The sequence below is a fragment of the Adiantum capillus-veneris genome, chromosome 29 (genome assembly GCF_014529385.1).
Source record: "Adiantum capillus-veneris isolate H3 chromosome 29, ASM1452938v2, whole genome shotgun sequence".
In the NCBI taxonomy this organism is placed as follows: Eukaryota; Viridiplantae; Streptophyta; class Polypodiopsida; order Polypodiales; family Pteridaceae; genus Adiantum; species Adiantum capillus-veneris.
This window is the reverse complement of record NC_140959.1, coordinates 41097937-41170025: the sequence shown is the minus strand read 5'-3', so window position 1 is coordinate 41170025 and position 72089 is coordinate 41097937. Positions and strand designations below refer to the sequence as shown.

The 72089-nt window shown below is 44.0% G+C and overlaps 1 protein-coding gene and 1 long non-coding RNA gene across 3 annotated transcripts; both read left to right on the top strand.

The window, feature by feature from the left end:
* Positions 1-27233: 27233 nt before the first annotated feature.
* WAV2 (alpha/beta-Hydrolases superfamily protein) lies at positions 27234-57678 on the top strand. Of its 2 annotated transcripts, XM_086505503.1 has the most exons (7): positions 27236-27553; positions 50864-50899; positions 51012-51090; positions 51179-51233; positions 51303-51419; positions 56875-57039; positions 57128-57678. In XM_086505503.1, the coding sequence occupies exons 1-7, from the start codon at positions 27316-27318 to the stop codon at positions 57377-57379; spliced, it is 942 nt and encodes a 313-aa protein (XP_086361629.1). In that variant the 5' UTR covers positions 27236-27315; the 3' UTR covers positions 57380-57678. The 2 variants fall into 2 exon arrangements, with proteins under 2 accessions (XP_086361630.1, XP_086361629.1); XM_086505504.1 differs by lacking the exon at positions 51303-51419 and having other exon boundaries at positions 27234-27553.
* Positions 51427-54948, top strand: LOC147419085 (uncharacterized). The gene is made up of 2 exons (XR_015187098.1): positions 51427-54391; positions 54474-54948. It is a non-coding gene; the product is annotated as an uncharacterized LOC147419085 (long non-coding RNA).
* Positions 57679-72089: the final 14411 nt, after the last annotated feature.

Below are 72089 nucleotides of genomic sequence, written 5' to 3'. Positions count from 1 at the left end.
ACAATAAGCTGAAGGTTAGGGAATTCAAGAAGGGGAATCTAATCTAAAAATAGCATGGTCAATACCATATGAGATAGATTGGGTGTTCTCTAATGGCATAGTCAAACTTAAAGATCTATCAGGATTACTATTGTTGGGGATCTACAATGGGGCCAAGATCAAGTTGTATTACTCTATATCAGAGGAATCTCCAGCGACCACTCACCATGGCACATCATGACACACCCACATACTTGTGGTTTGCTTTGCCTTCATAAATCTCTTTCTCAATATAGAGCTTATCATAGGACTCCACCATGGGAAAGAAGGGACAACCACTGTCACACATCATGCATGCTACTATTAATAAGCATATTACAAAGATTGAAGAGCTACCTCAACTTGTTGAGCAGTACCCCATTAGAACATTGGAAAGTACGTATTTTAGCAAAAGAAAGAGCTTATTGAAGATTTGAGACCTAGAAATGGTGGTGGAGACCACCTGGATTGCTTTTAATGCTACCATCATCCAAAAGGTAATTGCCACATTTAATTCTAATATTGGAGTAAATCGATACAAAAGGTTGCGATAGCCTTATCCCGTGTGTTACATTAATCATATGATTGGAAACCTCAGTCGTGCTCATGCAATGAGGTCAGTGCTTTCCTAAAAGAAAATTGACATACCAAAAAGAAAAGAAAGGATGGGGGCCAGGGCGTCCCAGTATATGCCCTAGAGGACATACCAACCTACAAGTTTGTGACTTAAGCAATTAGTCTTTAAAAAAAACCCTACATATGTGTCTAAAAAACTTTTTAGTATGTTGTTGGTGTGGACAAAGAACTCTCATGTGCAAATTAATATCAGCTGCATATTATTTAGTAGTGTCAGGACTAGACTACCAAAGTGAAAGCCCAAAACTTGTTCAAAGCTTGGTACATGTGGCAATTTCTATACTAGACAACATGCATCTGACCACATGTTAATGCCACCACAGCATTGGCAAAAGTCAGCATTGTAGCAACAACAATAAATCAAACAAAGGATTTGGAAAACCAGCAAGAGCAAACAACTAGACAAATGGTCCTAGTAATTATCAGTAAAATGAAATGTTGATCAGTCAAAAGTTGGAACATCAGAGACTACATCAAAGAGACAACAGAGCACACACAAATTTTTGGAATAAATCAAGGCTCCAAAAAGGATAGTGTTGGTAGCCCTTGCTCATACAATTTTAGAGCCAGATATTGATCAATTGTAGGGGGGTTTGGTCGATTCTATCAAGTTAGATTTCGAAGAGAAAACGGAGGTATTTAAAATTGCCCTGGTGAATCAGGCACTACTGGAACATCTTACTCACAATGTGGATGATGAGGAGAAGGATGTTGGGGTAAAGGTGTTACGCCTTTGCCCGCCGTGACCAGGCAGTCGACCGCCTGCCCACTGTGCATCCATTCCTTATTATTCTTATACCTAAAAGAATAAGGAGCTCTTCATTTTGGAGGTTTCCCCACCCACACAATGCTTCTCTTGGTTCTCCCCTTCCCCGCACACACGCACCACACTACACACGCATGCACGCACACATCCACACTACATGCACTTTCAATTGGTATCAGAGTCATGGAGACAACCCCCCCCCCCCCCCCCCTAATGGCCTCTCTATAGCTCAGGGCATTCACAACACCCCTGCCCTCTCAAAAACACCTTCAAACGATACAAATTACACTAATAGACCACCATCTACACACACGCCCGATAAGATCACCGCACAGCACATGCACCACCATGGTTCGTCTCAACCCTTGCAACACACAGAACTGCTCTATCTCACTCCCTTTGCACAAACACCACCTGTTTGGGGGGGCACACATATCCACACTACCGACACTGTGGAACACAACAAGAGTAGGAGAAAGAGAAGCGGGGAAGGGGGAAACGAAACCAAATTGGGTGACAATGGCCTTGATCTTGCTTCAGAAGAACATTTACAACACTTTCAATGCCAAAACTATGGCTAGTTTCAAGAAAAATGTCTCATGGGCTTGATAGGCGCACACCTCTTTCTAAAAAACCCTTTACAAGCTTCCACGGCTCTAAAAAAGCCCCAAAATGATTTAAAATAACCCTTTTGTAGACGTGTTGTTACATTTTTAGCATTTGCTCTCTCATTGGGTCCACTTGGAAACTCGACTTGGTATCTTTTAGAGAGGGTGGTGCTCTTCAGCTTTACCAATTTCCCTTTCTAGAGCCAGGAACACTAGTGATGTCGCTAGTGTCCCTTGGGATTTTTGAGGTTCCATGTCTCTCTCTCTCTCTCTCTCTCTCTCTCTCTCTCTCTCTCTCTCTCTCTCTCTCTCTCTCTCTCTCTCTCTCTCTCTCTCTCTCTCTCTCTCTCTCTCTCTCTCTCTCTCTCTCTCTCTCATGAACTCCTTTGAACTCACCTCCCTCATCCGAGCACTAGCAAGGTTTCTAGTGTGTGTGTGTGTGTGTGTGTGTGTGTGTGTGTGTGTGTGTGTGTGTGTGTGTGTGTGTGTGTGTGTGTGTGTGTGTGTGTGTGTGTGTGTGTGTGTGTGTGTGTGTGGAGGGGGGGGGGGGGGGAGGGCTTATAGGCCCCCCGCAGGATCAAGCCCCAACCAAGTGTTAATTACTATGTCACCACCCATCAGAATAGCCGATAGCAGCATCAACTTCCACTACAGTGTAGAACACCACCACTACCTCGCCCGAGACTTTCCTACCTGCTCTAGCACTCCGACATGCACTTGTAAACATACATCTCCATGTATGTGTCCACTTCTAGCTTTGACCGTCTTTGGTTGCACCAATATATGAAATCTCTCCAAATTTGAGTATGCGTTGTCATCATGAAGAAAATCTTGAATCTCCTTAACTTCTTATTTAGACATGAGAACTCAGTGGAGTAGTTAAGGTATGTGTTCAATTCTAGGTCAACTAGTACTGTCTTGCCCTTTTTAACCCTAGTAGCAGCCCCAGATTGTTGCTGCCTAGTTTTCCCTTCTCACATTTGCTGGTGACACTGACAAGATTGGTTCTGATCAGCCTGTTGTTGGCTCTGATTGGCAAACTGACTACCACTCCCCTTAACCCCCTCTGTGTTGCATGTCTGCTATCCACTTGTGGCTAACCTTGGAGGTTGATCACCATGATGATCCCTCAGATCAGTCATCCCATATCCATTATCTTTGTCATGATCTGGTTCCTCAGCATTATCTGAAAGTGCACATAGTGCGGATATGTGTGTGCACAGTGCGTTGTGTGCATGCAGGGAAGGGGAGAAGCAAGAGAAGCAATGTGTGGGTGAAGCAATTTCTAGAGTAAGGAGCTACTTATTCTTTTAGGTATAAGAAGAATAAGGAATGGATGTATAGTGGGCGGGCGATTGGTCACCCGATCACAGGCAGAGGTGTAACGCTATTGGGAAAACAAGAGCAAGGGACACCTCTATAGCAACGTCTCCCAATAGCGCTCAAGACACAAGATCAACACCACAAACGGTATCAAAAGAACCTCAACAAAACCACAACTCAAAGACAAGTGATCTCTTGGGAATTTACCAGCACACGTCTACCCAAAAGACCACCATGAAAATTAGGAAGCACTTACCCTAGCATGGATTTACAGCACACGCCCACCAATGCCCTTGAGAGAAAGAGCTTCCACCTTCACCAAATAACTCTTCAAAAACAGACTTCTGAAGTGTATACACATCTCCAAACAAGAGAGCTTCCACAACCTACCATACACCAAACTGCCTGCAAGGTACCATATCCTGTGCGTTGTGGGTAATAGAATGTATCTCCCAAACCACAACTCCAAAAGGGATGCTTCAAGCTTCAAAAATTCTCTGCATTTTCTACAACAAAAGCTCTGAAGACCACAAATTTCAATTCTATGTACCTTTATGTGCAAAATTGGCATGAACAGCAGCCCAACTACACGTAGGAAGGCTAGTCGAGGGCAAAAAACTGCATCCAAAAGCATCAAGAAGCCACAACAACCCAAAACCTGCAAATTTCTGATATTTGTTTATATACAAGTCTCCCTTCAAAATACTCACTCACGGGCACTTATAGTAGCCCGACAGCTGGCTCTAAACTAGCGACTTGCAATGCATGTACTGTGCTTGCTAAACGAAGTTAAAAAGCTCACAAAAATAAACCCCATAAACCTTTTTGATACCGAGTGTCATGTCTATATGTACAAATTTACAAAAAACAGGGTTCTCAAAATGCGCACAACAACGCCTTTACCCCAACAAACTCCCACTTAAAGATGGTGCACTGATAAGTGAGTGCTACTAGCTAAACTACTAGTATGTACAAGAAAAAATGTGAGAGACTCTCTCAACCTCTAACCATTGGCTCACTTAGTCGATCTACATGCAGTCATATTGAAGCTAGTGATAGGCGAGTATGTGTATCCATGGTAGAGTCTACCTCTGTAAATCCCATGAAAAACTTTATATGGTATGCAAAGCTCCACTATGCATCATTCTAGTGTCAGTCATCGTAAAATTGATACTACAGCTACAAGGTTAGGCTTAAACTCTAGTAGGTCGTACATGCGACACCAAGCAATGATGAAATATGTGCAAACCTAGTTGTACTAGCCTCCCCTGTGCTATTTGCATGCACTACATCATCAGGACTACTCATCACGTATGGATTTGTCACCGTCGACACTAGGATGGCTATGTCCCTCTCACCCATAGACGGAACTATGCATCCTTGCATCAACTCATCAACCTCTAGCATGAGCATATCAAAGAACTCCATGGCCATCATCTCTTCCTGTGTCTCCAAGTAGCAGACCCGCTCTACGTCTACTCCGATGACACCTAATGTGTCTCACCAGAGCAATGTCGATCTACCTCTGTCTCTATAGAGTCTACCCGCACATCTTGCATAGTTATATGCCCTGTCTTTTGAGCATGGTGAAGCTCATCTGTGAAGGAGACACGTCTCGTCTCTCGCTCAATGCATGCCAACAACAAAACAAAGATTGTGCCATCTTGTACCTCATATACATGCATAGGATATACCAAGCCACTAGGGACTCCCTTGGTAATCACTAATGATCCATAATGCATCTAGAAAGACTGATGTCTAAGCACGGTCTAACACCCACAATATGCTAACTGTCTCAATGAGATCAAGCGTTGTCTCAGCTAAGGAACATAGCACACATGTCGTAGCATATAGGATACACCACTGGGAAAGGATAAGAAAACATCTCCTGCACCTACAATGTCAAACATTGAACCATCGATCAAGTATAGACAACCAAAGCTCCCACTAGAGACAGTGCTAAACCACACACATTGTGGTGTGATGTGGAAAACTACATCCTCATCTAGCAACCAACAAAGAGAAGTGTCACCTCTAGAAGACATGTAAGCAGGAGAATCGCTAAAGACAAACTTGACATCATCTTCATTGGCATATGAAGCCACCACTCTAGCATGTGTCAAAACCTCATCTCCATCTCGCATAGATCTTCGCTATCCCCTCATACGTCTAAAACAACGGTGCTTAATGTGCCTTGTGTGATCACAATGCCAACATTGCATATATCGGCAACTATGAGACCTCTGTCTCTCACGATTCATCACTATTGACTCTGAACTATCACACATGTCTGCTACCATAAGTGAATTTCACAGTGGGAGATCGCTCGACCACTACACAATCATGAAAACCATAATCAATTGCATCAAGATCGATGCTTGCATGTGCATTAAACAACTTAACATTTTTCTATCTACAGGCACACAATCGCATCAAGATCGATGCTCGCATATGCATTAAACAACTTAGTAATCTACTATCTACATGCACACAATCTAGGATAAATAGCTCAACTTAGCGTAAAGCACAAACCATATACGTAAGTAGTGAGCAAACATGTTCAAAACAAAGATTCACAAAAAACATGTAAAGCCTGTGACTACCTATATTATAGCCACACAAGCATGTGTATCTCTCACTCCTGCGAGAGTGGATGCAAGAACATTAAATTGTGTCCAAGCAAATAAAACTTGTCAAAGTGGAAGTCAAACTCGACCACAACCATCAAAGAGTAAAACTACAGATGCGCATAAAACATGGCAAGAATCAAGAAAAAAATTGGTAGAGTTTTCCCTAAAAACTGAGTAAAAATCCAAAAATCTCACGAAAACCACATAAAGCATGAACAGATACTCATTGTCTCGGTGAATAGATTCACAAATGGTATACATGCACTGTCAAAAGCCTGGCAAACTAACTCACTCATGAAAGAGTGGCCGCCCTATGGACCTATATCTATCCAAAAACATTGTAAGCCTATGACCTGCTACCAGCAAGCTGTATCTACATATGCATACATAGCTCTAAAAACTCTCTAGAATGACCCACAAAATCATAATGAGCACTCCTATTACCGCATAGTCTGCACTCAAAAGAATTCACAACATGTGAGCACACCGCCTAGAAACTGGCACACTACCTCGGCGGTCGGGAAACTCATTGACCGAAAGCCGGACACAAAGTACAACAAACCCCATGTGGTCATAAATTTCGTCCAAAAGCCAAGCTCGCTCAAGGAAACCAGACACAAAGTACAACGAGCCACCAGTGGTCATAAAAGAGCCAAGCTCACTCAAGGAAAATCCACTCCAAAATGGTCCGTCTTGTCAATGCATGTGGCCAAAGCTGGGCAGTAGGGAATCATCAAAGAAAAAATGCCAAATCGAAGCTAGAAGGTTTTGTCGAGGAGACACTATAGAGATGAGCCACTTCGGATGGGGGCTAGAGGAGAGCCGATGCCACTCTCTTCTCTGTCTCTTGCTAAATTGAAGTCAAGAAGTTGAGGATGCCGGGGGAAAGGTCCGTCGGAGCAAAACCGCTCAGGATAAGGTCGTGGGAGGAAAGTCAATGGCAAAGCTATGCCGGAGGAGAGCCGGAATGCTCTCGCTAGAGGCTAGTAAGATGCTCAATGCTACCTTCTACCGCGTCTTGTTGGTTCTCTTAGCTTGGCCATTTGATTGTGGATAAAATGGTGTAGACTTATGGTGGGATATCATGAAATCTGATGTGAGTTCTTTTATCACTTTATTTATAAAATGGGGTACCATTGTCACTCACAATCTCTAGCAATGCTAATCATGGGAATTGTATATAGCACCACGGAAGGTGGAACTCCCTTCATATCGTGATATGTCTAAGCAAATATATCCTTGAATTATTTAAGAAGCTCTTTAAGTATAGCCTCTTTAGTTTCAATAAGGTATTGAGCAATAAAATTTGGTTTAGACTCCTCACATGGTTCTACTAATTCTATCTCCTTAACTAATGTTGAACCATCGTAGACTCCACTACTTCCACTGGTAGGCCTTCATTGGGCTTTGGTATACACAATTTTTTGCTCCCTTGTGGTATAAGATTTAAAATGTTCAGGCCAGGATGTAAGTCTACGAGCTCTTCTTGTGCTAAGGTCTTTGACTGAATTTTAGCTTCCTTTTGTTGTTGAGCTAACTCTCGATTTTAATGTCATCTTACTGTACGACTCATTTTTTACTTCTTTGTAATCTCTAATTGTGCAAGGTCAAGGGGTTGCGGACTGCACCACGTGACACTCTAGAGATATTCACCCCAATTGTCTACCAACTTTCGATGAGCATCACATGTCCCCACATACTTGAGCCATTATGCGATGGATCTCTTTTATTTTATTGCACTTACCATATTCATTGGAATAACCTGCAGTATTTTGTCCCCCTCAAGTGTTACCCATGTTGTTCCTCTATTGCCCCAAGTGTCTATGGTTACTACAAGGTGTATACACCCAATCAACGTTTTCCAACTCATGCATTCAAGGTAGGACATCCATATAAGAAGAGTCTTCTCCAATATCTGTGTCCTTCTTACATGTGTAATAATAATTCAATGGAGTTGAATAAATTGTGGTGTTTGATCGATTGTCAATTATAAACATGTTCCCTAAAGGATACACTCGATCGCTTACAATATCAACTTGAATGACGGAGTCTTGGAACTGTAAGTAGACGTGGTTTCTAAACCATTCATGCACCATTTTTTCTTCCCTCATAAAAGAACACCCTAAGATCATCTCAAATGACAAAGGATGCTTGGAGAAATCCATAACGATGAAGGTATGCCTTACCTTGTGTCCAAGGACCATAATTTGTAATCTCAATCAAGTTCAATGGTGTAATAATTGGTGCATTTGGATTATAAAGACATTGGTCAATCAAATGATCTATGCCACACTGATTACAAGTGATGAAAAACATTGTCGATGTGCTCCCTTGACTTGTTTGCACTAGTGCAACATTCCTTTGCATTCTAATAGGACACTCAACTGGTACAGTAAGAATTCAAATGCTTAAAACGACCAATAAAATCCCTCACTGACTCCCCTTCCTCCCTTTTAGCTTTTTGGAGTTGAGATGCTACACTCCAAAGTACATCCTTTCGTATCTACTCTTCAAGAAAAATATCCTAAGAGTAGGGTACTATGTGTGCTCTTCAACCCCTAAGGTTCTATACCAATCTCCAACCTTCCCACTCAGGGTCAAGCTCAAGGCCTTACACTTAGGTAGCTCATTGTGCTCTTCTGGATACCTCAATATTCTTTCTATGTCCATCAGTGTTGAATTTTTGTGTGACCTTGGCCACTTATACTGCCTTAATTCTAGGCTCTCTCTCAGGTATGTTATGCATATTATCCGCAATAGATCAATCGATAGTTTGAGCAAATGCTGTGAAATCTCCTAAATGAGCAGGTATAGTGGGTGTAGGTGCTCCTCGAACTACATGTGAAATGGGGATTGGCCTTGGCCTTGGCCTTGGCATACACACGGTCCTTGGGTCCCATACTTTGTAGGGTGTTGTACCATGCGGTGGTCCTAAGTTCACAAGTGTAGCCTTAGGCATAGCAAGTGTAAGATATGACATGTTATTGTTAATTGGAATGGACCCACTTGAATAAGATCTTGGATAATGCCAATGTGAAACATAAGCCCTTGGTTTAATTTGGGGTGTAGGAGCTACATGAGCATGAGGGAAAACATGTACATATAATTGATACACTTGTAGGTACTGTTGTAGGCAATGTGCTACTAGGTACTAGTGCTTTACTAATGAATGAGGTCCAAGGTGTATTTTTAAACATGCTCATCATTGAGGTAGGAATGGTAACCATAGATTCTTTGAGAGAAAGATGAGCTAAATTTGGAAAGGTAAATCTATTGCTTGTGGGCTCAGATTGTACCGGGACTCCAAGTGAAACAACATGTCAAGGGTTGGTGGGGCTCACTGAGGGAGTCTCCATTTGTGATAGGGTCGGATGTTTGGTCTTTCTCGTATCCAAGAATCTCATAAGACCCGTTGAAGGAATGTTAATCCCCTTGTTTTGCCTTTCCAATTGGACAACCCTATGGATGACATCACAGACCATCCGTTGTCGCTCCTCTAGACTTGCGGCACTAGACGTGGATTGTACAACATCTAACCAACCCACATGGTATGTGTAGCCCTAAACCCTAAACCCTAAACCCCCTCTAAGCTTGTCATGTTAGAGGTTTCCCTTGAAGTGGAGGCATTGTGGCTCCCTATGGTTTGACCCTCAATGATTGCTAATTTGGGAGCACTCGATTGCTTGACTGGCATGACTATTGTCATAGGGGCCTTTTTCTTAATGTCTTGACGTTGTTCTATCATACATAAGCTCTCAATTCCTTCTCCCTAGCTACTTGCATATATCGATTGACTTCTTGTACTTCCGCAAGACTCCTACCATCAAGTAGTAGAACTTCAGAGGGTGATTGCTTTGTAGAGTCTTCAATGAATCCAGGGGACATGATATCGGCATTGACATTCTTGGGGATATAGGGTCTACATGAGATGTGAAAGAGGAATCTACCTCCCCGTCGCCTTCAATTACTTCACTAGTCGTATGCCCCGAACGAGTGGCTCGACTAATGGTTTCCATTAGGCGACTAAACACACTAGCACTTGGTTGTGGAGCCGAGACAGGTACGGTTTGGTTTGTATTTTCAGGCTATGGGGTAGGGTGTCCCTCCATCATGTTGAAATCAGAGGAAGAGTCACTAGCCACCACGATGTGTGGGTCTTGGGTCGCACTACATTGGGTCCCAGCCAAAGGCCCGGAACCTAACGTAGGTGGATAATGGGTTCTCGCATAGTTTGAGACACTCTCTAATTTCTTAGACTCTAGCACTCGTCCAAACCATAAGTACATATGATTTCAATGTCTTACAAGCATTGGTGAGCACTCAAAACACTTTCCTTTATTAAAAAAAAAAATTGTTTTGTTGTTTCGATTTGTTAGTCATTTTCTTGTTTGTTTTCTCTCTTTTTTTTGTCGCTCGCTATGCAGACTAGGACATGTAATAGAGTGTATTGCTTAGGGGATCTTCGTGCACTTTACAACACAGCTTTTGGCCACTTGAGGTGCTCATGACCCTCAAAACAAGCGATTTCTACCTAGGCAAGTGAGTGTAAGTGAAAGTTGGAGACTTGTGCAGGGAAAGATGGAGCCTTTATCCCACATGCCCCATTCCACTCTTAGAGGAGTAGGGTATATATATAAAACCATGTATACCTACCATAATTAGACCAAGACCAAGAACGTGCTTATGCTCAAGGACGGGGATGGGAACTATTGGGCTTTTTCTTTTTCTCGCCTAGACGAAAACTAGTTGGAGTCGTTTTTTTTTCAATTCAAAAGATCAAAACCAATTGTGTGGCGATTTTGTTTCTTGGGTTCTTTTTTTAATAATTACTTTTTTGAAATTTGTGAACAGAAATAAAGCTCACAAATTTTATGAACTTTAAGCGAGCGAATCTTACCAAAAGGGGGGGGAGGGGGGAGAAGCAACAACCAATTAACACTAAATGCATTTTGCTATATAAAGCTCATCAGTAGTGTTATTTCATTTACAAGGATTGGGGGCATCTTAAATAAGGGTAAGGGTTGGGGGTTGCAAACCCAAGGCAGGTACAAAGGTGAGGATTAAGAGGAGGATAGAGGTTTTTAGGTACAAAGAAATAAATACAAGCATCTTTTGGTACAGAGAAGTAAATATTGGAAAAATTTGGTACGATGTGCACCATTGGGGAGGTAATATCAAGATAAGAGAGGCTAGAAGGAGCAAGGCATAAAGTGAAAGAAATAGGGCGGAGAATCAAACTTATTGAAAGGCACAAAAAAAAGGAAAAGGGACAAGATACAAAACAAATTATTGACACCAACTTTGGTTTTGGGGGGGGGGGGGGGGGGGGGGGGAGAAGTACTAGGAGGGGCAAGGAGGGGTGCAAGAAATGGAAGGGTGCGAGATTTGGACGTTAAGCATATTCTCGGCATTGGGTGCATTGAGCCAACAAATAAGGGTCTTGGGGAGGTGAGATAAATCGGGCGTGGAGCCAAGCAGAAGAGAGAGAGGTTTGATCAAGGAATGAGAGAGATTAAGGTTGCACGTAAAGGGTGAAAAGGGAATTTTTACCAGAAAGGGGGGGTTTTTTGAAATGGGTGTTTTCCTTAGGAGAGAGTCCCTATCATTGTAAGAGATAAGAGAGAAACAATTATGGAGGAGAGCTTGGGGGTACCCCCTCGCTCTAAGTCTTTGAAAAAATAGGGCACGAATGATAAGGAAGCCCTCCAAGGAGCTCTCTCTAAGGATATATCTTTTCAACTCTGAAATGATAAAGCGACTTTCTGGTGGGTGGGGTGCCAAGATTGCCAGGGAATGTAGTTGTAAGAGTTAAGACTTTTTTGATTGCAATGAGAGTCAAGAATCCCTAAATGAGAAAAAGAGGGTCCTTTGAAGAAATGAATGTCAAGGATGGAAGCTTCTATAGAAGAAATGACAGGGGAAATTTTGATATAGTTTTGGAGTGGTGACCCATAAAGCTTGATACTATCTTCCAGGTGACAAAGAAAGAGGCAGGCATAGACGACAGCAAAATTGGAACCCATGGCAGTACCTTTGATTTGTCGCCAACATTTTCCTTGGAAGGAGATGTAGTGGTGGTTAAGGACAAGAGAGGCCAAAGAGAGGATGAGACTCGCTTTGGATGAGGAAAAATGGTGTCGGATAGAGTCAGAGAGTGCAAGAAAAACCTTGTTGACTTGGAAAATTTTGATATAGTTTTGGAGTGGTGAGCCGTAAAGCTTGAGGATTTTCTCAAGATCACGAAGGGAGCCCTGCCAAATGCCAAAGGCATCATCAATGTATCTTTTGAAAAAGAGAAGAGAGGGATGGGAGGGAAGGTTGATACTATCTTCCAGGTCAGAAAGAAAGCGGCAGGCATAGACGACAACAAAACCCATGGCAGTACCTTTGATTTGTCGCCAACATTTTCCTTGGAAGGAGATGTAGTGGTGGTTAAGGACAAGAGAGGCCAAAGAGAGGATGAGACTCGCTTTGGGTGAGGAAAAATGGTGTCGGATAGAGTCAGAGAGTGCAAAGCAAACCTTGTTGAATGGGAATGCTAGGATATAAAGACCAACGTCAAACGTGAAGAGAAGGACATTAAAAGGAAGGACAAGAGAGGAGATATCCTTAATGAGTGAAAAAGAATCTTTGAGGTATTGCTTCTTAGTAAGAAGGATAGGGAGAAGCTGCAAGTGGAGCCATATAGAGGCATGCTCAAGAACATATCCTCTATAAGAGCAAATGGGGCGTCCTACCAAGGAGGGTTTGTGGATTTTAGGAAGTAGAAAAAAGGGACAAGGTTTAACTTCAGAAGAAAGAGGCTTAAGGGTGAAAGCCTGCTCTTTAGAAGAAAGAAGAGCACAATTGGTAAGAATGGAGGAGAGAAAAGAAGAAACAAAGGAGAGGGGAGCTAAAGCCACGGGGCCCTCAATGAGTGCTAACTTGGGAGCACTCGATTGCTTGACTGGCATGACTGTTGTCATAGGGGCCTTTTTTTTAATGGCTTGACGTTGTTCTATCATACATAAGCTCTCAATTCCTTCTCCCTAGCTACTTGCATATATCGATTGATTTCTTGTACTTCCGCAAGACTCCTACCATCAGGTAGTAGAACTTCAGAGGGTGATTGCTTTGTAGAGTCTTCAATGAATCGAGGGGACATGATATCGACATTGACATTCTTTGGGATATAGGGTCTACATGAGATGTGAAAGAGGAATCTACCTCCCCGTTGCCTTCAATTACTTCACTAGTCGTATGCTCCGAACGAGTGGCTCGACTAATGCTTTCCATTAGGCGACTAAACACACTAGCACTTGGTTGTGGAGCCGAGACAGGTACGTTTTGTTTTGTATTTTCAGGGTATGGGGTAGGGTGTCCCTCCATCATGTTGAAATCAGAGGAAGAGTCACTAGCCACCACGATGTGTGGGTCTTGGGTCGCACTACATTGGGTCCCAGCCAAAGGCCCGAAACCTAACGTAGGTGGATAATGGGTTCTCGCATAGTTTGAGACACTCTCTAATTTCTTAGACTCTAGCACTCGTCCAAAGCATAAGTACATATGATTTCAATGTCTTACAAGCATTGGTGAGCACTCAAAACACTTTCCTTTATTAAAAAAAAAAAATTGTTTTGTTGTTTCGATTTGTTAGTCATTTTCTTGTTTGTTTTCTCTCTTTTTTTTGTCGCTCGCTATGCAGACTAGGACATGTAATAGAGTGTATTGCTTAGGGGATCTTCGTGCACTTTACAACACAGCTTTTGGCCACCTGAGGTGCTCATGACCCTCAAAACAAGCGATTTCTACCTAGGCAAGTGGGTGTAAGTGAAAGTTGGAGACTTGTGCAAGGAAAGATGGAGCCTTTATCCCACATGCCCCATTCCACTCTTAGAGGAGTAGGGTATATATATAGAACCATGTATGCCTACCATCATTAGACCAAGACCAAGAACGTGCTCGTGCTCAAGGACCGGGATGGGGACTATTGGGCTTTTTTTTTTCTTGCCTACACGAAAACTAGTTGGAGTTGGGTTTTTTTCAATTACAAAGATCAAAACCAATTTGTGGCGTTTTTGTTTCTTGGGTTCTTTTTTTAATAATTACTTTTTTGAAGTTTGTGAATAAAAATAAAGCAATTCAGAAATTGACCACAACCATAGCATAAATGAACAAAATAATAGAGCATAAATTCCCTCTACAACACCCATAACACATCAAAATTTTGATAGCAGTAAAACAACCAAAAGCAATGCCAATAGGGAATGACCATCCTCGCATCGGAACAACTTTACAATTAGTAAAGCAAACAATTTGGTGGTGGTGACTCACATTTTAGAAGATATGTTTCGAGCCTATGTGTAATGATAGATAGATTGGGATGCATATCTTCCTTTGATGGAATATGCTTATAATAGCCATCCACATCAAGCTACTAGATTTACACCATTTGAAATGAATTATGGTATGACCCCTCTAGCACTTGCTCTAGCATAGCTTGAGTCAATTCAATGAGTTTTTGACTGTACGGAAAATGTGCTGCCTCTTCAAGAGCATAAGGGTATTCCCTCAATTTGGCCAGAAGATCCTTAACCAAAGCCACTCGAGAATTTATGGAAATTTTGACGACATCGAGGCTATTTTTGAGTTTTTCAATTGCTATACAGCTAACAAAGGGAACATCCAAGACTTCAAACCCTTCATTAGCTGCCCTTATTTCTACTTCATCTAGAACCCCGATTGGCTTCTTCGCTTGAGGACTGGAAAGGTCAGTGATGGGTGCTCTAGCTCTATGGTCCCTTCTAGTTTGTCTCTTCTTAAAGGAATTGAAAGAATCCACATCATGGGGAGTCTCCATTGGGATGTTAAACTCTTACCTATGCCTTGGTGACTATTGTCAAAAGGACTATCTCCTCTTCTTTAAGGAGGAAAGTGAGCCTATTACTTGCACTAGCTTTCGGGTAGCGTTGAGAGGGTTATCTTCCTTGGGCTTCCATGGGCCCGATTTTGGCTTAAATGAGTGACATGGTACGCCCCGCAATACCTTCTAAATAGCAAGCCAAGAATTTTCCTTGCCATAGGGATAGTCTCTCATCCAATGGTTGCCTCCATACTTGAAACATGTGTCACCTTCTCTAGGCACTTGATCTTTAGAGCATTGGAGATCTAGCCCTCATAAAATTCATGATCATGGTAGGTAGAGGACCATCAATAGCATATACATAATAGCTATTTGTCTTTCTAAAAATCCCTAGGCAAATAGGTAGGATCATACTCCCCATCATAGTGGCTAGCCACAAGAACCTACTTTCTAGTTTCATTACCTTTTTCTTTAGGAATACATCCACATACCTCAGAGACGTAGCTCTAGGGAGAGGTGGTCGTTCCTAAGTTAGAGTAGGCTAAGCAATTGAGCACCCCCTGTTGATCGATCATTACACCCTTGGGTAGGTGATTGGTCACATCTCCTACTAAGGTCATTGCATACATGTGCTCTAAAAAATCAGTTTTGTGTGGCGTGGTTACCCAGTTTTTTGCACACTTCACACCATAACTTACCACTAGCACCTTGGGCAATATTCATATATGTTTGACAAATCTGTGTACAATGGTTACCTATGCAGATTCCACATACGTAAACTCTTGGGTACGATGGTTGATTCCTAATATAATAGCTTGGTCTCCTAGTTTCATGCCACATTCTCTGTAGCACTTGATCCAATATAGCTTTTGTATTGGCATGTCGAGAGGTGCCCTAGAGGACTTTAGAGGTGTTGTTGGCTATGTCCATAGATCCCTCAAGGTTGCAATTATGTGCATAGAGCAAAGCATCTATGTAGCATTCATTCAATGGAGTGATGCTTACCACATGAGTGTATGTATAAGGTCTTGTCCTTGAGTCCCTCTAGGAAGCATGAGATCAATTGTTTCTCTGACAAGTTCTCAGAAGTTAGACACTCAAAATATACCACGTCAACCTATTGATGGCATCACCCACACTTTCTTTGCATACGTGTTTAAAACTCAAGATTTAAGTTAGTACAGTGTGCTTGATGTCGATCTTGATGATCACCTATACCTTGACCATGACTTAAAATCATACAAAACAGACACTTGTAGATTTTGAAACCAAGCTAGAGATCTTCCTTCCAAGATAAGGCCAAATCCTTAAATCGTGGTATGGATATCAGTGACCTTTTCGGCATAGATCACATAGCAGAATTGTGCCACATGGTTGTGGGGATCTGTGGTCCTGTTGTACGTACCGCTTGCAAGGCTTTTGGAGGTGGAAAGGTTTAACCTCTTTGGAGCCGCTCCCTCTCACCCTTACCTTGGCAAAAGCTACATCTAGGGTTTCTCTAGGTGTATTTGGTTTATGGCTTGTCTCTGCAATCTCCCCCATTGTGGGAGGATGGATAGTCCATTGGTTCATGTGGAGGAGTAGATGGAAATAGAGCAAGTGAGACATGGGACGGGTTTACCATGCGGTCCCCATCCTAGGCCTCTTCTTAGAGCCCAAGTTCATGGTGGGTATCATGGTGTTTGAGCTTTATATTGGGGGTCTTATGGTTTGGTAATGGGTGTTGGAATCCTCGAATGTAAATCCATTAGCCCTTCCTCTACTTACTTCCCTTGGGAAAATTGGCACTTCATCCAAATATGGTCCTTAAGGTTTTGAGGGTTGAATATAAAATACTTCCTCTCCTCACTTCCCTTGGAAAAATTGGCACTTCATCCAAATATGGTCCTTAAGGTTTTGAGGCTTGAATATGAAATACTTGGCTCCCCATTTGTCATAAAATTGTGATGTTGAGGATCTCGTGGAATGTATACACTGAAGCAATTATTTATGTTTATGATTGGGCATCTTCTAGACCCAACTTGGCTTGTCTTTGTAAAAAATGGAGTAAGGGTAGTCAACATACACCCTCCTCATGGGACATTTCTCCAAACAAGATTGGTCAAAGAGGTGAAGGTGGACGAGGTAGCACATGGGTGAATTTAGGCCCTTGTTTATGCTCTTTGTGGGTTGGATCTTGGTCAGTGGGGGTTCTAACATACTCGGTTCCCACGTAGGGGCCATTGGTGTTGGCCTTGGCTCATAAGCCACATTGGGGTTGATAATGTAACATTTAATGGCCTAGTCACTTGTGTGTAGCAGAAAATAGCATAAACATAGTGAGCATTTCATTAGAATAGATTCCTAATGAGCATAGCAAGAGTGCTTGGATGGAGAGAGCAACAAAAAGCATAACACCTAGTTAGATAGGCATGAACAATACTTCAAAAGAGAGAGAAATTAAGCTATTGATAACAGTTGAGGACCCGATTTACATGGAGCCGGTCCCCCCTCCAAAAGGCTTTGTATTATAGGTGTCCCCCATCAAGGGAGACATTTTACAATACAATACTTTGTGTTCCTTCAATAACTTGTTGGTGCAATGAAGATGGAAGCTTCAAGCACCATGCACACACTTATAGAACACACCATCAATTCCCTCACGGCCTCAGACCCAAGACCTCACACACCTTTGAAGATGGTGAGAGCTAGCAGGGTATGAGAGTAGATTGAGAGGAAGAAGGAGTAGTCTTACGAGAAAGAAGTATATCTCCTCACATAATCACTCATAAAAGCTTAGCATAGCTTAGTAATTAGCATGGTAGAGGAGATGAGCATGCATTTAAGCTTGTCTCTTGGTTGAATTTGCATCACAAGGCAAGATTGTGTCGATGTAGGCCTCCCTTCTGACAAGCTTGGAGTAGATGAAGAGCTTTCCATTAAAGCTTGAGAAGGACACATGAGCTATTGTGAGTGTGTGTGGAATAATGCCTCACAAATCAGCCCCCTCTCTCATCTTGGTTGACCCCTCTTGCTAATTCCTCTTGCTGGCTTCCACAGTGAACCTCTCCAAGCTTAGCCAATAGGGATTAAGTGGTCAAATGAAGAGCCTTGTGACATGCATCCCTCTTTCCCCTTTAATGAGAGCTTAATTAATTAGATTAATTCTATTAAATCCCCATTGGACCTTTTCCCCTTCTGGCCAATAGGAATTAAGCAAGCCATTGGGCCACTTAATTCCTATTGGACCCCTTGGCAGGCTGTCCAATAATCATCCAGGAGACTTAATTTTCATTGGTTCCTTTTATAAAGTGCTTTTAAATTTATTAGACTAAATTTACTCTAGCCTAATTCCCATTGGTCCACCTCTATGGTCATCCAATAGGATATGAATATTGTTTGGGGGCAACTGGGCTAGGAACGTGACATGTGTCCACTATGCCCTTTGTGTAAAGGGGAGCCTTTGAGTGTGTGTGCGTGTGTGTGTGTTATCTCACCTCTTTCTCTCTCTTCTCCTACCTTTAGGGCTCGCCCCCTCCCATGTAGGGGTCTAGGAAGACTTTGTGTACACTTACAAAGCATCCAATTTCCTTAAGCTTGACCATTTGGACTTACCCTTTGAAATTTGGAACCTTAGCATTTTGGAAGTCTTAATGGGCTGAACCTTAGGTCTTTGAAGCCCATTGCTTTCACATTGCTCTTCTACAGATGGTCGCCCTTTGGATCCCTACTGTGACCAGTCTGCTAGCCTTACCAATAATCTAGCCTTTTCTCCCTTGGTACTTTCCCATATTAAATGATCAGCTTAACATGAAAATCATTTAGGAGAATTATATATTAGTTATTATGACATTATCTCTCTCTTGAAATCATAGTCGTCCTTGACTATGGGGTACAGAAGATAAAGCATATTCATTAGTCCTTTTTCTAGCGGATAGAGGATCCCTATCTTACCCTACGACATCATCCCAGAATGGATGACTAATCCATTTGGCACTTGAGAGCCTAAGCTTCCACAAGCATGTCTGCGCATTAGTACTATCAATCTTCCATAGTAGAGTGACAAGCTCTACTTGGTGTTTGGAAGACGTCTTCTCCACAAACTTGATCCTCAGCATGCATACTACTTAGCATTTGTGCACAATAAAGAAAAAGAGAGGCTTATAAGACAAAAAAGTTGTTCATTTTAAACATTTGTACATTTGCTTACTCTAGGGAAGCATTGTAAGCATTGACAAGGTTTAGGTTATCCTTTAATTGTATGCCTTGCATCCATCTAGCATCTTCAAAATGATATTTCTTAAACTTAATAAGATACCGTCGGATGATCTTACCACCTCTCAATACCTTGTCTTCATGTCAGAGAATGGACTCGAGCTGCAGCACCTCTTCTTGGTCCTTGATCTCCGGTGGGTCTTCAATAGTTGGTTCTTGAGGTGGCTTTCCTTTGTAAGGCTTTAGTAGGCTCACATGAAAAGCATTGTGTATGAGCCAATGACTAGGCAACTTGAGTTGATAGGCCATTTCATTGATTGGTTTAAGAATCTGGAAGGGACCATAATACCTTTTTACTAACTTAGCATATTACTTTTGGTGTCCCGTAGGATTCCTGCCCGTCGTGTGCCTTAATCGAGCCTTGGAAAATTTAAGCAAGAACCAATCATTTTCTTTAAAGGCTTGGGCTCTTCTGTGCTTATCAGCAACAACCTTTTGCCTTTGCTGTGGAGATAGAGATAGCATCCTTAATCTTTTGGAAATATTCTTGTAGGTCTCGGCTATAATCATCTGTACTGAAGATCTTCCCGTGTACCTTAAGTAGCAGGGGACTTTTAGATCTTCCCTCAATTACCTTGAAAGGTGCTTTTCCTGTGGAGGTATGTACAATATTATTGTAGGCATACTCCACCAAGGGTAAGTACTTCTCCCATTGGGACCTTTGATCTACTTCCGTTACATAGGTTTTTAGTAGATCAAGAATTGTTAGGGTAGCTATTTCACTTTGGCCATCCGTTTGCGGGTGATAGGCCAAAGAGAAGTTTAGCCTTGTCCCTAATTTCTCAAAGAGACCCTTCCAAAAATTACTGGTCATTCTAGGATCTCTATCCGACAGTATGGACATTAGCAAGCCATGGTATTTGAAAATTTGTGATATGAAGAGGGTTGCCATTTGATGGGCTTTGATAGTCTTTTTGACATGTATAAAATGAGCTTGTTTGCTGAACCTGTCTACTATTGTCCATATTCCTGTATTCCCATGGATAGACTTAAGCAATCCATGGATATGCTCTCTCATGGTGAATTAGGGATTGGCAAAGGTTAAAGCAATCCAGGTTGCTTTCCTCTATCAAACTTCGTCTTTTGTCATACCACACATTTAGAAACATACTCTTGTATGTTTGCTTTCATGGCAGGCCAATAGAAATATGTTTCAATCCCTTTTAGGGTAGACTGAATCCCTCTATGCCCCGCATAAGGAGGAGCATGAGATTCATACATTACTTTCTTACGTAGTGAGTTAGTAACGCATAGTCTAATGCCATAGAGAAGATAACCATCTTGTAAAGTAAATGGTTCCTCTTTCTTCCCCAGTGCAAGGGCTGAAATCACATCTCTAAAATTGGGATCAATAGCGTACTCATATATCATAGAAGATAGATCATTGTGAGTCGCTATGGAAACTGCATTCACTCTCGGCCGTCTTGAGAGTGCATCGGCTACTTGATTATGCTTGCTATCAATGTGAACAATATGAAAATGAAATTGCGAAAGGAAATTTGCCCACCTCATTTGTTTGTCGGAGAGCTTGGTCTGCGTCATGAAGTACTTAAGGCTTTGGTGATCCGTCCGCAGAATGAAAGTAGTCCCCAATAAATAGTGCTTCCACAAATCTAAGGCATGTAGAATTGCGAGGAGTTCCTTTTCATATATGCCTAGAGCTTGCTCAACAGGGTCGAGCCTTCGACTTTCATAGGCTATGATGTGCTCTTCTTGGAGCAAAACAACTCCAAGGCAATCACCACAAGCGTCACATTGGACCTCAGTTGGCTTTGAGAGATCCGGTAGTGTAAGCACGGGTTGAGAGATAAGCTTTTCGAAAGCATTGTTCTCCTTGGGAGACCATGTATACCTAACATTTTTCTTTGTTAGGTCATGTAATGGTCCCGCGATTTGTGAGAACTTTTCTATGAAGCGTCTATAGTATGCACACATACCTATAAAGCTTCTTAATTCATGAAGATTCCTTGGATTACGCCATCCTTTTATCACCTCTATCTTTGATGGATCCATTTGGATGCCATCTTGAGAGATAATGTGACCTAAATACTGAATCTCTTGTAAGAAAAACTCACGTTTCTTTCGATTAATATGAAGTTTATTCTCTCGTAAGACTTGAAATATTACCTAGAGGTGCTGCTTGTGTTTGTCTAGTGAATTGGAGTAGATGATGATATCATCAATGAACACTCCAGTAAAGGTTTGGTGAGGCCTGATTAATAGATTCTCCATCAAGCGGTTGAATGTGGCTGGTGTATTGGTCAAGCCAAAAGGCAAGACAATGTATTCGTAAAGACCAAACGTAGTGCAAAATGCGGTCTTTACAATGTCTTGATCAACTATCCTTATTTGATGGTAGCCACTTTTTAGGTCAATCCTACTGAAGTAGGTCAACCCTTGTAGCTTATCAAATAGATCTTCTACCCATGGAACGGGAAACCTATTCTTGATAGTGATCCTATTTAGTGCTCTATAGTCGACACACATACGGTATGTGCCGTCTTTCTTTTGCACTAATAGTATGGGTGAGCAGAATGGAGATGAGCTAGGACTAACCATGCCCTTCTCAACTAACTCATGCACTTGCCACATAATCTCCTCTTGTTGAGCTTGAGAAACTCTATAAGGGGGTTTATTAGGCCGTGAACTTCCTGGAAGAAGTTTAATTGCATGGTCATCATTGCCTCGTTGAGGAGGTAGTTCACAAGGGATGCCATCAATAAAAGCATCTTGAAATCCCTTGAGAAAATTGGATAACTCTAATTCCTTGTGATTGTTTGTATTTTCTTTTGCTAAAGCATTAGGTTCATATTGAGAATCTTTAGCAAAAATCATGTACACGGAAATAGAGCTCTTTATTGACTTATTGAAAGCTTGCGTATGTACAATGGGTATGGTGTTACCCATCTTCGTAGCATCTATGTACATATCTTCTTCCCTAAAACTAAAGTAGATTTTCCTTTCAGGAGATTTAACATTGGCAGCCATGCAATCAAACCATGGTGCCCCTAGGATTACATCCTCGTGCTTGAGAGGAGAGATAAAGAAGTCCTCTTTGTCCACATAGCTTTGGACATGGAGCCTCAATTTCCCAATTAAGGGAGTGACTGAAGCTTCTTGCCCCTTGAAAGCACCATCAACGGATAGGACATCTCCCATCTCATAGGCTTGAATGCCTAGCTTGGTGGCCAACTCTACGAATATGAAATTGTGAGTAGAGCCGGGGTCAAAGAGAATAAAAGCATCATGTTCTCTTACCTCTCCCCAAGCGTGGCATAGAGGAGATCCTTTGTGGTGAGCTTCCTCTTCTTGGATTTCGACCAAGGTAGCTCTAGGAGGCTTGTTTCGTGTATTCTTGTGGGGGCAAGCACGATAAGCATGCCCTTGCTCCCCGCACTTGAAACAACGGTTATCTTTACGATAACGCTCAAGCTCTTCAGGAGAGAGTTTATTTTTACCTTTATAAACTCCCTTCTCCTTAGCTTTGTTGTTGTTGGCGTTGCCTTTAAGAGACTTTTGGACATTGTTCTTCCCCTTAGGCTCATTGTTACGGTCCTTGTTCTCCGTGGGCTTAAGATATCTCTTAGCCCCTATTTGGAAATTGATTCGTGAAGCCACCATGGTATGGTGTATGACCGCAGGTATGGTGCGTGGCCTTTGCGAGTTGACATACTCCGCCATATCTTCAGTTAAGCCCGCACAAAATTGTTGTTTTTTCTCTCCAAAATTCATGTTTTTGAAGATAGTGGCTTTGAGATGTAAGCCCCAAAACTTGTCTACATATTTGTGAATAGATTCGTAAGGAGAGAGATTCAAGCTTTGCCATTCGATGAGTACTTTGTCTTTGGAATTAGTAGCCAAAAACTGCTTCATGATGGAAGCTCTTAAAGCTTTCCATGTTCGTGGAGCTTCACAGGTTTGCCCATAGGCTAGACCACCATTGCCTGGTGGACTTTTGAAAATGCATAGCTACATGGTGTAGCTTAGAGGACTTCGTAAAGCCACATCAAATTGTTGGATGAAGGCCAAGACTTTGTCTGTAGCACCAAAGGTGCCATCGTAGGTAAGAATGAGATGTTCTTTCCTCCCTCTTTGAACTTCTTGAGCTTGAACGACCTCTTCCACACGGCATAGGATTTCCTATGGCCTCTTCTTTTTGGTGGTTCGAAAGTTGCACCATCACTTTCTTCAGAGGAGGAAGAATTTGAGGAGGATGGAGAAGAGGGTGACCTCTTCCTCGCCTTTTTCTTCCCTTGGTCCTCCTTGTCTGCACCATCACTTTCTTCATAAGAGGAAGAGGATGAAGAAGATGGAGAAGAGGGTGACCCTTTTCGCGCCTTTTCCTTCTCTTCAATTTCTGTCATCCCTCTTTGAATTATGGTGTGGAGAAGTGTGCGATGGTCTTCTGGGTTTAGGGGGTGATGGAGAGCGTTTTGCCCGCCGTCTTCGTGGAGCCATCTCCGCCGAGGTGGCAGGAGACTCACTTCTTTCTTGTTCTTTTGGTGGGGGCTCTTGAGTTCTCCTTTGGGAAGGAGATGCGTCATCAAGTAGTAGATTTTTGAGCCCTTCGTACGGATCCTCTTCTTCTTTTCGAATCGGAGAGAGGCCTCTTTTGGAAGTATCACAAGGAGGCTTCCTAGGTACTCTCTCTTCATGGTGGGGAGTTTGGAGAATCCCATGAGCACGAAGCTGCAGTTGCACTTCACTTTGGAGAGATGGATTGCCCATAGCTTGTTTAAGACTAGAAACAAGGTAGTTAACAAGCATAGGGGCATCATTAGTAGCATGCTCATTAACAAAATCAAAGCTATCAACATTAATTTCACTCTCCTTACTATTGTTAGTCATTCTAACAATTTTTAGGTGTAAACCTTTTAGGTGTACTTTGGCACTTCAAGCCCTAGTTGCTACTCCTCTTTACCCCTTTAGAAAAGCACTCAAGCTCATGTACACGTGCCTCGAATATCATTAATTGCAAGGAATAGAAGAGAGGGTCTTTCAACACCAAAACAATACCAACTCCGTTCAAGCTCTCCATTAAAGTTTGAGAAGGAGATAGACTTTCCTTCCTTCACACATGAGCTAGTGTGAGTGTGTGTGGAATAATGCCTCACAAATCAGCCCCCTCTCTCATCTTGGTCGACCCCTCCTCTTGCTGGCTTCACATTGGACCTCTCCAAGCTTAGCCAATAGGGATTAAGTGGTCAAATGAAGAGCCTTGTGACATGTGTCCCTCTTTCCCCTTTAGTGAGAGCTTAATTAATTAGATTAATTCTATTAAATCCCCATAGGACCTTTTCCCCTTCTGGCCAATAGGAATTAAGCAAGCCATTAGGCTGCTGAATTCCTATTGGACCCCTTGGCAGGCTGTCCAATAATCATCCATGAGACTTAATTTTCATTGGTTTTTCTTATAAAGTGCATATAAATTAATTAGACTAAATTTACTCTAGCCTAATTCTCATTGGTCCACCTCTATGGTCATCTAATAGAATTTGAATACTCTTTGGGGGCAACTGGGCTAGAAACCTGACATGTGTCCACTATGCCCTTTGTGTAAAGGGGAGCCTTTGAGTGTGTGTGTGTGTGTGTTATCTCACCTCTTTCTCTCTCTTCTCCTACCTTTAGGGCTCGCCCCCTCCCATTTAGGGATCTAGGAAGACTTTGTGTACACTTACAAAGCATCCAATTTCCTTAAGCTTGACCATTTGGACTTACCCTTTGAAATTTGGAACCTTAGCATTTTGGAAGTCTTAATGGGCTGAACCTTAGGTCTTTGAAGCCCATTGCTTGCACATTGCTCTTCTGCAGATGGTCCCCCTTTGGATCCATATTTTTCCTCCTTTGGATCCCTACTGTGACTAGTCTGCTAGCCTTACCAATAATCTAGCTTTTTCTTCGCTGGTACTTTCCCATATTAAATGATCAGTTTAACATGAGAAAATCATTTAGGAGAATTAGATATTAGTTATTATGACAAATAAAATGATTGGTGCTCCTTAGTGTTGGGGAAAGTTTTTCCCCAAGGGTTCATAGCTTTTGGAAAGTGACCCATGCTTGATTAATTAGTCAATTAAGTGGTTTCCTTTGTCCTCCACAACCACCAAGGGTGGAGAGAGTGATTGATCATTTCCCCCAATCCTTACCACTTTGGTCCTATCATCCATTATATTATATCCGCACCAAAAGTATTGGTATGAGAATACAAAATGCATTCATAATGAATGTATCTATTCTTGTCTGAAACCTTGGCCGTGGGAGCCATTGAAATTGTGTCACACGAGGTGGTATCCTCATAATCAAACACAATTTCCTCTTCAAGGATGGCTCTTAGGGCGTCCTTGGAAGGTCCTGCTCGGCTACTATGAGTAGAGACTCCAAATCTTATCATAGACTTGAAAGCTAGTGTGGTTACAGACCTTAATTGCATGAAGTGCCTTAAGGATACCTACCCTCCTTGATTTCCACCAGTAAGAAATAGATGACTCTTTTTACAATTTTGAGTATCTTTATATATACTTTTGAAGGTTTCTAAGGTTTTTTATGCAAGTGCATGGATATTGAATATGGGTGTTCAATTATGCATGTTAGTGTCTTTTTATAGAGCTCAATTGTCCTTATTGTGACTCAAATCATTTTGGGTTGCAACCAACTGCTTAGATTGTTTTGTGCACTAATAACATCTCAAACGATTTTGTGCACAAGTCAAGTTTTTACCATTAGGAGATCCCAAGTCTTGAGAGGAGTGTCCATAAGGATCAATACATCAAAGTTTTACCAGAAAACCCTAATTGCACAAAACAAATCTACGCTCAGATTGTTTTGTGCAAGTCAGGTATCTTGGCAAGAATTTGCAAGGTTGGGCACCTTGAAGGCCTCGATGTACTAATTACTTGCCTACCTTATTATGAAGGTTGACTCTCCCTAATTGTTTATAAGTGTACATGTTGTTTATTCTGTCGAAAGTCTTGGGTTCAAACCCCCTTATAGCTCGTGTGACATGTAGCCCTAAGGAGATGTTCCCTGAGTCTATATGATGGGTTGGCCTACCTTATTCAGCTGAGATGCTCCACCTCACGGAGTGGAGGTTGTGCGTTGTAATTTCAAATTCTAGGTATCTATCTAAAAAACCTGTCTTTGGAGAGAAAGAGTGGAGGAAGTGACGAAGTTGAGCCAAGAACCAAAGTGATAGCTTCTGCCATTAATGATTTTTCCAAAGAAGCAACCATACGTCCTTGCATTTCTCTACTACCATCAAAGATAATGTAGGTGGTTTTGGTGATAACTATGTTCTTTGCTCTAGCCCTCCCTTGTGTTCCACTCGTGTCTCATACCTCCAAACTTAGTGCATTGCATGTTACTAATTTTCTCTTTAACCAAGTTCTAATAACCAAAAATGTCTGCTTCAAAGTAGTTAATTCTCTTCTCTTCTCATTCCTTGCATATACACTGGCCTGTGCTGTTTTGATATTGTTGTCACAAGCGGCTAGGAGTATCCACTCATGTTCAACCCCCCTGAGACACGCAGGTGTGGGTGAGTGGACGCAATCCTGTAAAACTAGTCAAAATGAAGCTTCGAACGGCTAAAAGAAAAAAAAAAGGAGTATCCACTCATACATTACATTAGGGGAGAGTATATATACTATGCATGCACGTTGGAAAAATTACCAAAACACCCCTCTAATTTGTGAAAATTCCCAAAATAGCCCCAATATTTTGTCATAAATTTCCAAAATGCCCTTCTTATTTTCCAAAATTCCCAAAATGCCCTGGTTGTGAGATTAAATTTCTCCAAAGATTAAAAAAAAAAAGTTTTTCATAAGAAGGCCGATTGTCTATCAATACAAGATGCTAAAACTATAACATGAGTTGGTTATGTAGGTTTTGGAGATGAATTGCTTCACTATTTTTTGGACATTATTGACTTCTTTGCGAAATAGATTGTGACAAATTACATGCTAAGCACTCAAAAACGGACTAAATAAAGGAAAATCTTGAACAATCCAACCAAAATAGATACAAGGGTATTTTGGGAATTTATGAAATTTGAGGGGTATTTTGGGAATTTCCACAAATTAGAAGTGTATTTCGATAATTTCTCCTCAAAAATTTGATACAACATGAAGACTTGGCCCCACACCTTTGGGGGCTAAAAGAGGGGGGGAGAGGAACCAACAGAAGAAAGGTTAGTCGAGAGATCCAAGCTCAACACTCGCAGAAGAGCCTGTGTCAGCAGATATGGTGAATTACTTGAACTGCCTGCTTTACGGATTTGGAGGCATTGCTTGCACGTTCCTTGTGCTCTTGGTTACCTTCCAGGAGAAGCTTGTATACGTGCCCGTCGTACCCGGCCTCACCAGGAGCTATCCCATCACCCCTGCTCGGCTGCGCCTCACATATGAGGATGTCTGGCTCGTTGCCTCCGATGGAGTTCGCCTGCATAGCTGGTTCATCAAGCTCTTCCCCGAATGCAGAGGTTTTTCCTTCCTTGCTTCATTCTTTCTTTTTCCATGCATTTAAGTAATTTGACAAAACAGAAGTGTATTTCTGAGCTAAAGTTTTTGAGGTACAATTTTTGCTAATGTGGGCCCTGATGCTTGCTCTAAGTGATATCTTTCTTGTGGGAGGAGAGGACCATTGAAGTTTGCTTTCCTCTCCCTTTGTGTGTTACAACTAGTGCCACAGAGTTATGGGAGGTCATTATACTTCGTTACAATGCTTGTTCCCTTTCTTTTTGCTGATATATTTACTTTCAAGCTTCAGAGGTTTCGGTCCATGTATGAAATGCCATCCGCGAGTTTTGTGAAAAACTTCTAGATATATGTTAACATGTATAATTGCACATCAATTGATCATGCACATTGCACAATTGGTCAAAGTAAGACATAATATAGGTGTATTATGTACTAAAGAACTCATGGTTTACTTGAAACTTAAACTTCGAATAGAACAGATGGGAACCACACAAACAAAAAATTTGGTCTTTAACGAAACATTTCCCGAAGATATCTATGGAAGGTATGGTTTTTAGGGCAACTATGGTTGTATGGCTACTCTAGCCTTGCACATGCATTTCATATTATTAGGTCGTATGGTTTTGGCCCACTTTTTGGCTATTTCGTTTTTTGGGCACCCTTTTATTAATTAGGCACCTCTATTATTATGCTGATTGTACATTGTCCAGCAACCTCATTTTTCTCATGGATTGAGATTGTTAAAGACAATGGCAATGTGTTACGTGCACATGGGCTTGATGTGCCATGTGGAAATCCTATGACTCAACCCGTAGACTTATAATGTAAGCTTAGGGGATCTTGTACCTACAATCTTGTGAGCATGTTCACAAGGCCTACATGTCCAAACATATCAGTTAGAGACCCTGCATAATCTCTTTGCGCAAGTGATTGTACATGGTGCAATAGCAGCGTTAGTTAATAGCCTAGACTAGTAGTATGCGTGTTTTGTAAACGGTGCAGTGAAACAAGGTGAATGGAATAGCGATCAAGTCTGCAATTGCAAGAAAACCTCCTGTCGAACTCGGGGAGCCATTGGATCTCCAATCTATCTCAATAGAACTCGACCGAACAAGTCTCCAATGAAGGGCAGCCATGGGCAACGGGCAGCTCTAGCCTGTAGTCAATCACGCGTCCACACAACTAGAGAGATTGAAGACATCGTTAGGAGAGGGAGATAGTACATTGTGCAATAGCAGCGTTGGTTAATAGCCTAGACTAGTAGTATGCGTGTTTTGTAAACGGTGCAGTGAAACAAGGTGAATCGAATAGCGAATAGCGATCAAGTCTGCAATTGCGAGAAAATTTCCTGTCGAACTCAGGAAGCCATCGGATCTCCAATCTATTGCAATAGAACTCGACCAAACAAGTCTCCATGAAGGGCAGCCCATGGGCTAAGGGCAGCCTCTAGCCTGTAGTCAATCACGTGTGCACACAACTAGAGAGATTGAAGAGACATCATTAGGAGAGAGAGAGTACGGATGTGATTTCAAAAATGCTAGAGAGAGATCGTTGATGAAAAACGCTAGAGAAGAGTAGGAAAAAAATGCTATAGAGAGAGTAGGAGATCCAAAACGCCGGCTATTGCTTTGCATACGCTGGAATAGATGAGATAATACAAGGGGGTAGGGGTCCCTATATAGGGAGCCCCTCGTCCCTGGTGTCACGATTGTGACTATGTTGCAGTATTACATCTACTCCTAGTTGCAGATACGCAAATTGCCATGCCAAGGAGAACCCCTACGCTAGGATGGGCACGACCCTTCGCTCAAGAGACTTGCCTCTTCGCCAAAAGCCACACTCCTTCGACGATTGGTCACACCCCTTCGCTCTACGGTTGTGACTCTTTGTCCAATGGTTGCAGCTCTTCGCCGAAAGGATGTGTCTTTACGTCTAAAGTCGCGTCTCTTCACCATGAGACGCGTCTTTTTATTTGTGTCTCTTCGCCTCCTATATAAGGAGCCTATTGTACTCAGTTTTCAAGCATTCATTCAATCAATCAAACACACATTCAGTCTCTTGAGTCTCAATTTGATCTTAAGTATGAAGTTTTAAGTCTTAATTATAGGATTAGCACCACTAATCCTCACAGTGGTATCGAAGTAAATTTTTTTCCTAGGACCCGAAGGTTGTGAGCCTCTCACCCTCACCGCTTCACTCTATCCCCTCTCTTGGAGTTGTATGGAAGCAGAAGAAAGATGGAATTCAACTTCTTTGCCGATTGTATGAGGTAACTGATTTAATTCTACGCATATAAAGCAACATAAACAGAACGGGACAGCCATGCGTGCTCGCACCCTATCTAATGAAAGGTCATCGCGATAGTCCATTTCTCCTACCAATGGTCTCACCTTTTCCTAAGGCAATGTGCCCCTTCGTGGCACCCTTCCCCACACAACCCAAAGGGCTGAATTCTGGAAACACTGGGCTGATTGCTGACTTCAGCGCTGGCTGATTTTGCTGGGCTGAATTGCACCTTTGCTCTCGCACCCCTTCACGCGAACACACTCACAGCAGGCAGCCTGCCCCCTTTTCTTCCAAGCTTGCACCCCTTCGTGGCTGGCAAGGCAATATCTCTCCGAAGTGTTATCTCTCCCAAGTGGCAGTGCACAAAATCTGCTTGCACTGAAGAGTTACGTATGCTGAAATCTATTATGCTGGCCAATTTTTTACGCATGAGTTTTTACGATGGCAGCCCTTATATGTTACCTTATTAAAATACCAAGTGGCCGGCCAAAGTGGGCTGGCCTACCCCCCCCCCCCCCCCCGCCCAAAAAAAAAAAAAAAAAAAAAAAAACCTCGTATGAACTTACCCTTGCAATTCAACTTTTGTGCAAACACAAAACATGCCAGACAATCGGAGATTCCAGAGATTCAATGCTGTTCTCTCCCGTTTGCTACTCGTGCTGGCAAGTTTCTCGCATGTGTGCCATGGCCGACGACGCCTTCCATGTTCCGATCCCTTTTCTCTTGTACATAGACGAGATTCTTGAAGAAATTCGACCAAAACACGAAGTGATCGTCATATCTTATACTCCAGAACCCGAGATTATTATCCTACCCCAGAGCGGGAACCCGTTCTAAACATAATTTCCGCTCCCGGAGTACTCGTCCCAGAACCCGCTCTTGCACCTGTTCGAGTTCCCTTTGAGGTGTAACCATGCCTAATTCTCAGGACGGAGGTGGTCAATTTGAAAATGCCCTTACTCTTATCAAGGAGCAGATGGCGTCGGACTACACATGCTGCTTCGATACCTTCTTCCGAAGCTTCAGTGGACGAACCAAACAAACCCGATCCAACTGATGAGGTAGACAATTGTGAACTTCACTTACTTTATAAAATTTTTAATGCTGCACAGAAGAAGAAAGTGGATTTTAAACTGCCTGAGCCCTATAATGGTTGCCGCGACAAGCGGTGGTGGACCAATGACTGTTCAAAATGGAGGTCTACTTGTCCAACACGGACTTAGTCGAGAGTAAAAAAGTTGCACTTGCTAGTTCTCTCCTCAAGGACACATCATTTCTTTGTTGGGAACGACGGGTTGCTGATGGTAAACACACACCTCTTGGGATAAATTCCGACGGGCTATTCGCAAGGCGTTCGAACCTACCAATGCGGATTTTCATGCTCGGTCCTCTCTTAGCTGCCTGAGCTAGACAGGTTCCTTGGCCGCGTACATCACAGAGTTTCAGAGATCAACTCTGGAGATATAAGATCTTAGCCCCTTTGAAAAATCTCACAGTTTCATTGACGTGCTTGAACCAACCTTGAAGGACGATGTGCACAAGTACAACCCTACCACCTTGGATGCTGCAATTGCCTATGTGGAGCGTCTTGGCGATAATTGGCGCCCTACACGGAATTTTCTCCCTGGTGCTTGATCTTCAAATAGCTCTTGGTTTTCACAGCGTGATTGCAGAGAAAGCTATAGTTAAAGTCAACAACAACAATCTCAGTTCAGACAGCAAGCAACGGAACCTTATTCAACTTCAAGGTTCTATTCTCAAGATCGACAATCTCAAAGCAAATCTTCTTCAAATGTTTCTCCACTTGATCGTGGTAAAGGATGTGATTTTTCTCAAGATCGGCGTTCCAATATTCAGCAAGGCTCTTCCTCAAATGCTTCTTCGACTTCAAAGAAGGATGGTTTATGTACAATTTGCGGTGGTGACTGTCACAAACTGGTGACGTGGCAGCAGACCCTGGACACACACTGCTCGGATAGTGACATGTGGCAGGCTGGTACGGAAATCCCGGAAAAAGCAGGCAAAAGGCATTGACAGGCTGACGTGGCAGCGTACGGATCTCCGCAAATTACGGAGGTTGCTTTTTGCACTGGCTGAAATTCACCGGCAGCTTTTGGGCTTAAGCCTTATTGCTTTATTTTGAGAAGCTTTTAAAGTTGAATGCTTTTGGGGCTCTACTTTTGGGCATCCCTTGTACCAATAAATAAGTGGGCTAGGCCTCACTTCTCAGGGCATCTGGACACAGAGTCTGAGAGTGAGCACCTACCCACTCTCTTGTACTTTGAACACAGATTAATACAAAAAGAAATACCGAAAGGGGCGCCAGTCTTTGGGGCCAATATCTCTAGGCACGAAACTACGCCGGGCCGTGTCGACTTAATTGTGAAGTGTGGGACCAGTTTTGACTTTGTCGGATTTGCAAAAGTCATTCAAAGTATATTGTGATGCTTGTGGTGGTAGTCTAGGTGCGGTCTTAATGCAAGAAGGCCATGTCATTGCCTATGAGAGCCGATTGTTTAGGCCGAAATTGACAACACAGATTTATAAGAGAGCTTTTGGAGGTTATCCATGCTCTTACTCAGTGGCGACATTACCTACTCGGAGCCGATTTTACGGTCTTCACTGATCATCAGAGTTTACGTTGCTTCTTGTCACAGAAGCAGCTTTCGGAAAAGCAGATGCGGTGGGCCAACATCTTGTCACGATTCACTTCCAGATTGTCCATGTGCAGGGACAAAAGAACTTGGGTGCTTTGTCCTGGAAGCCGTTAGTCTTGGCTATTTCTGCGATTCATCATAGAAGCTTCGAGGACATGGTCGATTAGTACGCCACACATCCAGATTTTCTGATGTATTCAATTGAATACAAAATGGGGAGGTAGTAGTGGGATATTCCTTTTGGGATGGCTACTTGATGAAGAAAACGATGTTGTGCGTTACACAGCCGTTGAGGGAAAAGGTTCTAACCGAATGCCAGTGTCCACCATTTACGGGTCAACGTGGCATTGATCCACCTTGAAAGGTGTGGAGCGATACTTCTTTTGGCCGAGACTCCAGAAGTATGTGGACGATTTTGTACGCAGTTGCTTGGTATGCCAGAAGGTCAAGTTTGACAGGCATAAAGCACAGGGATTGTTATAGCCTTTACCCATTCCCACCCGCCCTTGGGAAAGTATTGCTATGGATTTTATTTTTGATCTCCCGAAGACACAGAGTGGGCATGATGACATTTGGACTGTCATCGACAGATTTAGCAAGCAAGCTCACTTTGTTCCAGTGAAGAAAATAGTCAAGCCGGATCATTTAGCGAGACCGTTCATTTCACAGATTTTTAGATTACATGGCATGCCTGAGACAATCGTCTCTGATAGAGATTCCCGATTCACGAGTTTGTTTTGGAAGGCTATTTGGGAGAACATTGGCACACGGTTGCAGTTCTCGTAATCTTTCCACCCGCAGACAGATGGGCAATCTGAGATTGCAAATTCAGTCGTACTGGATTTATTGAAGTCTTACATTTCTGATCAGAAGACTTAATCGTTGAGATGTCGAGCTCTACATCTTGAGCTGGCATCCACTACGGGTCTTGGCCGCTTACGGCATTTACTCACTGGCGCGTTAGGTGACCGACACGGAGGATCTTTGCCAGTGATTCTACAGTTGGACTACACTTATAGTGCCAGCCTAGTACGCTTCTAGCGAGCTCACACTTAGTGACCGCATGTACATATGTGCTACTTTTCAGCTTTAGCACTTAGTCATTTTGTACTCTCTTTTCTAAGCGTAGAAGAAGAAGAAGCTTTCCATCTCTGTTTGCTTTGTGCTTGTCTCGTGTAGCTCTCTTGCATCCTCATTCTTTATATGGTATCAGGGCCTGGTGCAGGCAAGAGAGGCTAAGAGCATCACAATCTCTTCGTTCGCAATCCACGTACCAGATGCTGGCTCAATGCTCCAAACCTTGGCACCCTCCTCTCCCTCAAACCCAACCATACCAAACTCAACCCTTCCTAACTATGCTACCCTCTTCACCCTGCTACCCTCTCCTCCGTAAAACTTCTCCACCCCTTATTCTCCCGCCTTTATCCTCTTCCTAAACCTTTTTCTCATTTTTAGGGTCATTTAACTTTATTGACTAGCCTCTCCTTCAAGGCCATCAATAACTTTAAATAGCCCCTTAAACACTTGTACTCCCTTCTTATGCCTCCCACCTAAAAAGCATTTTTCACCCTTCTTTTTTGTACCCCCCACATTCAAAGAGGAATTACTCACCTTCCAAACTTGCCTATCCTCCATTACTATAGTACTCTGTACAGGTTTTTGAACCACTAAACTTCCTACTTATACCCCTCCCTTTCTCCCTATTTTGTATGCACCACTGATGAGCTAATATAGCGAAACGCGTTGGTGTATACACATGAGTTTTTTCCTCTTACTCTTTCCCTTCTCCCCCCCCCTCTCCCTCCCCCTCCCCCCCCCTTCCCCCCCATGTCCACTTTTGCTTGTCTCATTTGTCTTAAGCAAGTTTCGCTCGCCATGGAGTAGTTTTGTAAGAAATTTTTTGGGGTTTTTCGTACAAGTTTCTGAACAGGTCTCCAAAGTGTAGTACACAGAGATTTACTGTACAAGTACAATGGTGATATGTACGCTTGATTGTGGACACTCGTTGAGTGTAGAAAGCGTTACAGGTACCACGATAGCAGGTTCAGCAGATTTGCAGGTTTTTGCAGATTGTAGCTATTTTGTCTTAGTACTTTAAGATGTCTGACGGTTTCAGTCAGATTGTCACTGAGAAGCTTGAGAAAGATAACTACCCTGCATAGAAGTTCAGAATAACAAATTTCTTAAAAGGAAAAGGTTATTGGGACTATGTAGAAGGAAACAATGAAAAGGAACCAGAGATTCCCGAGGCAAATGCTACAGCAGAACAAAGAAAAGCTTTGAGGGACTGGCAACAAGGCCAGAGCAAAGTGATGTATTGGCTTTCTATGAGCATCACAGATGGCATGATGGGCTATCTACAGGATGCTGAAACCCCCGCCATTGCATGGAAAAACTTAGGCAGAGTGTTCGAGGTGAACACCAAGGCCAGGAAGCTTCAACTAAAGTCGGAGCTAAATCAAGTTAAGAAGAACAACCTCTCCATCAATGATTATGCCTTGAAGATCAAGAGTATCATTGAAGCTCTTGGATCTATTAAAGTCTCAGTGGAAGACGATGACATTGTCCGTGCATGCTTGGATGGTCTAAGAGATGAGTATGTACATTTCAGGTCTTCCATGAATACAAGAGACGACATCCCCGTGTTCCAAGACTTGATTTCTATGCTTATTCGTGAGGAGAAGAACCTCGGTCTTGACACATCTTCTTCTCGTGGTAGAAATAGGTCTGAACATGCCTTTTATTCTAACTCCTACAGAGGTAGAGGTCGTGGTCGAGGCCCAAGTGGTTGCAGGGGCCAATTTCGAGAAGGTCAATCAAATCAAAACAATATAGGTGGCAGGGGAAACCAGTTTCAAGGCAGGGGGAGTCAAAGAGGTCGTGGTGCAGGATCAAGCAGGCAGCAACATACTGCAGATAGCAGAGAATGTTGGACTTGTGGTGAAAAAGGTCACATGTCACGTGACTGTCCAAAGGGAAAAGCAAGTGGAAAGAGAGAACAGGGCAACTATGCATCTACTAGCAGAGATGCATATGACAGCAGAAGCGAGCGCATGTTTGTTATGCAGCATGTAATGAATACAATGACTGCAGAGAATTCCACCCAAGATGATGTTTGGTATGTGGATTCAGGTGCCTCTAATCACATGACGTCTCGTGGAGAGTGGTTTAGAGATATGCGCAAACCAGATGTGTCAGGCTATGTGCAGACAGGAGATGACACAGCTCACCCCATTGCTCATGTAGGGGACATACCTCTAAATACAAAGAGTGGGAAATCAAAGTACTTAGCAGATGTACTTCATGTCCCAAACATTACAAAGAATCTAGTTTCTGTTGGACAAATGGTTGAGCAGCGTTTGCAGGTTCGCTTCAATCCGAATGACTGTTATGTAGAAGATTTCCAGAATGGCTAAGCTGATCACAGAGGGCAAATGTGTGGGCAGAATGTTTACGCCGAATGTAGACATGCCTGAGGTAAAAGCTGCATTATTTACACAGGGCACAGGTGTTGTGGTTGATGTTGACATTTGGCACAAACACATGGGCTATGTCAATGAGGAGAGATTGCGCAGCATGCAATCAAAACAGATTGCAAAAGGTTTGCCCAAATTCAAGGTGGATGGTATGCATAAAGTGTGTGTAGCATGCCAGTTTGGAAAACAGTCAAAGGGCTCATTTCCACATGAGCACAATGTATGTAAAAATCCACTTGAGGTGGTGCACACAGATGTTTGGGGTCCAACCGATACTGCAAGTATACATGGTTGTAGGTATTATGTCTCTTTCATTGATGACCATACAAGGAAAGTATGGGTCTACTTCATGCGTAACAAAAGTGAAGTGTTTGGTTACTTTCAGGACTTCAAAGTCATGATTGAGAAGGAGACAGATATACAAATCAAGACATTGAGGTCAGATGGAGGGGGAGAGTACTTCTCCAATGATTTTTCAGATTTTCTGTGAATGCATGGTATACGCAGGCAGTTTACATGCAGATATACTCCACAGCAGAATGGGGTCGCAGAAAGGAAAAACAAGCACATTGCAGAGGTTGTACGTGCATTGATGAATGAGAAGAACATGCCTCATCATTTTTGGGTTGAAGCTGTAAATACAGCTGTGTACATTATGAACAGGACACCTATAGTTGTGGTGCATAATGTAACACCTGAGGAAAAGTTTACAGGTACAAAGCCTGACTTGGCACACTTGAAAGTGTTTGGCTGCATAGCTTACGTGCATGTACTAGATGAGTTGCGTAAGAAATTGGATCCTAAGGCAGAGAAATGTAATCTTGTGGGATATTCCCTTGAACAAAAGGGGTACAGGTGCTACAATCCTACTACACGAGAATTACGAGTGAGCAGAGATGTAGTCTTTGATGAGATGAGCAGTTGGTATAATAATGCACATGACACTATTGGGACTGATGCAAAAGATGATCTGGTTGTACAAAATGTGAGGCCACAGTCACAGGTTTTGAGTGGGCCACAAGAGTCCTCTTCTCGTGGCTCTGTTGAGAAGCCATGGAATGGTAGACTACGTACGCAGGTCACTCCACTAGCAGGTACAGGGAATGTATCACGAAAAGGGAAGGAAAAGGTTGATGAACCTCCCTTTATGGTTGATGCATCATCAAGTTTTTCACATATAGACATGGATTGAGATGGTTCTGAACAAAGTCTTAATGAGGAATTTGGAATTCCGGCTGTCAGGACACCTGGTGTAAGGAAAGTACAAGAAGATGCTAGAGGGCAAAGGAGTGACTCAGGACGGCGCAGATCTAACAGAGTCAGAAATCGAGTTCAAAAATTCACTTATGATGGGTATCTAGCGCATCACCAAGCCTACATGGCTAAGGTGATACAGAATGTGGAGCCCACATGTTTTGAGGATGCAGTTGGAAATGTGCATTGGGATGATGCAATGAATGAAGAGATGGCTGCATTGGAAGCAAACGACACATGGGAGTTGGTGCCATTGCCAAGTGGCAAGAAAGCTATTGGCTGTAAATGGGTGTATAAAACCAAGCATAAGGCTGATGGTAACATTGAGCGTCACAAGGCAAGGCTGGTCGCAAAGGGTTATGCACAGACGTATGACATAGACTATGAGGAGACCTTTGCTCCAGTGGCAAAGATGACGACTGTGAGAGCTGTCATAGGAGTGGCTACATCTAGAGGATGGATTATGTATCAAATGGATGGAAAGAATGCCTTCTTGAATGGTGAGTTGCAAGAGGAAGTATACATGGATCAGCCACCTGGTTATGTCGATCCAGGTTACCCAGATTATGTATGCAGGCTTCTCAAAGCTTTGTATGGTTTGAAGCAGGGCTCTAGAGCATGGTATGACAGGATTGCCAAGTATCTTGTCAGTATTGGTTTTAGGAGAGCTCATGCTGATCATTCACTCTATGTACGTGAGAGTGATATGGGGATTGTGGTCATTACCATATATGTAGATGACCTTATTATTGTGGGTGACAATGCTATGGAGATTGACCAAGTGAAGGGTCTTCTCAAACAGGAGTTTAAAATGAAAGATTTGAGCTAGTTGCGCTACTTTCTTGGCATTGAGGTGATCAGGACTCTAGAGGGTGTATGGCTGTCACAGAGATAGTATGCTTTGGACATGTTGTCAAAGTATGGTATGGCTGATTGCAAGCCAATTTCTATTCCCTTGGATGTGAATGCAAAGCTGAGTGCAGAGAAGGATGATGTTGTTGAGGATGTCAAAATGTACAGGAAGATTGTGGGTAGTCTAATCTACTTAACTATCACGAGGCCAGACTTCAGCTACACAGTAGGCTTGGAGAGTCAGTTCATGCAGCTTTCGAGGAAGCCACATTTGGATGGAGTACGACGTACACTTCGGTATGTGCAAGGGACTCTTGACTACGCATTGTTCTATGCAGCAGATGCGCCATTAGCATTGTATGGGTATACAGATGCAGATTGGGCAGGTAGCATTGTTGATAGGAGATCTACGAGTGGCTTCATGTTCTCTTTTGGGAGTGCTACTGTTACTTGGAGCAGCAAAAAGCAGCCTACGGTTGCTTTATCGAGCATAGAGGCCGAGTATAGAGGTGCAGCAGTTGCGACGTGCGAGGTAGCTTGGCTACGCACATTACTTGAGGACTTGGGAGTGCAAGTGGACCAACAGATTGTCATCCATTGTGACAACCTCAGCAGCATGCAGTTGGCTAGGAACCCAGTGTTCCATGCCAGGACCAAGCACATAGAGGTCCATTACCACTACGTTCGAGAGCGAGTGTTGGCGGGCGACATCGACTTGGTCTACGTCAGCACAGAGGAGCAGATAGCGGATATCTTTACCAAGGCCCTCGGAGCTGAGAAGCTTCGACGTTTCCGGACTATGCTTGGACTCTGCGACATGCAGAGCTCGAGGGGGAGTGTTGAGATGTCGAGCTCTACATCTTGAGCTGGCATCCACTACGGGTCTTGGCCGCTTACGGCATTTACTCACTGGCGCGTTAGGTGACCGACACGGAGGATCTCTGCCAGTGATTCTACACCTGGACTACACTTATAGTGCCAGCCTAGTACGCTTCTAGCGAGTTCACACTTAGTGATCGCATGTACATATGTGCTACTTTTCAGCTTTAGCACTTAGTCATTTTGTACTCTCTTTTCTAAGGGTAGAAGAAGAAGCTTTCCATCTCTGTGTGCTTTGTGCTTGTCTCGTGTAGCTCTCTTGCATCCTCATTCTTTACATTAATGGGAAAAGTTTTTGCCTTGGGTGGAATTTGCCTATAACAACACGATCATTAAAGGTGCCGAAGGTTTCACCCTTCCTAAGCACGAAAGATAAGATTTTTCAAGCCGACCAATACTCGAGGGACTCGGACACTGCTTTTGCCAAGGTCCGGGAGGCTTTAGCGAAATCTAAGGAAAGACACAAGAAGGCAGCAGATTGACACCGTCGCGATTTGAAATTAAAGGAAGACGATTGGGTGCTCTTACTTTTTGAGAAGGTACGTTTGAGAAAGAAAAAGGGAAAGAAGTGGCTTTTTCCAAAGCTTAGCATGAGATACTATGGACCTTTCCAGATAAAAGAAAAGATAATTGATGTCTCCTTTAGATTGAAGGTGCTCGATACTTGGAGAATTCACAATGCTTTTCTTGTGAGTCTCTTGAAGCCTTTTAAAGGTGATGTGCTCGATGATGAGGAGACAGACGAGCAACCCGAAGTGAAGGAAAGCGAGGAGATACTCGTTCCAGAACAAATACTAGCACATAAAGATAGAAAGATCAAAGGTAAAGTGATTAGGCGGTTCTTGGTTAAATTCAAGAACTATCTTGCATTGGATGCGAAGTGGATGGAGGAGGAGGTCCTAGCAGATACTCCTCAGATTGTGGAACTTTACCTTGAAGCATTTGGTTTAGCATAGTCTACTCTGATAGAACCCCGATTTCAGCATGGGCGAATCTAGTGCAGCGGGTTTGCAAAAGAGGGGAGTCACTCTGCTCCTTTGTCAACAGATTGCTCCGATTTTTGATATAGAGTCATTGATATCCCTTTGGGTTTCAGGGATACTGATGGGTTGACAGTATTCTGCTGTATGACTTTATGAACTGGAATTCTCGAAAATGAATATGATACTGATTGATTTGTACTTGACTTGTTTGAGTGCATGAACTGATAGACAAAATGACTTCAGCATTTCGGTCTCATAAATCTCTATAGACATGATGGCAATATGGATTAGTTAATCGGGCATTTGTGAGGTCCCGATTGGATCTAGATGCGATTGTTAAATACGTTGTCGATTAATCATGGTTTGAGATTTGGAATGATTTTTGAATGTGATTTGTCATGTGATGTCCTGTGATGTCATGTGATGTGACTGTCGATTCGTACATGTGCTAGATGTCTTGTGCCTAGTGCATCGGTACTAATAGTCAGTGTCTGCTAAGACAGTTTATGGCCTCTGACTGTTTTGCAGGCGTAATCGAGGGCGATTACAATGCTTTCAAGAGGGGGGTATGTCACAAAGTGGTGACGTGGCAGCAAACCTTGGACACACACACTTCCCAGACAGTGACATGTGGCAGGCTGATACAGAAATCTCGAAAAAAACGGTGCAAAACGCACTGACAGTTCGCAAATTACGGAGGCTGCTTTTTGCGCTGGCTGAAATTCACTGGCAGCTTTTGGGCTTAGTGCTAGGCTTCATTATGGCCGAGTTTGCCCTTGATCTCCGGAGTCACGACAGAAACTCAGTACGCTGAATTTTGTGTTTATGTATGCTCATGTGTGTGTGCGTGTGGTGTGTGTTGTGTTTGGGAGCATATGTTAGTACCTAGTTCTACACCCACTATTAGGCACTGATGACGTTAGTGGGGATGTCGTGGTATTTAGTCAATACTATGCACGATGGAGTTGATGGTTATATTGTCTTGTGGGTGACTACCATGGGTCTATACCTTGCACTATCCTTTAAGGGTGAATCTGGGCTTATCCTGGATTCATCTAGGTATATTTTTGAGTCGTATAGCGGACATGCAGACTTCACATTGTGAAGTTTTCGTCCTAGTTACGACCAATTGATATTGTGCTAATTCTTTCTATCTTTTGTGGTGCGTATGCGCTATCAACTACCTCATTCTTGTGCTAATTTTTTCGATTTAATGCTTCTTTTAGTGCTAGGCTTCATTATGGCTGAGTCTGCCCTTGATCTCCGGAGTCATGACAGAAACTCAGTACGCTGAACTTTGTGTTGATGTATGCTCATGTGTGTGTGCGTGTGGTGCGTGTTGTGTTTGGGAGCATATGTTAGTACCTAGTTCTACACCCACTATTGGCCATTGACGACGTTAGTGGGGATGTCGTGGTATTTAGTCAATACTATGCACGATGGAGCTGATGGTTATATTGTCATGTGGGTGACTACCATGGGTCTATACCTTGCACTTTCCTTTAACGGTGAATCTGGGCTTATCCAGGATTCATCTAGGTATATTTTTCAATCGTATAGCGGACATGCAGACTTCACATTGTGAAGTTTTTGTCCGAGTTACGACCAATTGATATTGTGCTAATTCTTTCTATCTTTTGTGGTGCGTATACCCTATCAACTACCTCATTTTTGTGCTAATTTTTCCGATTTAATGCTTCTTTTAGTGCTAGGTTTCATTATGGCTAAGTCTGCCCTTGATCTTCGGAGTCATGACAGAAACTCAGTACGTTGAACTTTGTGTTGATGTATACTCATGTGTGTGTGCGTGTGCTGTGTGTTGTGTTTGGGAGCATATGTTAGTACCTAGTTCTACACCCACTATTGGGCACTGACGACGTTAGTGGGGATGTCGTGGTATTTAGTCAATACTATGCATGATGGAGCTGATGGTTATATTGTCTTGTGGGTGACTACCATGGGTCTATACCTTGCACTTTCCTTTAAGGGTGAATTTGGGCTTATCCTGGATTCATCTAGGTATATTATTGCTTTATTTTGAGAAGCTTTTAAAGTTGAATGCTTTTGGGGCTCTGCTTTTGGGCATCCTTTGTACGAATAAATAAGTGGGCTAGGCTTCACTTCTCAGGGCATCTGGATGCAGAGTCTGAGAGTGAGCTCCTACCCACTCTCTTGTACTTTGAACACATATTAATACAAAAAAAAATACCGAAAGGGGCGCCAGTCTTTGGGGCCAATATCTCTAGGCACGGAACTACACCAGGCTGTGTCGACTTAATTGTAAAGTGTGAACTGTTTTGAAGTGAATCTCTGCTGAGTGGCGGCTGAATCTTGACTTGGGGTGTCCAAGTTTGTTACAGTGACCATAAATGGTATCAATGTCCAAAGCGACCAAAGCCGTTTAATTTGAAAAGAAATTCCAACGCGGAAACATGATCGAATTCTGAACAATCAACTTCTGCTCAAGATAAAGAAAAATCAATGGTCAATACAATTCGTGTCTCAGAGGATACGACTACTCTTATGAAGCATGCTCAATGTGGTTCTTCAGTTTTGGAGCCTATTTCAAAGCAAGTTTTGAGGCTTTTTGGAACTCTCAATGGTCGCTCCATCAACATTTTGGTGGACAGCTGATGCTCTAATAATTTCGTCAACACTCAGATAGTTCAACAGCTTGGCTTGCCAACTCAGAAGACATCTCACTTACATGATGTGGAGTTAGCAGACGGATGAATTTTAACTTGTGTCAGACAGTTAGACAGTTGCAGTTCAAGATTCATAATTATGCAGATCAATTGGATTTTGAAGTCATGCCTCTCTCTATCTTATTACGACATGATTCTTGGTCAGCATTGGCTATTCCAATATGATCAGCTATTAGCTTTCGAGGACATACTATCAATTTGTTCAAAGATGGATGTGAACTGATTTTACACGGGCTTTATCATGCGGAACGAGTGATTCAAACCTCATGTGTACGAGTCAAACGGCATGATACAATGGATTATGAAATGAATATGATCTTTGATACAGATGCAAAAATTATTGTTGATGAATCTTTGAGTCATTAACTTGTCTTGAATCAATTGATGAAGACAAAGATGATTTTTGAGCATGAATTTTTTCCAAGTGATACTTCGTTACCAAACAAAGATAAGGACATAGTTGCAGATTCCGAGTTTGAAGACGACTATGCTTTCTTTGATTCTTTGCTGGATGATGATATGCCCATTACAAGTCATGAAGTGGCAGTTTCTGAAGATGATTCTGAAATTGTTTGGGATTCATTATTGAAAGACGATTACAATCTCACCAGTGATTCATAAAGATGACGTTAACCCCTTCGAATATTGCCTTGAGAAGATTTCCTCTTCGCCAAATATTTCGCAGTTATTCGAAGATTTTGAACCAAAAGTCTTACATCGCATGAAGGATTTTGAAGATCCATCTCTTGTTGCAGTCAACCTGATTATGCCAGATTCCTCTAAAAAGTCTTTGAGTAATGCAATGACATGGGATTTAGCAGTCAAAGCAAAAAGGTTTCCATAAGAAGCAAAGGTTCAAAACAAAGGTTTCAGATAAGCCAAAGCAAAGGTTCAAGACAAAGGTTTCAGATAAGCCAAAGCTTGAAGATTTTCGGAGATTCAATGCTTTTCCAGAGTTCTATCAACATCAAAAGTCATTTTTTTGACACGGGCTCTCATTTTAAATGGGAGCGAATGTCACGATTGTGACAATGTTGCAGTATTACATCTACTCCTACTTGCAGATACGCAAGGTGCCATGCCAAGGAGAACCCCTACGCTTGGATGGTCACGACCCTTTGCTCAAGAGACTTGCCTCTTCGCCAAAAGCCACACTCCTTCGACGATTGGTCACACCCCTTCGCTCTACGGTTGCGACTCTTCGTCCAATGGTTGCAATTCTTCGCCGAAAGGATGTGTCTTTATGTCTAAAGTCGCGTCTTTTCACCATGAGACGTGTCTTTTTATTTGTGTCTCTTGGTCTCCTATATAAGGAGCCTATTGTACTCAGTTTTCAAGCATTCATTCAATCAATCAAACACACATTCAGTCTCTTGAGTCTCAGCTTGATCTTAAGTATGAAGTTTTAAGTCTTAATTATAGGATTAGCACCACTAATCCTCACACTTGGCCGGACATGTTAGAGTTCATCTTCTTCATAGTCGGACTCTTTCCTGACCTTAAGGTAAAAATTGAGGCGGGTGAACCTTCTACCTTTGATGCAGCTGAAACTAGGGCTTGTCCAGTGATAGCTCCAGTATCTCCTAGGAGTAGGGAGTGAGGGTTGTTTTGTGGCTGTGCCCGGCCGTACTTGTTCTCGGCGGTGCACATCATTGTATTGCTCACCCGGTAGGTTGGCATGAGGCGGGACCTTGTTCCTAGGGTTTGCCGGGGTTAGAGTCTCGAGACATTTGCAGTGATGCTACTAAATATGTGTGTCTGGTCACTTTTGATGAGTTAACATATTTATTAGCTATTAGTCAGCCATTTATGGGGTCGTGGGGCTTTTTGGCTGGGTAGGGCAAACTGGAGTTTGTCCTATAGGTAGCCCTCCCCTTGTACTTTTGGCATATTGTGTTATGCAGATCACCAACGTTTCGGCTCTCTATGTGCTAGCGTTTTCTCTCTCTATCGTTTTTGGTTGCAGGCATCGATCCTCTCTCTCTGGCGTTTTTCCTATGCGATCTATCTCCCATTCACTAGCACTCCCTCTCCCAGGTTGTCCTCACTGCTTTGCGGTGGTTGTGCACCTTCGGCGAGATCCAGTGTCCGTACGGTGGGCGATAGGCGCTTGTGCCTTGACGGCGAGGAGATCCATCGCGATAGATACGAGATCTATTGGTTGCCTGTCGGAGAGAGGTGTCGATCGTGGTTGCAGATGAGTCTCTCATCCGATTCACCTTCTTTCCGTTGCATCTTTGACATGGTATCAGAGGCACGGCGTGCTCTTGAATCGGATCGGTGATTTGATTGTGACAAAAGTGGGGCTGATTTCAGTTGTGGTGGACATATTTGCAGATTTTTTATCTTCGACTTCAACCTAACCATACCACATGCCCAAATTCTCCAACACCATGGAGAAGAGTGATGATTCTGACACATATTCAGCCCATGGTGAAGAAGGACACCATGAGGATGGGATCTGCGGCAGTTCTATTCAACGTAGGTGATCTATCAAGATACCTATACTCCCTACCTTCCCTCGGATCGGCGATTGAATGGAGACAATTATGCCATTTGGAAAGCAAGCATGATGGTGGTCTAAATTGGTTCATGACTTCTCTATCTGTCTCTTGCCCTGCACCTTGGAACTTTGGATCCACCATGTACGCTGCCTCGTGTAAAGGAGAGGCATATGAATTCCACCTCGAGCTGCAAAGCGCATGGATCTCCTCATATCGCTCTGCTTTCGGCTCAAGCTGCTCGATCATGCGGTCCATTGCCTCATAAACCTTGCTAATGCAACGGTCCATGCCATCCAGAACTTGAAGCAAATGAACCACCGGTTTTACCTGTGCGTCTAGACTCTTGAGCTCCTTCCAAAACTCAAGATCCTTTGCCTTATCCTTGCACAAAATTCCTGCAACTGTCTTTGCATAGGGGGAGGTGGTGAACTCATCATTGATGAAGACCTGTCGGACGGCATTTTGACATTCAGACAGCCTGCACACAAGAAGAAAGTTGAATGAGAAGCGGGTGTCTGAATACTTTAGAAGCACTTTGCTGCCCGACCTCTTGAGGTACTCACTCCGAACCAAGTTGTGATTGTTGATGAAAGTAACAATCTTCACTGCATCAACAATGCCTGGAGCGATCCAGTTTAGCTTGCCGATGTCTTTTACAAGGTTGTTCAAGCAGTGCGCCATGCAAAAGCACACTGTCACATGCAGATAGTGGCCCTCTACAATAGCTGATGCTGCCCTGTTTGATGCCTTCCCATCTGTGACAGAGGCCACCACGTGTTGCTCACCAATCGTTTCTAGAGGACATCAATGGACTTGCCACTCTCGGTGGCATCATGAGTGTGCCAAAGTACATCTCTCCACTCGAGTATGCGACGAGGCCATGGATAGATTGTATTGCTCCACCCGTCAACAATGAGGGAAATGCCATGTTTTGTGTCACAAGGCGGGCACCACGGGCCAATAGAAAAGAACAGACTGAACAGACTTTTAGCAATTCAATAACAACTGAACTGAGAGAGAGAGAGAGACGACACGTGACACGGAGTGGCGGAATTCCACCCCAGAGAGTATTGGCCCCAAACCTTGGTGCCCTTTCCGTATTTCTTTATATTACTGCTGATTCGCAAAGTACAACAGCTTGGGAGCACCTGCTCTGCAATCTACACGCTAAAAAGTGCCAGAGAGGGCCCCCAAGGCTCATATTTAAAGGCCCAAAGCCTAAAAGCATCAAATATGAAAACACTTTCTTAAAATTTCGGGTTTTTCCTAAAAATCCGCCGCGAATTCCAGAACGTCCGTACAGGTGCCACATCATCATATTTTGATGTGCAAAGTCTTTTGAGCGTGTTTTGCTTTATTTTTAATGCCTTTATGTCACTTGGGGCCCCATCGGACGGGGTCCCCATAAGTTGGTAGGACTTCTTCTTCTGCTACTTGTTCTTCCTAGGGTTTCTAGAATTAGGGTTTCCAGGTTTTAGGGTTAGGGTTTCTAGAATTAGGGTTTCAGCAGTCAGGGTTTTTGGCAGAAATTAGGGTTAGGGTTTCTGCTCTCGGGCAACCACGTCATCTGTAAGTTGGCTCCATTCTTTAGGCTTTGATACGTCAGCAGTTTGTTACATCTCCCCTTCTTGAAAGAGAGTAATCGTCCGCGATTACAGTGTATGTGCAAAACAACTCAAGTTAGCTCAAAACTTTCCGAGGGACATTCCGAGGGACAATCAGTTTGCTCTTTTTATTAAGGAGTTAGCTTCTCCTTTCTGCTCTTTTGATCAAGGAGTTAGCTTCTCCTTTCGGCTGTTTTGATCAAGGAGTTAGCTTCTCCTTTCGTCCATATCGGAACTCTTGATATTCCGGCGTAGTAAAATTAGCTATCACACCCAGACCATACTCATCTTCCACGGGTGGCTTGATGAACTAAAATTACATACCCAGGCAATCTCACCCAATTAGGAATATTCAGTAATTGACACATCATAATGCAACACAAATGCTTATATATGCATGTTACAAGACATAGAAACATAAAGCCGCCGATGAACACTCCTCCCGCATAACCTAACAAGGTCCGGGCCGGGAGATATTCAACTCCTCCCTCATAACTTAAAAAGGTCCGGGTCGGGAGATATAGAGGCCTTTTACAACCAAACGCCCCCCAGACCGCAGCTTGCGTCGTTTGGAGGTGCTGAGAGTAACCACTGCTCAGACTTCTTAATACTCCTCCCGCATAACCATCCAGGTCCGGGCCGGGAGTCACAACAACAATTACAAGCATACAACCAAACGCTCCCCAGGCATCGGCCTGCGTCGTTCGGAGGTTTTCAAACATTCAACGAAACGCTCCCCAGGCATCGGCCTGCGTCGTTCTGAGGTTCAAACATTACCAAAACAATATTTCTCACTTCTCCACCCGGGAGTAAAATCACCAATCATTGAAACCAGTATCAAACCAGAGTCAAACAATTCAAATCGGCACCAAAACAGGTTCAAAACAGATGACATCCATTTCAAACAAATTCCAAACAGGATCACCAAAGAAGTTCTCAAACAAATTTCAAACTTAAAAAGCAATCTCGATATCAATCGAGTTCGAAAAGTCGACTGGCTTTCCATCCTTAAACCTGCACCAAAATTAGGGTTAGGTTCATTCCATAAGGTCGTAGCCGAGCACAGCATGGTCCATCAGCTCTTGGACAGACAGTGTTTGTTTGGCGGCGAAGGTAGTCCCAAGAGATAGCAATCACACCGAACCTCCAAGGTCATCTGCTCATGAAGAGACATCTATTGAGAGATGTCGAGAAATTTCAAGTTATAATCTGTTAGGGTTTCCATGATGGCAAGCATTTCAGGATACCCCACTCTGCCAGAAGTTGCACTCCAAAGGAAGATGTTAGAAACCATATAACTTCGGGCAAAATTTTTCTTGAAAGCTTGCCAAGTCATTGGAAGTGTGCGGCTTGGTAGCTATAGACATCAATATCTGCATGGCACTGCTTCTGAGAAGAACAGTGACTTGAAACAAATCTGGATCCTTCTCTTGCAAGTGATCTTAATTGGCTTATGCCCTGTAAGACATGAGCGGTGAAGACGGGAGCGCGCCCGATGCGCGATGAAGTAAGGGTGGGAGTGGCTAATAAGTCCGGGTTCGAGCGCGAAGATACCTCAAATAAAATTCCAATAGCTCTGTCTCCTCTTTTGTAGAACTGGTATGCTTTCAAAAAAGCACACGCTTGATGCTCTAATACCACTGTCACAAGGCGGGCACCACGTGCCGATAGAAAAGAACAGATTGAATAGACTTTTAGCACTTCAATAACAACTGAACTGAGAGAGAGAGAGAGACGACACGTGACACGGAGTGGCGGAATTCCACCCCAGAGAGTATTGGTCCCAAACCTTGGCGCCCCTTTGGGTATTTCTTTATATTACTACTGATTCGCAAAGTACAACAGCCGGGGAGCACCTGCTCTGCAATCTGCGCGCTAAAAAGTGCCAGAGAGGGCCCTCAAGGCTCATATTTAAAGGCCCAAAGCCTAAAAGCATCAAATATGAAAAGCTGACCTCAAAAAATCATTTTTCTAAAATTTCGGGATTTCCCTAAAAATTCGTCGCAAATTTCGGAACGTCCGTATAGGTGCCACATCATCATATTTTGATGTGCAAAGTCTTTTGAGCGTGTTTTGCTTTATTTTTAATGCCTTTATGTCACTTGGGGCCCCATCGGACGGGGTCCCCATAAGTTGGTAGGACTTCTTTTTCTGTTACTTGTTCTTCTTAGGATTTCTAGAATTAGGGTTTGCAAGTTTTAGGGTTAGGGTTTTCAGAATTAGGGTTTTTGGCAGAAATTAGGGTTAGGGTTTCTGCTCTCGGGCAGCAACGTCATCTGTAAGTTGGCTCCATTCTTTAGCCTTTGACACGTCAGCAGTTTGTTACATTTTGCCCACGCCGTTGAATATTGAGTGTTGCTTGCTCTACGATTGCCTTCTCTCGATCGAGCAAAGTGGTTCGGAGAGCCTCTGAAGATGGCGGCACATAGTCGGTGCCATACTCTCCTATCCGTTGCACCATAACTTTCCAATACGCCGACCTATTTAGACCACACATAGAAGAGGTTAGTATCAAAAAGACGAAAATGACGATAACGGAAGAAATGAGAGAGAAGATTGATAAAACATACCTTGCCGCGACAAATGGGATATGGTTGTGATAGAAGAATCGGGCCACGGCGGCATCCACCTCTTCCTTCTTATGTGGGTCCGAAGAGGTGGCAAGGGTTCTTTGGCGACGAATTGGACTCGATGAAGATCCACCGGCACCGACACCGGGTAGAGAAGAAAAGTGAAAATGAGGGTCTTCAGGTTGATACCTTTGCGTGCGGGCTTGGGTTTATGATTGAATTGCCGATCCTTTTTCTCAAGCTCCTTCCTCTTCTCGATGCTTACGTTGGTGCAAATTTTCATCTCATGTCCCGGCACTCGAAAGAAGTATGCCCTCACTTTGTCCTGCACCCCTTTCCGTGTGTAAGAGCATAACTTGCATGCCCATGCATGAGAACCTCCCGCCGCCGACAAGGTGCCCTCCGAGGTCACTTCATCCCACCACGACCATTCCTTCGCCTTTTGAGTGTTGCCCACTTGAACGGAGGGGGTTTAACGAGAAGAAGAGGCCATGGATAATTGGTGAAGAAGAGGGCTTGAAAATTGTGAGAGAGAGCTTGAGAGAGAGGGCTTGAGAGAGAGGGCTGCTAGAAATAAGAATCCAAAAATCTGCCCATTTGTGGCCGTTGGAATCTGTCCGTATGTTGGCCCTTCTGTCCCGTTCCGGTGAGTTGGTGTCTGTCGGAACGCCCAGACACTCCGGGCCGTTCCATGCTCTTGCGGTCTGCCGGAATGCCATTCTGGCGTTCCAGGCCCTCTTAGGTCCATTCCCCGGTAACTATGGCCTCCTGGCACATGACACCCTCAAAGGATCTATTGTCCAACATGCAATGACACTGTGGTACCATCTTCATCGCCAACAAATCTGAAATTCCCATTCACAGTGAGGGTTCCCTAGAGCTTATTCCCGACGGCAGAGGGGGTATGCATACCTCCAAGGTACTATATGCTCCAAAGTTGGGTTTTCATCTTATGTCACTGCACCAGGTGTGCTAGCTTGGCATGGAGGTGGGGAACTCCACCCCACCGTATCTTGTCTCTGGTCTTCAGTTCTTTTTTGCGTTCCAGTACTTGCTGTTTCAGTTTAGTTTGTGGTGTGTGTGTGTCTGTTTCACGACCTTGTTAGTGACTTGCCAGTTAGAGTGGTATCAGAGCACAAGTTGACAGGACAGCCAAGGCCTCGTCTTAATAACAGGAGGGAGGGGGATGTAGTTTGGGATGTAGCACCTGTAACATAGGATTCAGTGTGCAAAGTCTTTAATAATATCCTTGGTGCTGAGAAAGGATGGTTTGGTCTCTGTATGGTGCCTACAGCATTCACAGGATAACATATTCCCCATGCTTGAGGTGGTCTTGAAAGAGGATGGCTTGGATCTTGTTCTCACTGCAGGCTTATTAAATTGTTAGGATGATCGAGCTTTACTAACTTCTTTGTACTAACAAGTTTTCTCAAGAACACTATGCTTGAAAGCTGGTGCCATTCATTGTATAAGTTAGATAGACCTGCATCATCTTGCTTTATATTTGATGAAGCTTACCTGCAAAGCTTTATGTAACTGCAGGTCCAACCATTCTTTTTTTCCAAGAAAATGCAGGCAGTATCCTTAAAAAAATTGAGGGTCGGGTGTGATGGTAATGCTGGCAAAAACCCAGTGGAGGACCACTTTTCTGGATTCTTCAGTTTAAGCGGTTCTTTGACTCAAATGTCAGATATTGCACATAGACTTGAGTTCATTGGCTTGATGATGCAACGCCTTCATTGTAATGTTTTCATGCTTTCATACAGAGGGTAAAATGCTTCACCGGTCTTTTATGATGCTTGTTTTAGTGTCATTATGGTTTTAGAATTAATATTACTCTCGGTTTGATTTTATCAGGTACGGTGATAGCGAAGGATTTCCTTCCCAGCATGGTTTAATCAGGGATGCTCAAGTAATTTTTTACTCTGTTGATGAAAGTTGTATCTAGCTTGGATTTTTGGCAATTTGTTTTGTCTATTAGGCTGCATTGGACTTCCTGTCTGGGAGGACAGATATAGATACCACCAAGCTGGTTGTTTTTGGAAGGTCACTTGGTGGAGCTGTGGGTACAACTCTTGTGAGAAATAATTCAGGGAAGGTATACCTTTAGTATTTCTATGCCCAAAACGCTGTTCTGCTTGAATGTTGTGGAAAGTCTCTTGGCTGCCTAGAATGCAATTGTTTGTGTATGGAGTGTTTTTCTTTTGTCTTCGTGGCAGTAGAAGATGGTTCTTATTACACACTATCATAGGCATCTAGGCAAAACACCAAAGACTTGTCCAACTTACAACAAGGGCATGTACCAAAAGGTATCAGCAAATTACAACTTACAACAAGGGCATGCACCAAAAGGTATCAGCAAATAAAAAACCGAAGGGAAGGAGGCAATCCCAAACTCATAGCCCTGTATGGGGTTGCCTTCTTACAAAGTCTAGAGTTTAGAATTGATACTTGAAGATCTTCTAAACTCCAAACGGCACAAGCTTCAGCAAGAGTTGGAACGTGGTGTGGGTGGGTGAGGGGCAGGGAAAATTTAAAGAAGAGGTTCTTTGCCTGTAAATCTCTGTCCTCTTCTACGTCTCCTTGTTCTAGCCTTTTCTGTGAGCTCTCTTTGCCCGTGGGATTCAAGGGAGAAGAAGTCTGTTTTGTTTGGCCTAGCAGATTGTAAATGGCATTTTGTGCAGCAAGTAGGCCTTAGACATTCGTTTGTAATAGTATATTGGGTTGGTTTGAGGTCTGTGGTCCAGTTTTCTTGAATTACATTTACTTTTCTGGTGCTTCAAGTTCTCACATCCAGTACATCCAAATTACTCTTTTATCTACCAGGCATCCAGGTGTTGATACCTATATTCTTGTGAAGGTAGCCAATGAGTCAACCAATTCTCGTGTATGTTATTCTGATTTGGACCCAACTTTGTTACAAGCCTGCACCTACTTTTGGGTACTGAGGATGTGGGTGGGGTTGGTGTGCTCCTATCTGTTAGGGTCAGCCCAGACTTGGACGACCAAGAGTGTGTGAGCGTGTTGTAAAGCCTATAAAGACCTAAGAAAACTTAATGATAACTCCTTTTTCATTTGCTCCATCGGTGCCTTATCCCCTATCTCCTCTCTCTCTCTCTCTCTCCTTGCTCAATGTCTGTGCGTGAGTGTGTGGGCTTCAAGCCCTTGTCTCTCAGAGCTTCCGCTCCCTATACTATCTACACCACTCTTGGACTTATATGTTCGAACCTGCATGAAGTTACGTCTATGTGATGTCAAGTTTTGAAGAACTAGGCCTCCTTTGTGTTCTCAACTTTGGGGGTCACACTTTGTCCTATAAGACTGAGAGCTTAAAAAATTATGGAGGCTATTGTGCTTTTCATGATGCATGATGTTTATATAGCTTGTTTGGTGGACAGGAATTTGGATGTACATCTAGGACAAACTAGAGCAAGAGAGATAAACGTGGGTATTGAGCAGTAATTGTGTGCATGGTGGCCATTTAGTCATTCTCTCACCTTCCACCTTAGGGTCCTGGCAATTTTTACTTGTGAAGTGAGATAGTTGAAAAGTCCACGAGTGTTTGCTACAATGAGCGGCAGACACCAACTACGTTTTGAGGTCGGCTTGAAGTCTCCTGATGAAACCGAACAAGAATGAAGGCTACTGTTTCTGTTGCTTTTTCTTTGATCTTGTCTGAGTGTATTTTATTTGTGCTGAGTAATCAAACCTTGGAGAGCACCTCGCTATCCCTTCTCTCGTTCCAGATTACAGAGAAAGAGCTGTAATACTACATTATTTTAGAGCATACAGAGATTACAGAAGGGGTTACAGAGCAGGAGCATTTCAGAGAGTCATGCCAACCTTATTCAAGCCTTAATGGAGGAGGGATATTGAAGGCCAGACATGGGCTTCAGTTAGGACATGGAGGATTCAAAAGTGATCAAGCAATGGCCTTCAAGCCTACAAGAGCTAGCAAATGAAGTGCGCTCCATGGGAAGCTGATTAAGGTGCTGGAGAACATGGAGAAAATCTTGCAAGCCAAAAAAAACGGAGTTATTTTGGGGATTCGTCAAGAGAAGGCTTATGTATCCTTCGGAACATAGCCCAATCACAGTCACGTGAAACTGTTCAAAATAGTAGGAAATGGGAGGTCTGTTTCTTGCCTATCGTTTCTTTAGACAAGAAACCCGTTTCTTGTTACTATGAGTTTGATGGCATGAGGAGTGCTACATTGGAGAAAGCAAGAAGCTGTAAAGAGGAGCCTAGAGCGGAATTGGAAACTGTTAAGGCCAATGTGGAGAAGTCTCAACCAAGGAAGGATGGAGAATTCAACACCGACCTTGAGGGACTCGAGGAGGAACTCAAGAAAGGGGCAATGAAGGAAGAGGTAAGGTGGAATCAGAGGCCAATAAGACATAATCGTGGAGGTGGAAGGCACAAAGTCAAGAAAGAGGTGAAAAGGGAAGCACACAAGGAAGAGGAGTGGATTAAGCCACATTGGAGGGAGAAAGGATGCAAAAAGCACATTGCCTTAACCTTCGTGGTACAAAGTATGGGAGAAGGGAGCACACCAAAGGAGGATTTCAAGAAGCTATGTGGGACATTGGGGTATAAAGAGGGGGAGTGTCACTAGATTTTTCTCCAATTTTTCGACTCGTAAATCTTTTTGTGGGAATGGTGCCTTCTTGAGCTTCGCCACAATGTGTGAAAGGCTTCTTAGGAACGATGGGTGCTGTGTGGGAATGCACTCTTTTAAAAAAAATCAATGAAAATTAATCCCATAAAAATGAGGTCGGGGGCAGCTTTGCAGGTCGGAGCTGGCAGGTACAGGCATCGATGACGTGGTGGTGATGATGAGCAGGTTATGACGCAGCCAGCCAGCACTCGCAGATTTGGACTGAGCAGCCGAGGCGATTGAAAAAGCTATGGCGGGTATAGCAGCTCGCATGATATATACAGGGGGAGGGGTGAAGGTGTCGGGACTTGGTAGCGCGGCAGGCTGTAGCAGGAGTCGCGTTGCAGGTCACCGAGCTCTTCTTCACAAGATCATGATGATGAGAGAGCTTGATGGCTTCAGATCTTCACAAGGTGAGCCTTGGGTTTGATGCAGTCTGCATTGGCTGCTGTACTGAGGTCAAGTTGTTGATTGAGGACGATTCAACTGTGCCAGGTGATTAATTAGCAAGTGTACAGTACGGCCCAAATTAACCAGCATCCAATCTCAGCTTTGGCTCCTTCCTCGTGCCAATGAAGGTAAGGGTGAACCTGTGGAGCTTACGTTTTCGAAAGGCTATTAGCCAGGGTCCTATGTAGTGTGTTGTATAAAAGACAAGGCAATGGCTAGAGCAAAACTTCAGGTCAAGGCAGCAATGCAAGCCTCAAGGTGTCCACTGTCAAGACTCCGACTCAAGAGGAGGGGTTTTTGTCAATTGATGACGCAGCAAGATGGCAAGAATTAGTGGGCCCCAGGAAGCTTGTCGTGTGCAAAGGGTACAGCGGGTGTAGTCACTGAGGCCACATCATGAGTAGGCAGAGCGCCAGCATGATCCATTAAAAACTTTATGAGGTGCAGGGAGTGATTCCCACACACAAAAACAGGACACACACACACACACACACACACACAACGATTAGGAGAGATAATCTCCTCCAAATCCAGAGGTTAAGCAGGCTTTTGAAAACTTTTGCAGAGCACAATCGAAACACACAATTACAAAATTAAAATGGGGCTTTTGATTGTGAATGAAAAAATCAAGCAAAATCCACGAAAATCAAGCCAATTTTTTTTTGTTGCAAAATTGAGTAAAAATGGATCCCAATGAAGGTTCTTAATAGCACAAATTGGCTAAAATTGAACCAATGGGACTCAATTGCAGCAACCAATGAGCGCATGGAACAAGATTAGACCATAATGCATACTAATTGAGCTTAAAAAATTTATTGTAGTCACTCATGTAAGGGTAGTGGCTCTCGGCATTAAGCCATGACCTTGCCCAAGACGAGCAATTAGCAATTAGATTAGTGCTAATCTAAATGCAAATGCATAGAAATTGATTCAATTTTTTTAACAAGAAGGAGATCCACAAAATCTAGCATAGAAGGGAATGCCTAGGATCTAATTAGATTAGAAAATTCTAATCTAAGCCATGGCTCTGATACCTGTTGTAGGGTTAAGGTGGATAGGTTAGTGTGCCATTCATGCTAATGGCATGCTTAGGAGAGGTTAGTGTAGAGCTTGCTAGAGAGAGACTATTGCACAATACAATAGTACCGGTATATTGCAAATTATAAAACTTGATATTATTTAGCAGAATGTGCCTCTATATAGGTTTATATAAATAGATAGCCTTTTGACACATGAGCACAAGAGGTGGCTGCCTATGCACAAATACAAGTGGTGGTGCTCAACACAAAGGTTGTAAGAGGTTCTTCACATGGCTTGACACATGAGGTTGAAGGGGTCGTTCACACAAGAGATGCAACAAAATTTCGCATCCCAACATTCATTCCCCGTTTCCATCCCAATTTCCCGTTCCCATCCCCGTTCCGTGTTTCCAACGTGAGTATCCGAAACAGGGAATGGCATTTCATGCATGTTATTGTTCCCCGTTCTCCGTTCCCTGTTCCGATTTCCCATTCCGGGTAACTATGGTCGCATCATGAGATTAAAGGATTAGCGATACATAGGCCTCTTCTAGAGATGCAAATGCATCAAGACTATCTTATAGCTAGCAGCGAGTAGTATCCGCTGCAGCAATGAGCTAGCCAAGACTGCAGATAGTGAGGACAGTTGATCTGCCAGAGCCATGGTCATCAAGAGAGAGGCCTACTTGAGGCTTCACCTTGAGAGGAGCAATGGAGGCTGGGGTCCGACAAAGTGTATGCTTGCTTGGCCACGGCTTGACATTGGACTTTCCAACGGGCAGGAGAGATTTATACCAAATACACAGCACAATGAGAGGAGAGGTGTCGCGGGACCCCTTCCTCAGTTCTAATGGTTATATTGTCTTGTGGGTGACTACCATGAGTCTATAGTATATACCTTGCACTTTCCATTAAGGGTGGATCTGGGCTTATCAATATTTAGTGAATACTAGGCATGATGAGCTGATGGTTATATTGTCTTCTGGGTGACTACCATGAGTCTATAGTATATACCTTGCACTTTCCATTAAGGGTGGATCTGAGCTTATCTTGGATTCACTCTAGGTATATGTATTCTATCCTTAACCCTAGGATGTCCTCGGGGTGGGAGTAGTTTCTTTCATAGAGAGCGTCTTGCAGACCTGTAGCATGCTAGGGATAGGGTGCAATTCGGGAGCCTCTATATACATAGTTTCAGCTGAGTACACCAAAGTTGTATATGCCCCATCTACCGGTTTTTCCTTTTTTTAGTTCCATGCGTCATACTACATGGACATAGACATCATTGTATATTGTTTGTCTCATAGGCCCATGGCCTTTTGCAGATGTTAAATACAATATTTCTATTTCTATGTAATTTTCTTGAATCATGTTTGAACGATAACTTTCACAATTTTTATTTCTGCTGTTTTGGATTCAACTAGCAGGTTGCGGCGCTGATTTTGGAGAATACATTTACATCAGTACTGGATATGGCAGGAGTCATGCTTCCCATTTTAAAGTGGTTTATTGGAGGAACTGGAAGCAAGGGCTTGAGAATCATGAACTTTCTTGTGCGATCTCCATGGAACACTATCGACATTATAAAAGATGTGGGATGTCTTTCATGGCAGGTTCATGTATCGTATTCGTTGTGCATTCAAGGTAGTAGTGTAACTTCCATGTCTGTTTTCTTGACAGATTTCTGAACCTGTTTTATTCTTGTCTGGGAGCCAAGATGAAATGGTTCCACCAGCACACATGAAGCGTCTTTATGCGGCTTCCTCTATAAATAGCCGGAGCTTATTTATTGAGTTTCCAGATGGAATGCACATGGATACGTGGTTAAGAGGTGGGGACCGTTACTGGCGGTCCATTCAGGTCTTCTTGGAAAGGCACGTTGGAAGTAGTTCAGACAGGCCAGGATTGGGTGATGTCGTAGATCCTGAATAAATTTTTGCGCTCTCTAAAGGCCTTGCACACCGAAGTTGGAAGAGCTCTCTCCATTTCTTTTTTTTCAAATGCTCAAAGAGGCAGACATTTGAACCATGTGAAATTAATTTGCCTGTAGAAATTTGTGAGAATTGTAGCCTTGGCTCTTGAAGATTTTATTGCCAAGCAAGCTGCATTCAGTGAAAAAGCACTTCTACACCCAGCAATGCAAAGGTGTTTGTGCGCCATCAAGCAGGTATGCTAGTTATGTACCATATAAGGGACTTTTAATGCTGTTAAAATATAGAATTTGTGTTCAATTCCTGTGTGTTTTATGCCATGTACGCAACTGGCACCTGTAGAAGTATCCACAGGTGTAGTGAAAAAACACATGTAATGAGGTATTTTCTTAAACTTCTTTTTTAGGTGTTGTACAAATTATTAATTCCGCAGCTATCTAATTTGTAATAGGCTTCTCATGAGCTGGATTGTTTGAGCCTGTGAAGCTGCATGAGATCAGTGAATCAAGAGTATTAGCTTTTAGGGGTATCTGATCACAGAGACTTGAAATTGAGAGAGCTTCAACATTGGTGACAGTCATAGAATAAAGAAGTGTTGGATAAGATTGAGGAGAGGTCTCATGATGCTCGCTACTGCTGCACCCCTACCTCGCCATCACCGACCTTCCTCCCCCTCTTCTCGTAGCTCCCCCCCCCCCCCCCCCCCCCCCCCCAAAACACACACACACACACCCCACAAACCCCCTGCCCTGCACGCCCTTGCCCTCAGCCTGTGCGGCCCCCCCCCCCCCCCCCCCCCCCGGCACCACTGCCCCCTGCACGGCCGCCTGCTCGCTCCCTCCCCCATCATCCCCCCCCCCCCCCCCCCCCCCCCCCCCCCCCCCCCCCCCCCTTTCCCCCAAATTTTTCTCCTCCCATCCCTCGCTTGGCCTCGATTCTCCTTTCCTCACTGGGCCCTTCTCAGGCTCGCTTCTCGCCCGATGCTTCAGTAGGAGTTCAGTCCCCCTTCGCCTTCCCCTGCAGTAGCAAACACAGATGGAGGCTTGTGCTTCGCCATAGAGGGACTCAGATGAAGTCCCCTCGCCCGACCCTGCCGAGCCGACCGTCCGACTTGCTCTGTCGCCATCGGAGCAAGTGAGCCTTGCAGCAGAGGTGGAGCGCCTTCAGGCCACATGTGTTATTTGCAAGATTTATTGTCAACCGTCCAGTAGAGGCGAGGTGCGCAACCTCCTTCAGGCCCGTCTCCTTGCAGAGGTGGGAAAGATCATCGACATACAGCTTTTTGGGCAGGGATACTACCAAAAAACAAAACAAAACTTCCGAGATGGTTGCCAAGGTTATCACGATGAGCCCATTGACCATTCGAGCGGTTACGACTCACTTTCGACAGAGGCGCCATGGGTTAGATCAAGCTTCAGATGTTCTTGTCGAGGAAGCAGACCTTCCCATTTCTGTGTGCTTCCCTAGCCTAAGGAGAGAGTACCTCTCGCTTCTTTGGAGGATTGGTTTCGAGATTGGGACAGTCTCAGAGACTCCATGCACGACAACTTCAGTCGTTGCCAAGGCTGCAAGTATACCTACATGCTACAGTACTCGTTCTATTTTGAAACACCCACTCTCTCTTGAAGGTAGTCCTTCTACCTACGGTGAGTGGCAGTTGGCTCTGCCAAAATGTGGAGTATTCGGGACTCCCGAACCAGTGCTTCATTTGCAGACAGATGGGCCATCTGGCAAAGGTGTGTCCCCGCAGGAGATCTCGACCCGCGCCGCATGTTGAGCCTCCCAAGGCTGATCCATCATAGCAGACATGTACGCAGGGCACACAGGCTGGTACCTCTTTAGAGCCTGGTGACTGATGGTTGGCAGCAGGTTCATGGCCACCGCCGACAAGGATGGGCTCCCCTCGCTGCCTCCCCTGTGGCCGACCTACGATAGTCCAGGAGTGATGGGGAATGGCTTTGACCATTTACAGCAGGATACCCTTGAGGAGCCTCAATCCACCTCAGTCTCGCGCCCCCCCCCCCCCCCCCCCCCCCCCCCCCCCCCCCCCCCCCCCCCCCTCCCCCCCAACGAAGTCCTCGGCTTCTTCTTTTGACCCTTCTTGCACTCCCCCTCAGGCTTCTGCAACTCGGCGTTCGCTTGGCAGTTCTTTCGCTACAAGCCGTTTGGCTCGGGAGGGATAGCCCTACCTGAGGACACCACTGTTGGTGCAGGCCTCTCCTTTTGCGTCGTTCCCTCGCGTGTTGACCAGTTTTGACATTCGTCAACAGTGGGACTTCATTGACTACGGCTTTACACGATTCCTCTGCTCGGGAGGCATAGCCCTACTTGAGGACACCAATGATGGTGCAGGCCTCTCCTTTTGCGTCGATCCCTCGCGGGCTGACCAGTTTTGACATTCGTCGACAGTGCCACTTCTTCAAGTACAACTTTACCCTATTCCTTGGCGACCCATCTAGAGGCAGCGTGCTTTAGAGTACATAATCTCTTTCGGGCCACTAGATGCATCGAGGCTTTAGATACAGTGGTTGGCTTCTCCTTCCCGTTGTGTGGCAAAGATTACACAGAGTAGACTCTACATACGTTCCTAGATTGGCTCAGGTACAGGCTCTAGAGTTTTCGCACCACATAGGGGACTTGGGAGCGATAGACTTGATTTAGACACTTTGGTTGCTAGTAAAGTTTGTTGCGACACCACTAGAACCAGCTGGATGTAGACTCATTGTGGTATACTTCTTTGTAGACACTTAAGTGCTCCTTGCTATGTATTTGTACATGAGGATTCCTGGACAGAGGATGTAGCCCTATGAATTGTGCTCTCTTCTTGGTCCTGGGTTGGACATGCACTCTAGACTCGCCTATCTCGGGGTCGCTTGGATGCGGATTACTTCCCATCCAAGCCGGCCTTGAAGATTGCGAGGTTGGTTGTTGCAAGAGCATAGGTCTTTTCTCACTGATCCCATGAGGATTGTCTCTTGGAATGTGCAAGGTTTAGGTGGATTCCAATTTTTGCGCGAGAGGAATCGTTTGCGTCAGGAGCTCCAGAGATGCCTTGTGGGTGGTATGATAGATCTACTTATGCTTCAAGAGCATCGTCTTTGTGAGACCCGTATTCGGTGTTGTGGTCAAATTCAGCGTAGCCGCTACGAGACCTTTAGGCTTTTGGTCAGCTGCTTTTGGGCTTAGAGGCATCAAGGGAGGTGTATATGACTATTGCGGACTTATGGCAGTAGGCCATTGTGGGCAAAGGTATCATTGTGCAAGGTAGGGCCCAGTCGGTTACTATGCAGGTTCACGCCTCATGGGCTTCCTGAACATTTATGCGCCCAACCATGCGAGTGCACGGGCTAAGTTTGGTCACACATTGTGGAGTCCTTGCCTCATGCAGAGCAGTGGTGTGTTGGGGGGACTTAATCATGTTGGAGCAGCCCTCAGATAGGATTGGAGGCAGCCATGCTATTGTGCACAGTGCTGAGCTCGCAGCTTGGGAGCGTCTATGTATGACCTTGAGGATTTCAGATGTTTGGCAGCATGCAGGCTTTGTACGGTCCTCAAATAGCCTCTCTTTCTCCTATCTGATGGCAGAGTAGGGGGCGTGAGTCTATCTCAGATAGATCGCTTCTACTCCAATGACCACATCTGTGACATGGGAGGATCTGTATGCATTTTGGCAGGGACTACTTTTTCCAATCAAGCGCTAGGGATTCTTTTTGTGGCAAATAGACAGAGGAGTGGGAGTGCCATGTGCACATCCTAGAGAGGATTCTACTAGATACAGATCTCAGAGAGTGGGTGGTGGTGCTTTGGACAAAGGGTTTGGGCACGCAGGGTACCCCTGCTATTAGAGTGGCCACTGGTCTTGCGGAGCTTAGTCGCTTCTTCCTCCAGTAGTGGGCAGCTCGCTTGGCTGCAACCAAGGATGCAGAGAAGCGGCTCCGATGGGGCATTGATTCCCTACAGCGGATGCAGGAGCGCCACCCTTGGTAGTCCTTGGATGGAGGAGCAAGTGCAGCAGGCTCGGTATGAGTTGAACAACATTGAGGAGCGGCACCATTCATGAGTTCGCCTTTCATCATTAGGCATCTCAGTGGCCCCAGGTGGGAGAGAGAGTTAGTGGTGAGTTCTTTGAGACTGTGGGTCCTCGCCATGGGCACACCAATTTGTTAGTTGAGGAGGCCCGATCGGTTAGTTGTGTTAGACTTACACCACTCTGCTGCCTCACAGATCTAGGGCATGCATGTACGGCTAGTGTTCCTCTGGGCTGGCCACCCTTTGCATATGCATTTAGACTGCACTGTCCGGCCACCCACCTTGTCCGAGCGCTCTCATATTTCATTTATTTCTTGTTGGGTCGTGGGGGATTTTTCCAGGCTTTGCCCTACCTCCCCTTGGGCACCTATTTATGGAGCTAGGGGGGGTACCCACTGTCACAAACTGGTGACGTGTCAACCCTATAAGTTGTCCCAACTTATGTTCAAGTGATGAGAGGACCTCGGGGGGACGTTAAAATAAAGTGCAACATATGCTGATGTGGCTGCCGTATGATCTTCCGTGATTTCCGCTGACTCTACGAACGGCTGCAAAACGTGTTGGCTACTGACGTAGCCTGATAGTACGGAATTCCGCAAATTCCGTTGGCTGTTTTTAGCACTAAAGCTTTTGCAGACTACTGCTTTTGAGTTTGAGAAGACTTTGGGGGCTCTGCTTTTAGCAATCCCGTGTAACCTTTATAAGTGGCCTTAAGGGCTCACTTCTCAGAGCATCTGGATGCAAAGTCTGAGAGTGAGCACCCGCGAGCTCTCTTTGTACTTTGCACACTGATTAATATAAAAAGAAATACCGAAAGGGGCGCCAGTCTTTGGGGCCAATACCTCTTGGCACGGAACTACGTCGGGCCATGTCGTCTTTTGTGAATTGTTTTGAAGTGAATCTCTGCTGTGTGGCGGTAGAATCTAGACCTGGGGTGTCCAAGTTTGTTACAGTGGTATCAGAGCGCGGCCGATTTCTCTTCTACTGGGAAATCCAATCCTTTTCTTGCGACACTTATGGATTCCAACAAGAATCAGTCGACTTCTTCTGCATCTGCCAATGCGGGAGGAGATCATGAAGAAAATTTTGATGAACAAACAAAGGAAGAGTACGAGCCACCTCGGCCTTCTCAATACAAACTTGAAGAGATGGAAGGTTGACAGCAGGTTGATGAGTGCACAAAGGAGATGATTAAAATTGCAAAGGATCCGCAGTTCGCAAAATTTTTGTCTCAGCAATCCATCGCAAAAGTGCACACCCAGTGGCAGAAAGCCACAGAACCACCCATCAAACCGGCAATCAAGAAACCTCCTTTTCCGAGGATGTTTACAGAGCAAGAATTGCAAGAGGTGGTTCAGACACAAATCAGTCGGCTTTTGGACACAAACAACAAATCCAAAAAGCAAGAGAAAAAGCATAAGAAGAGGACTGACTTCTCGGGTTATTTGGGTCGTCAATCTTCTTTTGCAGCGGCAAGAAAGCAGAACAAGCATGTCCGATTTGAAGGACTACCCAGTTCTTCTTCTTCTTCTTCTTCTTCTTCTTTTGACATTTCTTCTATCTCTTCTGACTCGAGCGAGGAGGACAGAAAAGGCAAAAAGCGAAGAAAAAAGCAAAGCTTTGGAAAGGGCAAGAAAAAGGCAAAAAGCGAAGCAAAAAGCAAAGCTTTGGAAAGGGCAAGAAAAAGGCAAAGAAGCCCAGATTTTGCCTAGTTTCTGACAATTCTACAGAGTCGTCATCCTCAGACAGTTCGGACTCTGACGACCACATGTTTTATGCAAAGAAGAAGCGTTTTTATAGAGCCAACCAATATGACTTTCTCGAAGACAAAAGCAAGAAAGTAAAAGAATTCAAGGAAGGTAGATAGTTGATTAAATTTGAATCCTTTTTTGGGTTCGGAGATGCTCCGAGGGCTTTGGCCTTCATTCAACAGTCTGACATAGCTTTTCTCTAGAGGGCATTACTTAGAGCACTCCAAGATTAGGAGGGCTATATCTTTCTTCAAAGGAAATTGCTCGAACATGGTGGTCTACTCTTCTTTTGAGGAAGGAAGCTCCCTACAGAGATCCAAGACTACTGCCTGGAACAAAAGTCGAATTCTATTCAAGAATTGATGGGTTATGCGAAACGGGGTTTTGCGATACATTCAGGAAATTTGACCTACCCCATTGATCAGATCTTGACTCAGAGAACCCAACAGACCTCTCACAATGAGAGTAGAAAGAAAAAGAGTTTTCAAGAAAAGAAAGACAAAGATACACGACCCCGGCTCACTCTTTGAGAGAGGGCCAATTACATCAAAGAAGGGAAGTGTTTGGATGCAGGGAACATGGGCACGTCTCCCTGAAGTGCCCCAAAAAGGCACAACAAGAACAACATGAAGATAGACCAGAGAGTTCGAGAGCAGCAGAGGAACGTGGCAGAAAAGCCCAGATGGAAGGAGGACTGGTTCCAGATTCCATGGGTACTGACCCGAGCATGATTGATGAAAGTACATAACTTTGCCGAGCTTGGGGCAAAAAATCAAGAAGCCGTGATTTTCTTTGATGGAGGAGCCAAGGCCAACTCATTTCACATGAATTGGTGGTGCGGCTTGAGATTTTTGTTAGAAACTCAGTACGCTGAACTTTGCGTTGATGTATGCTCATGTGTGTGTGCGTCTGGTGTGTGTTGTGTTGGGGAGCATATGTTAGTACCTAGTTCTATACCCACTATTGGGCACTGACGATGTTAGTGGGGATGTCGTGGTATTTAGTCAATACTATGCATGATGGAGTTGATGGTTATATTGTCTTGTGGGTGACTACCATGAGTCTATACCTTGCACTTTCCTTCAAGGGTGAATCTGGGCTTATCTTGGATTCATCTAGGTATATGAATTGGTGGCGCGGCTCGAGATTACACCTGATAGGATGGGACCACCAGCAGAGACAGTTCTAGCGGCACCCGGACGGGACATAGCCATTACACCTGTCATTGGCAAGCTTCGGTTGCATTGTCAAAGGTATTTGGGGCACGAGGACTTTTACATAATGCCCTTGGAAGGTTGTGACGTCCTCCTCGGAGTGCCTTGGTACCATAAGAACAACGCCGTGGTCGATTATCAGGCAAAGAAAGCGACATTGACAAATGAAAAGGGCCGAAAAATTGAACTTGATGTAAAACTGAAGGGCGAGTATGTCCCTATTGTATCGGCTTTGGCCGTTTCCTAATTAATGAAATCCAGTCTGTTTGTTTACTCAATCTACTTGAAAGAGTTAAATGATGAACACAGAACGAATATGTCTGAACTTGATAAAGAACGCCAAGATTTTCTCCACACTCATGTTGCTTGCTTTTCTGAGGGCCTGCCAGGCGAGTTGCCACCATCTTGTCCTGAGGATCACACTATTGATATGATACTTAGAAGCACACCACCGAACCGGCCACCTTATCGTGTTAGCCGAGCCCAGAATGTAGAGATTATGAACCAAGTGAAAGATCTTTTGTAGAAGGGTCTTATCTAGCCGAGTACTTCACCCTACTGCTCTCCGGTATTGTTGGTTTTAAAGAAAGACGGATCTTGGCGAATGTGCATTGATTACAAAGCTCGTAAAAAAATCACCATCAAGAACAGATTTCCGATTCCAAGGATCGATGATATTCTTGACTGACTATAGGGATTATCTTGTTTCGGTAGGATTGATTTGAAAAGCGGATATCATCAGATCCGAATCACACCGGGAGATGTCTACAAGACAGCTTTTTGGACGAGCTTCGGTTTATATGAATTTTTGGTGTTGCCTTTTGGCCTTAGCAATGCTCCAACGACTTTTAATCGAATGATGGACAGGATTTTCAGAGAGTACAGATCTTTTGTTGGCACTTTCTTTGATGACGTTATAGTCTTCTCCAAGGATGAGGCAGAACATAGACAACATCTGCTGCAGGTCTTTCAGGCATTGCGAGATCACAAGTGGGTGATCAATGCCAAGAAGAGTGAATTTTTCTTATCAGAGATACACTTTTTAGGACACATCGTCTCAGCAGCAGGAGTACAGATGGACCCGGCCAAGATTGACACTATACGTGATTGGCCCGATTTGAAGAATGTTCATGAAGTTAGAAGCTTCTTGGGCTTATGTTCTTACTACTGGCGGTTCATTCGAAAGTTTGCAGAGGTAGCTTCCCCTTTGCACATTTTGACACTGAAAGGAGTCCCTTTCTCGTGGGGACCCACAGAGGTGACTGCTTTTCAGATACGGAAAGAGAATAGTGCGTCAAGACACTCGTGGAAGTTCTGTACGGTCTGGGTGTGATGGCTAATTTTACTACGCTTGAATATCAAGAGTTCCGATTTGGGCGAAAGGAGAAGCTAACTCCTTGATCTAAAGAGTCGAAAGGAGAAGCTAACTCCTTGATCAAAAGAGCCGAAAGGAGAAGCTAACTCCTTAACAAAAAGAGCAAACTGATTGTCCCTCAAAACGACCCTCGGAAATTTTTGAGCTAACTTGAGTTGTTTTGCAGATATGCTATAATCGTGGACGATTACTCTCTTTGAAGAAGGGGAGATGTCACAAACTGCTGACATGTCAAAACCTAAAGAATGGAGCCAACTTGCATATGCCGGCCGTGGGGGCTAAAGCCTAAGAAGAACAAGTAGCAGAAGAAGAAGAAGTCCTACCAACTTATGGGGACCCCGTCCGATGGGACCCCAGTGACATAAAGGGATTAAAATAAAGCAGGATTCACACACACACACACACTCACGCAAAGCTGATGATGTGGCAGTTGTGCGGCAGATTTTTGAAATTGCGCTGGCAGGATGACATGGCAGGCTGTACGGAATTCTGCATTTTGCGATGGCTGATGACGTGCAGGTCGTACGGATTTCCATAAATTATGTTGGCAGCTTTTTGGCTTTGCTTTTGGACCAGATGCTTTTGAGTTTGAAGGCTTTTCACTGTAATTGCTTTTTAGGCCAAGGGCCTTTAAATATGAGGTTAGGGCTCATTCTCTGGCATGGTTCCTAGAGAAGGTGTCGAGTCTGGAGTACCGGCTTGTACTGTGTTGATGCAATATAAAGAAATACCGAAAGGGGTGCCAACGTTTGGGGCCAATACTCTCTGGGGTGGAATTCCGTCACTCCGTGTTGCGTGTCGCCTCATCAATGGGCAAGAGGAGTGTTGGAGACTCTAATTGTCTCCGGATCGGGACTCCACCTACGAGCCGACGCCCAAGTTGGGTATGGCAATTTCTCTCGAAAACTCGCCGGGGTGATCGAGGTTTTGGCGAGCGAGGGAAACCAAGTCTCGCAGTATCTGGATCCCTACGGGGCTCTTGGACGCTGTCACGCCCCTAACAAGGTCCGCCAGGGATCCCTTGGATAAACTAACAAGGGTGCAAGTTCTAAAAGATTGAACGGGCTAACCATCCCCAAGGCGGTGTCTAAGGTCTCTAATTGAGATTGAAATCAGTGACAAAAGCTTCTCCCCCAGCTCGCTAAAGTAAAGTAAAAAAATCTCTCTTTCAGTTTAGTTGTTATTGAAGTGCTAAAAGTCTGTTCAGTTTGTTCTTTTCTATCGGCAACTGGTGCCCGTCTTGTGACACTTGTGGTTGAATTAAAATGGCTTCTTCCTCTTCCGCATTTGACACTAAAAGTTTGAAGGAAATCAAATGGTTCGATGATCAAGGCTTCGACCTCTGGCAAGAACGCATGCAAGGTATCCTTTTCTTAAAGGATCGTGAAGATGCATTGGAAGAGAATAAGCCTCAAGGTTTGTCTGACGAAGAGTGGGCCAGGTTGAAAAGAAGGCTATGGCGTACATCAAAATGGCTATCAATGATGACATTTTGACAGACATCAAGCGTTTGGACTCTGCTTATGCAATATGGCAAAAGCTAAAGTCCAATTATGAGAACACCACGCCTGTGAACCAGGAGCATTTGATGCGAAAGTTGGTGAATATGCAGCTTGATGACTCGAAGTCAGCTTCTGAGTATTTGAGTGCTTTTACAGGTGTGTTGAGTCAGTTACAGGACAGTGGGCTTCAGCAATTTGATGATAAGCTGAAAGCTATTTTCTTGCTTATGACATTGTCAAATACTTGGGAAACCTTGGTTGTCTCCTTGAGCAATAGTCCCACCCTCACGTATGACGGTGTGAGAGGGTCTATTCTCAATGAAGAGATTAGACGCTAGTCTAGTGGGGAAGGTGGCAGTTCTGCCTACTGAAACGAACGAGGAGAGAGGATCTCCTGGCTACACAGACCGCCTACAGATACACGTCGGACGAACCACCCGACCATAGCCACCATCCGGCTCCCCTGTGTTGGGGCCAGCGTCCGAGGACGTAGGCGTGCACATGTAAGACCGGGCATCCCATACCACCCGGCCTCACCTCCTCGAGGTGACCTCGCGCACTCCTAGCCTCGTGGGCTAACCACTGGCACTCTGCCAGTGGGGGTCGATAATTGCAAATGAGGCCTTGGCCTCCTTTTTATAATAATGGCCGGCCACACTAGCCATGTTCACACTACGTCCGCCCGGACATTGGACGCCCATCCCGACGGCATCTAGGCTAGATCCCCTCTCCTGTGAGCGGGACATAACATACTTCCCCCCTTAAGAACCATTGATCTCCTCATCAATCAAGTGGGGATACCGAGCCTTCAAAGCTCTAACAGGTTCCCAAGTAGCAAACCTTTCAGATTGACCCTTCCATTTAATCAAGTACTCGTCATAAGCCTTTTGACGTGAATGATGGGTACGATGATCTAAAACTGCTTCGGGTTCTCGAGGAATATACCCAGTTTGCATATCTTGCCATACATTTTCCTCGATAGGCACAACAACGTCGGCTTCGCCCAATTTCACTTTAAGGCGGCTGACATGAAACACTGGATGTACACTAGCATCCGAAGAAAGAGCCAGTTTGTAGGCAACTTGGCCAATTTTCTTTGTGATCAAGAATGGACCACAATATCTAGCTGAAAGCTTATAATGCTTTCCTGTTTGCATAGTCTTGGAATCCTTGGGTATCTTTAGATAGACCCATTGTCCCACATCTAGAGTCCTTGGAGACCTCTTTTGATTAGCATAAGTAGTGACTCGATCATGAGCCGTTCTTATACTATCCTTAGCCAATTCAAGCATTTCTTGCATGTCATACAGGAATCACGAGCTTGGCGTTCCTTGACTTTCTCTAAGCCAATAGCAATTGGGGATTTAGGCGCAAATCCATACATCAACATGAACGGGCTAAATCCAGTAGCAGAATGCTTGCTACTATTATAGGCAAACGCTAACTGTGGAAGATACCTTTCCTAATCAGATTGCCTGTGAGAGACATAGGCTCTCAACATGTCCTCTAATGTTTGATTCATCCTCTCAGTTTGTCCGTCGGACTCAGGATGGTCAAAAGACAACATACTCAACTTCGTTTGAAGGTGAGCAAAGACATCTGCCAAAAGCGGCTAGTGAACTTAGTATCTCGATCGCTGACGATATCTTTTGGGAGACCATACAACTTATAAAGCTGATCGACAAATAAAACTGCCAACTCATGGCTTTTTACTGTCGACTTCGTTGGTATAAACTTCGTCATTTTTGTGAGTCTATCGACCACAACCCAAATAGCGTCATTGCCCCGACTAGGATTTGGCAAACCAACGATGAAGTCCATGGAAATACTTTGCCACTTTGCATGGGTGTAGTAGGCCAGCTTTCCTAAGGTGCTCTGCCTTATTGACCCGACACTGAGCGCATCTTTTCACATAGCTGTCTATGTAAGAGTGCATTCTTGGCCAATAGAAATATCGCTTGACCAAAGCCAAATCTCTGGATGCCTGGGTGCCCAGCGCTAGGAACATCGTGGCATTTGCACAAAATCCTTTGTCGAATCTTATTGATTTCCGGCACGCAGACTTTACCATTTCTGAACAATAGTTCACCTCTTATGGAATATTGTCGCTGTCTCGTCTCTCCAGCTCGACTCACTTGGGTCTTCGGACCACCCAAGCCTGTATGCGAGTCATGCCCCGCTTCGACCTCGTTCCATATCTTGCCAAAATGGCCATCGGAACGACATAGCCCTCGGAGAGAGAGATAGAAATCCGTCGAGATTTCAGCCATAGACAAGGCATTGACCTCAGGAATCCTGCCGAGTGCATCCGCAACTCGATTGCTGGATCTTTTTCTATAACGGATCTCAAAGTCAAACTCTTGCATAATCTCAACCCATCTAGCCTTCCGGCCTGTGAGATCACCCTGATAACAAATATAGCGCAAGGAATGATGATTTGTCCATGCAACAAACGTAGAGCCATACAAGTAGTGCCGCCATTTCCTCAGGGCGTGGACTACGGCATAAAGCTCCTTCTCATACGTTGGATAACGCATTTCAGCGTCAGAAAGCTTCTTACTTTCAAACGCAATAGGACGTTCATCCTGGTATAATGCCGCACCAATAGCATAATCACTAGCATCCGTTTCAACCAAAAACGGTTTGCTAGGATCCACAATGTGCAATATTAGCGCAGTAGTCACCAAGTGCTTTAGTGTCCGAAAGCTCTCGTCGAGACGCTCATTCCAGACAACAGGGGGATTACCTTTACGATGAGGACCCGAAGTCTTTGGCCCTTTCACCCCTCCTTTAAAAGTTGCGTAAGCGGAGCAGCAACTTTAGAGTAATCCTTGATAAACTTGCGAAAGAATCCAGTAAAGCCTAAAAAGGACTTTACTTGGTGTACATTCTTCAGAATGGGCCAATTTCGCACTTTATCCAACTTTTCAGGGTCAACGCGAATTCCATCGCGAATAATGATATGACCAAAGTACAGAAGCTCTTTCCTAAAGAATTCACACTTAGAAGCTTTAGCGTAAAGCTTCTCAGTGCTCAGTACTTCGAGAACAATGCGTATATGCGCTAGGTGCTCAGGCAAACTTCGGCTGTAGATCAAGATATCATCGAGAAATACAACAACGAAGTTGCCTAAAAATGGTCTCAGCAGATCATTCACCATCTGCTGGAATGTAGCTTGAGCATTGGTCAAACCAAAAGGCAAGACCAAAAACTCGTAGTGACCATAACGCGTATGGAAGCCTGTCTTAGGAATATCTTCTAGTTTGATCCGTATCTGATGATAGCCTGATCGCAGGTCTATCTTCGTAAAATACAACGCTCCATGGAGCCGATCTATCAGATCGTCCATGCGCGGGAGCGGATACTTGTTCTTGACAGTGAGCTTGTTCAACCCCTTGTAATCCACGCAGAAGCGCATAGTGTTATCCTTCTTTCGAGAAAGTAACACTGGCGCTCCCCACGGAGAATTTACTTGGCCGAACAAAACACCTGTCGAGATAATCTTTCAGTTGCCGTTGAATCTCGTCCTCTTCGGTTTTACTAAACCGATAGGGTTGCTTTGAGAAGGGCTGACTACTAGCTACCAACTCAATGCCATGATCGACTCCTCTCGAAGGCTGCAAGCCAGGAGGTAGATCATTAGGAAAAACATCCTTGAAATCAGTCATGATTTCTCGGATAAGGTTGGATTCGTCGGAATTCCCAAGTTCAACAGAAGAACATGAAACATTTTTATGAAATTCAGTGACAGAAGTACCAAGCACTAATGAATCAAACCAAGTAGATGGTACACATTGATAAAAGTCAACATTAGAAGACTTTATTTCTTTATACATTTCCAAAGCAGTAACAACTGGTATTGCAAAACCATTATTTACAGACTTTTGATTACAAAGCGACAAAGATACATGAGGCATGTTCTGCTTAACAAAAACAAGAGAGTGATGTACATAGTCTATATACAATGAGTTTTGTTTATCATAAAACCATGGAATTCCTAAAATAACATCTGCTCTGTCCAGGCGCATGATGTGGAAATCGAGGTTCTCTTTGTAATCAACTAGCTTGAGCCACAAGTTTGGAACCATCCGATTCCATACATCCGTATCCACGCCACGAGCCATCTTCACGCGATACTCATGGTCATTGTCCCGCGTCCGCAGGCTCAATTTTTGCACCAATTTTGCATCCACAAAATTGTGTGAGCTTCCATTATCAAGGAGTACGGTCACGTCGTGACCATTGATCTTCCCGGGGAAACGGAGAAGATCGTGCTTATCAAACACTTTGGTGCTAAAGATACAATTAGTGCATGAACTGTGCGCTAAATGATGGATTTCAACTTGAATGACATCAGAGTTACCTGAGATCTCGTGAATCTGAACCGAAGGCCGGCCTTGCGGTTTCTGCGTCTTCTTCTTCTTGGGGCAATCCTTGATTTGGTGACCCGTCTGGCCACATCTGAAGCAAGCCCCCTTCTTCACTGCATCAGCAACTGAAGCATTTTTGGCTTTCTTCTTCTCCTAAGAAGATCTCGGCAGTGATTTGGACTTATGCTGGAATCTCGAAGCACCCTCACCGGATTGATGGGTTGGAGTTCTTTTCTTCTCATAGTTCGCTCCATTTATCAAATGGAACGTCCTTGCCTTTGCCATTGCATCCTCGACATCAGTCGGGGCTTGGTCCTTGATTAAGGCCCAACGGTAATCCTCATGTAATCCCAGCAGGTACATGTGCACAGCGTGCGTAGAATCCACCTTGCAGAAGGTGAGCGCCTCTTTGAAAGCTGTCGTATATTTATCAAAAGACAGAGTTTTCATCGAAAGACTCTGCAGTTTGG

Excerpts from the sequence above, each read along its gene's own strand:
- WAV2 (XM_086505503.1), top strand. The coding sequence starts at position 27,316 with ATGGTGAATTACTTGAACTGCCTGCTTTACGGATTTGGAGGCATTGCT. Across the intron at positions 51,091-51,178 it reads TTCATGCTTTCATACAGAGG|GTACGGTGATAGCGAAGGAT; the intron begins GTAAAATGCTTC and ends TGATTTTATCAG. Across the intron at positions 51,420-56,874 it reads TGAGAAATAATTCAGGGAAG|GTTGCGGCGCTGATTTTGGA; the intron begins GTATACCTTTAG and ends TTCAACTAGCAG.